This window comes from Balaenoptera musculus, chromosome 19 (genome assembly GCF_009873245.2).
Source record: "Balaenoptera musculus isolate JJ_BM4_2016_0621 chromosome 19, mBalMus1.pri.v3, whole genome shotgun sequence".
Classification (NCBI taxonomy): domain Eukaryota; kingdom Metazoa; phylum Chordata; class Mammalia; order Artiodactyla; family Balaenopteridae; genus Balaenoptera; species Balaenoptera musculus.
In genome coordinates this window covers 52,051,199-52,122,554 of record NC_045803.1, presented here as the reverse complement: position 1 = coordinate 52,122,554, position 71,356 = coordinate 52,051,199, and the positions used below count along the sequence as shown (strand labels likewise).

Sequence of the window (71,356 nt, the reverse complement as noted above, 5' to 3'; positions counted from 1 at the left end):
TTGTTGCGGTGCACGGGCTTCTCATTGCAGTGGCTTCTCTTGTTGCGGAGCACGGGCTCTAGGCACGCAGGCTTCAGTAGTTGTAGCATGCGGCTTCAGTAGTTGTGGCTCACAGACTCTAGAGCGCAGGCTCAGTAGTTGTGGCGCGCAGGCTTAGTTGCTCCGCGGCATGTGGGATCTTCCTGGACCAGGGCTCGAACCCGTGTCCCCTGCATTGGCAGGCGGATTCTTAACCTCTGCGCCACCAGGGAAGTCCGCCATTTGTTTTAAATATCTACTGACTGCCAATCACATGGTTCCTCCTTGCACTATTATTAGAGACGTGGACTGATTTAAAGAAAAATATATAAGTATCTCCCTCCGACACACCATAGATTCCACCCACATCCCTTCAGGAGATGTATATTCCTATAGTTTCGATCACATAATTTACTGATGAAAAGGATACAGTGACAAAACTGGCACTGCGTTTTCGTCACCAGAGTGTAACTCTCTGGGGGATTTTTAAGAGGAAACACCAGGGAGGCTATTTGTAATCTTCTGTCATGACATTTAGAGCATGGGCTGAGTAGTGAGGATGGGTGGGCAGTGAGGCACTGAGTATAAAGGTAGAGAACACCACGGCAAAGGGGCCGACGTGTGAACCCCATCTTCACGTGCTCCATGGAAGCCTCTGGAACATTCACTGGTGGGGATAATTGTAACCGCACAAAGGATGGGGGGAAGGGTGTTAACAGCCTCTTTGCCCTCATTCAACTTTGTGTCTCTGTTGGGCTCCACCTCCACCCAGCCCCACCCCCGCCAGGTCCATTCTCTACTTCTCCCTACTCAGCTCTGGGCTCTGGGAGACAGATCAGTGTAGACATGTGAGTGGGCTCGCCAAGCCCTCTGGCTTCCAGCTGGGTCAGGCCTCTGAGTAACACTGCAGGGGGGTGGGGTGAGCTCCTGCCTCCCAGCCTGCGGGATCACTGGTGCCCTTGACTGAAGGTTACAGCTGTAGAGTCGGAGTCAGACTGCCCTGTCCAGTCACCCATCTCTCTCTCTCTCTCTCTCCCTGTCTATCTATCTCTTTCTCCCTTTCTCTCCAGCTCTTTCTCTCTCTCCTCCCCTTCTTCTCTGAGTCTTGGAACGATGCACCCTTTCCTTACCCTTTCAGGTCGCAAGAGGTGGTCCTGGCTCCCTGAAGTTGGAAACCCCAGGAAACAATACCTTGCCTTAAGGCTTTTCTATATCGTGTGTTCCTGTGCTTTGTAAACATTCCCTTCATTAAAACTCCTCTTGGTTCCCCAGGCCCACTCCTTCTTGCTAGGACCCAAGAGACACAAAGTTGTGGATCAGATAGAATCACATGAGTGTGCTTCTCCCAGGGTGCGCCGAGGTCCCCCCGGAGTAGAGCCTCCTCCTTTCTCCTCCTCTCCCCCGGATGCAGTCAGGGGTCTCTACAGAAGAACGTGAATGACCTTCACCCTTTTCCCAGGAGAGACCAAGCTGGGGTCCTATGTACCTCAGCAGGGCCTTACTGCCTTCCCCAGCCCACCCCGCAGACTCTGGACCCCTGAATCAGAGCTGAGCTATGCGAAAGGGCAGAGCACGGACCAAAGTCAGAGGGCCTCTGCTCTTTTCCTGCCCTGTGACTTTGGGTTATACACATGCTTCCTGCTTGGGGATGATGTGACATGTCATCGAGTCAAGCCATGAATAATCTTGTAGCTAAGAAAGGCCATGTGACTCATTTCTCATACATAAAATATAAGCATTCCAATGGTACCATCAATTTCCCTTTTGTTTTTACCACCTTGCAATGCAAACATGATGGCTAGCACTTCAGCAGCTACCTTGGGAAGATGAGGTGATAGCAAGAGGGGAAAGATGAGAATTGCAGAGATGGTGAGATGGTGACCTTAATATTAGTAAGCCACTGAACTAATGCTAGCAATCAACTACGTCCACAACTGTGTGGTGTGTGTGTGTGTGTGTGTGAGAGAGAGAGAGAGAGAGAGAAAACATTAATCCTTCTTTGTTTAAGCCCCCTGTTAATTAATTATTCTGTTGCTTGCAGCCAAAGGCATTCCTGTCTGATATAGTAAATAATGTGTCAATAAAAAAAATAACTTCTCCAACACCCCATTGGCTTTTTACATTGAAATCGGTGTAGTGTAGATTTTTTAAGTGGGAGGAGGGTTAATCTGTTTAACCCCCTTTCACCCTCTTTTCAGCAGCTCCTGTAGCCCCTTGAGAGCAGATGCCACGTTGACATTTACATCCCTAACGATCAACACCACTGTTTCTGTATAACTGGCATTCGATTAAAGATGGGCTTCAGAAGGTCCACAGAGGATAGTACGGTAACTACCATTTATTGAAGGACTAATACATGCAAAGCATTTTCCAATTCTTATTTCAGACACATCATATCTCTGTTGAGCAAGTATTTTTACCCTCATTTTACAGATGAAAATCCTGACGCTCAGAGAGTTTTCATAATTTGGCCAAGATCCTGAAGCTTATAAATGACACAGAGAAAATGTGAAGCCCCAGTCTCCCAGCTCCCCTATAGACATCTTCCCTGTGAGACAAACAATTCAGAGTGTAGAAACCATCCCCGGGGACTTTTTCTCATTTTAGCATCTGAAGATACCAACAGACCCAGCCAGGTGCCGACCTGCATTGAAGCAAGCTCTGCATTAAACCTTCAAAGAGTCTAGAATTCAATCCCCGGAGGGTTCAGAGGATGACGGTTTTGGGCTATTGAGAAAGTGGCCCTTTCCACTCTCTCATTTGCATGCTGGATGTCTACTGAAAGTTGCTATGGTGATCCGTTTGACCAGAAGTTTCCGCTGAATCATCCCAACACATATGAAAGCAGAGATGTGGTTTGGGGACCCAGAGCCCCGTAGCCGGGGGAGACGTCTCCATCTTTCACTTGTGACTCACTCGTGGTCACGCGTAGGCCCAGCTGGGACGAAAGCGAGACCTCTGGGACAGGTGTCGCTCCCTGGAGACGTTTTGCACAGCAGGGCACACTGCAGTCGCCTCTGGGGACCCGAAGACTGGAGAAGGAAAGGTGGGAGCCGGCACCTGAGCCATGCCCTGCTCTGCAGGGTCATTCCAAGGCTCAGGTCGTCTAAGCAAATGTCTCGGTTTGGAGACCCCTAACAGCAGAGGCTGCAATAGGCACTTGGGTTCAGGTAGTCTATCTGAGAGCTGACCTGAGGAAGCAGAAGGGAAGGGGATTCTAAGCCAGCGTGAAGGGAGAGCCTTACCAGTGTGCTACCTGGGTGCTGCCGTGGGCGGTGACCCGCTTTAGGATCTGTTTCTAGAGTAATTGGTGGCAGAACACAGCAGCGATGGAGCGTGGGACGGGGAGCAGACAGACCTGCGTTCAGATCTCCTCTCTGCTCAGCGCAGCCCTGGTTGCAGGCCTTGACTTCCCTATGCACAGAAATGGAGAAAAGAATACCTCGTGTGGCTTAGAAAGAAATCACGTTCGCAGTGGAAGCTGGTGCAGGGTCTAGCATGTGGCACATCTTCAGTCAGCTTTGTTTTCTCTCCTTCTTCTCTTCACCAAAGACATTCAGCTAAGTGATACTGCTGTCCTTGGCTGAGAACCAGGCGTAGGAGCTTATGGACAAACAGTTAATTTAAAAAATGTATGGATACGGGACTTCCCTGGCGGCGCGGTGGTTAAGAGTCCGCCTGCCAATGCAGGGCACACGGTTCGAGCCCTGACCCTGGAAGATCCCACATGCCATAGAGCAACTAAGCCCGTGCACCACGACTACTGAGCCTGCGCTCTAGAGCCCACGAGCCACAACTCCCGGGCCCTCGTGCCACAACTACTGAGGCCGCGCGCCTAGAGCCCGTGATCCGCAGCAAGAGAAGCCACCACAGTGAGAAGCCCGCGCACCACAACGAAGAGTAGCCCCCACTTGCAGCAACTAGAGAAAGCCCGCGCACAGCAACAAAGACCCAACGCAGCCAAAAATAAAATTAATTAATTAATTTTAAAAATGTATAGATAGAAAGAGATTTAAACATAGCTCTTAAAAATTGCCCTTTATTTTGAAGTAAACGTTATTTGACATTTGATCTTCATTTGAATTATGTTCTGTGTAACTAGTTGAACATGGATATCTTTAGAGATAAACAATGTAGATGCATAGAGGAAGTGGTGCCTAATTATTCCCTTTTTTTTTTGGCCACTTGGAGACATTTAAAGGATGCTTCTGGTTGGGGTGCAGGGGGCTGTGTGGAACTGACTGTGGAAAAGCTGTCGAAGGAAAAACTCCAGGGCAGTCTGTTGGAGTGCATTAAAGGAGAGAGATTGCCGTTCAAATGGAGGTCGATCTTTAGAAATTATGTAACACATTACATTAGCAACATGTTACATTTCTGTGTGGAAAGACAGGTACAACTTTTCTAGAGAATACTTTGTCATATCAACACCCTAAAATACGTATACCTTTTAGCCTGCATATTAGTCAGGGTTCTTCAGAGAAACAGACCCAATAGGATGTGTATATATTTCCTGTTGGATAACTATCTATCTGTCTATCAATCAATCAATCAGTCAAATAATCTGCAAGCTGGAAACCCAGGAAAACTAGTGGTGTCATTGAGTCTGAGTCCAAAGGCCTGAGAACCCAGGGAGCCAACTGTATAGATCCCAGTCTGCAGGGATCTGGGATCCCTTTTTTTTAATTTTTTAAAAATTTTATTTATTTTATTTATTTATTTTTGGCTGCATTGGGTCTTCATTGCTGTGCACGGGCTTTCTCTAGTTGTGACAAGCGGGGGCTACTCTTCATTGCAGTGCGCGGGCTCGGGCAGTGAGACAGGAAGAAAAAAGGAGCTGGGGGAGCAGGGGTGAGGGAGATGAATTTCTCCTTCCTCTGCCTTTTGTCCCACTCAGGCCCTCAACGGATTCGCTGATACCCACCCACACTGGGGAGGGCATCCACTTTACTGAGTCCACAGATTCAAATGCTAAGCTCATCCGGAAACATCCTCACACCCAGAAATAATGTTTCATCTGGGCACCCCATGGTCAGTCAAGTGACACATGAAATTAACCATCACAGCCTGGTAACACCAGTTTTTTACTCTGTCTTACAGAGATTATCAGAGATTCAGAAATGTACAAGGAGAGAGATCAAAGCAGTATGTATATTACTGAAAAACTGGAAAGTATTTTAAAGCCCCCCAATAAGTGAAGTAAATTCTTTTATAATCATGCGATTAAGTGTTATGTGGGCAATAAAGACACTCTTGCCAAGAGTACTCAGTGATCAGGGAAAGCGTTGATGGTAGATTATGAAGTGAAAAGTTGGTTAATAAAGAGTCCATCTGATTCCAATTCTGTTAAACATACCCTTTCGTCATACAATTGCATATCTGTGTATATATTTCTGTATACTCATTACCCAAAGAATAACTTAGAGGAAAACACTATTAACAACCACTGTTTCTAAGTGCTTCTCTTCCCTTTATTCTTTCTCCTTTTTGTACTTTGCAGAGTTTCCATAAGGAGTAGAAAACACTGTCGTAATCAAAGAAGGAAACGATAACTGTGATTTCTGAAGATGCTGAAGAAGTCAAACGTTAGAATCCTGCGCATTTTGCTTCGGCTTCATCTTTCTTCAGAATACAGCTGGATCTGCCCCCGGAAGGTGAGGGTCAGGTGAGCTGCAGGTCCACAGGGGTCAGGACAATGCGCTTTGATGTGTGGCCTCCGACCCCCAGGACAGAACAGTGCAGAAGGCAGCCATCAGAGGACAGCGTGGAGGGTTGGTTAGTCTCCCCGGGACTCAGGGGTGTGACACATTACAGTGCCTGCTGTCGCTTTGGACCTTTGGGGGTGCGTCCTTGACCGTGCAAAGAGGATGAAAACTAGAAGCTCCCCACATCCTAATCTCCTTACCGGCTCCGTTTTCTCTCCTTTGATGGCACCTCCATTTCCACATCCCTCCCCCCTTCTCTATGGCCCCCACCTGTGTCATCCAGCCGGCTCCGGGCCCACCGGTCTGCTTCCACTCACACCAACATCTCGTGTCCCTCACTGACAATGCCAGAGGGTCACACAGAGAGAGTGACCACGATTCCACCCACCGCAGAGATTTGTGAGACCCACAAAAACATCAGAATTGTATTCAGGAGACCGTGTGGTTTGAATCTCTCTCTCTTGCCCTGCCAAGCTGTGTGGGCTTGAAAAGGTATCTTCACTTCTCTGAATTTTAGTTTCTTCACCTGTAAGCAGCCTGCCGCCTAATCGTGAGAATGACTTGAGTCTAGTAGCTGCAGTACTCATGAGAGCTACACAACAAACACCGCAAGCTTCGCGACTTGAAACAACGCCCACCTGTGATATCGCGGTTCTGTTGGTCCGAAGTCTGAGTGGGCTGAGGCGGGATCTCTGCGGAGGGGCTCATACAAGGCCACAATCAAGACGCCGGCTACGCTGAGCTCTTAATTGGAGGTCCTGGGGGAGAATCTCCTTTCAAGCTCATCCAGATTGTTGGCAGAATTAATTTCTCTGTAGCTGTGGGGCTGAGGTCCCCGTGGCTTTTGTCAGCTGGGAGCCACTCTCTGTTGCTGGGGAGCGCCCACCTTCCTTGTCACATGCTCCTCCCCCCCCACCCCGCCACCAAAAGCTTCAAGCCAGCGACAGCCGGCCCAGTCCTCCTCGGGCTTTGAACCTCTCCGACTTCCCCTTCTGCTTCCAGCTGGAGAAAACCCTCTGCTTTCAAAAGACTCGTGGAGATTGGAGACAATGGTGCGTGTAAATCGCTTAGAACGGTGCCTTGGCATTTAGTAAATCAAGGTTGACTTCAGGACAAAAACAGCCCAGGATACCTAGAAGGTTCTGAATCGGCTTTTATGGAATAAATGAGTGCATGAATGGTTGCAGGAATGAATGAGCAAATGGGGGGGAAGAAAAAATCAGCTGTGAAGTTTAGTTCCTATTTTGGAGGGCGGAGGCAGTCAGTGAGGGACATCTCCAACAGCGAGGGGACGTTCTGATATGAATTCCATCAATCCACACAAAGTGAGGATTCAGTTAATACAGCTACTACACAAGGTTTCGTCCTGCAGCGTGAGAGTACCTGGGGTGCGTCATCCGAGCCCGGCTTCTCTGCTCGGAATGCATCCTGCTCCGAGGCCCCAGGAAGTCTTACTGGCAATTACAGCCAAAGGAGCAAAATTCCGTCTCTAGGCACTTCCCCCCTTCAGCTTCAAATTGCTCTTGGGATCTTTATGTTTCTCCAACACGGGCTCTGCGCTAGGCGCCCAACTCCCTTCCTACTGCAGGAGGGGCAAGGAGGTGGATTCTGGATCTGGCCAGAGGGAGTTTGGTGATTCTGCCCTTAAAGTCTCAAATCCTTGCCATTTTAGCGGTCATCCGAGCACCACTGAATCATTACATCAAGCACCTCCAACACCTGTGAAACAACTCAGGTACCAAAGAGAAACAGAACAAAGATGAAACCTGGTGTCTGACGGGCAGCGGTGCACTTGGTAAACTTACAAGCACCCCTGGCTTCCAGACCTCCTCCAGAGGGCTTTTATAACTTCCTGAAAATGCTTTAGCATTGGGTTTTAATTAAACATTTAATATGCGTCATGCGAATGTATTGATTCTGCCAGGGGGAAAAAAGATGAGTCTTGTTACTTGGACATCCCCAGCTAGGAACACTCATATTTTCCCGGGGGTTACTAATGGAGCCCCCGGTTGCATCCAAGTTCGAAGAGCACTGCAGGAGCTGGGGAACATCCTGGTCTGCAGAGTCACTGGCTCAGAGCAATTGTGTTCATTTCAGCTTCTCAGACTCAGTCCTAAGACTAAGGATGTAGGGAGGGGCAAGCTGTTGAAATTAACATGAAGCACTTAAAATGGACCCCTTTGTCAGAGGGTGTCCTTCTGCGTTCATATCTTACCCCTTCCCGTTACTCTAAAGTTCTGATCTCTGAAAAGGATGATCCAAACTACCCGGAAAAATACTTGGAGGAAATGGCTCAGTGTACAAGATCACACTACCTGCCTGACCCAGGAGGGTTAGGGTCTCACTGAGTTGGTATTTATTGACCAAAATTTTGGAAGAATGAGGCATCTGGCATATCAAATATTCTCATTTACTGCAGATCAATCACAAACTCTTTTGATTTCCAGCCTTATTGTTCAGATTTCTTCTAAATTCATATAGACCTCATTTCCTGCCTTATTAAAGGGGAATTGGCTAAAACTCTTTGGTAAGTAGGGGTTGGAAATACCCTTGGCTGGTCTCAGCTCCAGTATTGATTGAACAAGACAATAGCTATAGAGTAGTGGTTCTCGACTGGATGATTTTGTCCCCCAAGGGACCTTGGCAATTGCTGGAGATATTTTTGGTTGTTACAGCTGGGGAGGTTTGGGGGGCAGGAGTTGCTACTGGCATCCAGTGCATGGAAGCTAAGGATGCAGCAATGTCCTACAACACACAGGATAACCTCCTCCACAAAGAATTATCCATCCCCAAATATCAATAGTGCTGAGGTCGAGAAGCCCTGATATAGAGGCTAAAAAAATGGTTTGTAATACAGGCTTATGTATTAGATGGTCATCTAGAAGGAAAGATTCAAAACAAACAAACAAACAAAAAGCCTTTGATACGAGAATCCATTGGGGAGCCTGCCATCAACCAGCTGTGGGGCCTTGAGCAAGTTAATACATTGAATATACTGAATTCGATTTATTTACTCATTCATTTGGGCAGCTTTGTGAAGAATGGCATGTTCTAATCTAAGCAGAGGAAACAAAATAAATGGTATGTGCAAAGGCTCAAGGCGGGAGAAAGCCAGTGTCCAAGGAAGGCCAGAGTGACTGGAGGATAATCAGCAAGAGGGAGGGAAAAGCAGGGGAGATGCTTCTGGACCTTCTGGACCAGAGCTGTGCTTTTATTCTGCGTGTAATGAACTCTTCAAGCAGTGAGAACCATGACCCAGCTGATGCTTTAATATCAGGTGACTGGACAGGACCTTGTCTCTCTGGTTCCCTATACAGGCTCTAAAAGTGTCTGTTGGGTGAGAGACTCTGCTCCCTGCTGCTGTGGTGAGGAGACCTGACCAGAGAGAGGGGACAACGCTGGGAGCAGAGAGACCACTCAACAGGCCACTGTGTGGTCCCAGGAAAAAGAAAACAGCGGGGCAGTTCCTCAAACAGTTAACGTTGTGTCACCATGTGACCTAGCAATTCCACTCCTAGGTATGGACCCAGGAGAAAGGACAACGTATGTCCACCCAACACCTTGTACACAACTGCCCATAGCGGTGTTATTCGCAATGGCCAAAGGGTGGAAACAACCCAGACGTCCATCAACTGATGGATGGAGCGACAAAATGTGGTGTATCCATACACTGGAATAGTACTCAGCCATAAAAAGGAATGAAGTACCCACATATGCTACAACGTAGATGAACTTTGAAAACATTAAGCTAAGTAAAAGAAGTCAGACACAGAGGACCACATTTTGTATGATTCTGTTTATATGAAATGTCCAGAAGTGGCAAATCTATAGAGACAGAAGGTAGATGGGTGGTCGCTGGGGAGAAGGGGGAATGGAAAGTGATAACAGGTACAGGTTTGGGGGAGGTGACGAAAATGCTGTGGAATTAGATAGGGGTGGGGTTGCACAACCTGTGGATACTGATGGCATTTGCGGGGAGGGAAAGCCAGCAACGGAGGCTGGCTGCCTGCTTTCTCTGTTGCCGCTGCTCTGAACTCTTCCTTACGGTGTCACACTCAATAACTACATGACGGTTTTCCCCACATCTACCTCTTTCTTATTGGAGTGTAAGCTGCGGGGGAGGAAATGCTTTGAGGAAGGGAATTTGCTTTTTCAGAGGAATCAGAAAACTTTCTTCTTGGTGACCTTTCCACCCTTCATTGCCAGAAGAGTTTGACCTCTGACCCCAGGGATGCTGGGGGAACAGGCTCCAGACAATAGGGCGTTACAAATGCAGTGGGTTTTTCATGGAAAAGATGTGGTACATTTTAATGCAGACGGCTTTCCCCAGGTAGTAGTCAACGTACAGAGAGAGAATGATGGTGCTTCCTTTACTTAGAAACTTATCTTAGCTTTTCCTACACAAATAAGTGTCATTTCTGGTAAAGTCGAAAAGAGAAAGAACATTCTTTTGTGCTGATGAGAAATGAAGATAGGAAAAAAACAAAAAACAACAAAAAAAACACTACTCAGGAACACAAAACTCATGAACATTAGGCATCACGTTCTCATGTCATTTTGGGAGGAAGGGTGAGTTTCAATCTGGTTTTAATTATGCTGACAGATAACAAACACGCTTCTGTCCTCACAGGAGTGTTCAAGGCTGGGGCAGGAGGCGACTTTCCTCATCGGACCCTGAGACAAGGAGATGCGCTCTGGCCCCAGAGGCCCCCCAAGAAAGACAGTCGCTTACATTCACAGCAGTAGCTAATTTCCAACGTTATTGACTTTTCATTCATGTAATAAACCATATGCCTTTGGAGTTAAGAAGGGGATGAAGGTAAGATTCCATCCCTGCCCTCAAAGAGCTCACAGGTATATGGAGATAAAGACAAACAGTCAATGATAAACTGTAGAAGAAGTATTCAAAGGGTGATATGAGAAGCACCCATTGATTAGAAGGTGGGTACAGGATGTGGATTACCAAGGTGAGCGCATCGTCAAGATGCAACTGGCCTTTTATAGGGGCCCCGATAAACCGTGCACTGGGGGTACTGGGAAGAGAAGTAAGGGCCTTGGGTCATTATTTTCTTGTCTTACGTTCCAACGTCATCTAAGGTCTGCACTAGAATCGAAGGACCTGGGTTGCTCTCCTGGGATTTCTCCAGGCTTAGGTTGGACCTCCAGTCCCATCTTTCAAAGGCCAAGTGGTTTGGTGGCTCCATGCCCTCAACCAGGCGGCCCCCGCCGGCCCTGGCTTCCCATCAGGGGAGACGGAGAGGAGGCGGGTCGTGATTCCCAGGCTCCCACCCCTCCCCACACGCCGTGCGCCCTCCCTCCCGCACCTGCCCGCCTGCACGGTCATCCTGGCTGCTTGTGTGGAAGGCTGTTCCCCACACGCTGCTCCGAGCCCTGGCTCCTCGCCCCGCAAGGCTCCCCTGCAGCCCCCTCGGGGACTCGGCGCCCGCGGAGGCTCCGCTGCCCGGGCCGCTGCCCTCACACACCACACGTCCTCCTTTCCCAGGCCCTGCTGCCCTCCCCTCCTTGGCTGGTGGCCCATCATGGCTGACCGACAGCGGGTCTGTGACTTTTCTTCTTCCTTCCCGGGCACAGACAGGGTGGAGCCGTCGGGGGAGAAGCCGGGCTGTGGTCTCCCTCTCCATCCCCAGGGCCCCTCCCAACTTCCTGGTTGCTGGGCTCAGAGGCCCAGAAGGAGCTGCCGAGCCATCCCATCTGAAAAACCAGCTCGTTACCAGCAAACTGAAGAAATGTAATGCGGAAGTCACCAGGAGAGGAACCAGGGAACCCTGCGGACTGTGTCATCTCCACGGAGTGGCTTTGCCCGGTCCTCTCAGACTTCAAGCCAATTAGAGCCTGGCTAATTAGTCCTGGGCACTGAACAGCATTTGTGGGGGAAAGGTCACTTTGGTGTACGATTTTCTTTCTCTCTAAGCCACAGAACTTCCTCCAAGGAACAGGCACTCACCTCCGGTTCTCAGAAGCAGAGCAAGCCAAGTCACACATTTCTATGAATTCTCTCAGAAAGCCTATGATTAGTAATAATAGCAGTAGCCGTGTCTATTGATTGAGCGCAGGTGCCAGACTCTTCACAGATCTCGCCTGTAAGGGAGCCTCCCAGAGATGTGGGGAGCTCATTTCATAGCTAAGTCAACAGCATCTCAGCAAGGACAATGAAGAGAGGCAAGGTCGTCTCTTGCAGAGCACGGGCCACAAGTCAGGAGGGTCAAGATCGTGTCCCGGCCCCAACCGACCCAGCGTGGCTTGGGCAAGACTCGTCTCCCAATGGACATTCCAAAGCACTGTACCGAAGAGTTATCAGCTGTAATGAGAAGGCACATGCTGGTGGATGATTTGATTGAAATGAAGTGTCTGTACAACGAGAGTGGTACCCCAGCAGATGTACTGACACCTCCCATTGCCTCCCAAGTTGGAAGTAAGAAGGAAACCAATTTTTGGTTGCTGCGTGCCAGGCACCGTGTGGGGTTACTGCCACACGCTTTGAAATAGAAACAGCTTTGAAAAATGTGGATGCATGTATAGAAGCGTAGACTTCTAAGACATAGTTCTGTGCTCCTTTGATGTAACCCTGACATTTTACGGAGAAGAGACTCCCCTGAACATCTTATCCAGAAGGGTTAGTTAAGGCAAGGTGTGAGTACTGACTCCCTAGAGCAATGAGAAAAGCCCTGCCTCTGAGTGTGTCGTCAGTAATTATTCCCTAACCCTGTAAGTTGTACAAGGGTATGTGGCCTTGACGACTTCAAACCACAGCATGGTGCCCTGACTCGACTGTGCCTGAAGACAACATAAGCACAGTTTTAAGCCCAGGCTTTATTTTTTCTTGTATCTTTTCTCTTTTCATTCGTTTAGTATGTGTTTTCCCTTCCCAACTTGTGTTGCATAACATCAGAATTTGTGCCAAACCTCTGTAGACAAGGATTTGGCAATAGGGGCACTTGCAGTGAGACCCTGTCACTGTATTTGGAAAAATTAGGTGACCAGCCAGCTGGATTTTATTTCTAATAGCTGGGAGAGATCAGCACAGGGCAGAATGATGGACGTGGTCATTCAGCGGCACCAGTGAGCCCTGAACTGGGGTCAACGAGACACGCCTTTAAGCCTTCAAGGGAATATTCCATTCCTTCCAAATCCATTGGTTCTCACAGAACCACAGGAAACCAGTGAGAGTGAGCCAGTCAAGGTGCACTTCTGTCTGTGAGATGTGTCCCGTCACGATGAAGCTTCAGGAAGGCTCAGCAAAGTTGTTCAGGAGAAATTTTCTTCTTCCCCAGGTGAAATGGAATAATCACAGGGAATTCCATATGAAGTAGATTCCCCTAGAGAGATGAACAGATAGATACCAGTGAGGGAAAAAATAATATTTTTTTTTCATTTCCCTGAGATTTTCATTTCTGGAAAACCAAAACACGAAATATACTAAGTGCTGGGGGTACCAGGGGCATATCCACAACAAGGGTTTACCTTTCTGTCTGATTTTCCAGTTTTCTTACTTAAAGCAGGAGGGTGATAACACTGGTTCTTTTTGTCACCAATAAGCTGTTGTTCTTCATGTACTCTAAGGGGCTAATGTTATGTCTAAGAGGCAAAGATGCGTTTGTGCCTGGAAGATACCGCAAAGAAGTTCAAAAAGCTACTGCTTCGATGGCCTTTCCCACGTCCCCTGGAGCTACTAAAAGAAATTTGCACTCTGTACATAAAAATGGGTGGATGGACGCATGGATGGACAGACGGATGGGTGGATGGATAAATGGACAGGCAGATGAAATGATCTACGGATATGGATGAGTAACAGGATTTGTTATCCCTCTATCTACCCAACTAACACAAAATCTGACACAGGACAAGCTTTCAGTGAGTAAAGACCTGACACTTAAGGATTTCAATGAGGGTCAGCTGGTCACTCCCTTTCAAGACTTGGGCTGGGGGAAAACTCAGAGTCATCTTACATACGTTGATATTTGTTCATTCATCAAAACCTAGGGATTCAGACTTGTCATTGGTGTCTTCATGCATCAGTGAAGCACGTGAGTAGGTCCTTGGGGGTAATTTGAGGATCCCTGCTCCTCCAAGACGGTTTCCAAAAATCTTAACATTAGTAGGATGAAAAGCAAGAGTGGGCTAGAGACCAATTAAAGAAAACTTGATAAATAAACAAAATGCAAAAAAAAAAAAAAAAAAAAAAAAAACTTGCCTTCTTCCAAGTCTGTCATGAGAAAGTCTAAAGAAAAGTCCCAACACCCTTGCTGACGACCTCCAGTTCCTTGCTCAAGGCACTGTCCCCATCAGGGGCAATGTCCCCATGGCCTGAATCACCATGAGTCCATTTTCAAGTGCATTAACCTCAGAGCCCCCATATTCATGGAAAGATGATGCAAGAGGAATAAAATCAGGACCAAAAAATAGAAGTCAGGTGTACCTGTTTCATTTTGCAGCAAAATCTACCCTTCCCTTAATGCAGGTTTCTGTTTGAATCACCCGAGGGGATGATATTTTAAGGCAGTATGATGCCAGAGTTACCACTGAGATCTTCACAGTCGTCTCTAGAGGAAAAGTTCCCTTAAGATCGTACGTTGTTAGTGCTTCGTGCCTGGAGATGTTTTCTCTCCCTCTTGGCCAAACCCTTTCTAGACAGTATTCTGAGTCTCCTCCTCTCTTACTGTGGTAGAATTTGAGTCTATTGCGCAAGCTTTCACGTAGGAGCACCGAGAAGTTAGGTGCTGGTATGAGTTAGCTTGAACCAGGACGCAGAGGTGAAACATAAGACCCTTGGATCAAGGTGCTCTCAGCATCGTGAGGGGAATAGAGAGTAAACAGGCAATTACAAAAGTCTAGCAGGAGAGACCCTTGTGATGGAAATGGTACACATCCTGACCATGTTGGTGGCGATCATACAAATCTACGCACGTAATAAAATTGCATTTTATTCCTTTCAGCTGCATGTGGGTGTACAATTGCCTCAAATTTTCAAGAAGTCAAATATATATGGATAATTACAATGCACAGTCCCAAAGGCTGTGCTGGCGTTGGAGCGCAGAGTGGAAACATACCGTCTCACTGTGATTAGGAGAAGCAACCAGAGAAGGTCTCCCAAGGCAGGGGACCTCATCACAGGTAAATGCGAGGACGTGGGAAAGGACATGCAGTGTAGACATTGGCCCGTGCCTCCCCCACAAGCCGGCGCTCCCACCGGTCTACTGCTGCCTCTCTGGGTTTGTGCCATTTCTTTTAGACCTAAAAGAATGTCTGCTTTAATCTGTAGCAGTCTCCCTTTCTCTCCCTCTCTTTTACAGGTCATTTAGTTGTCAGAGAAACTGGAGCCTTTGTCATATAGAATTGCCCATATTCTGGATTTGAATGGTTGCTTCTTCATGGGGTCTGGATCATTTCTCTATCCGCTGTATCTCCTGATAGTGGTAATTTATCACCATCACCATCATCATCATCATCATCATCATCATCATCATCATCATCATCATCATCATCATCATCATCATCACATTATACCAGATCATCCCAGTGTTGTTGGAAAGGTGAGAATGTAGGCAATCGAGTGCTAGCTTCTAGAAGTCTAATTCCCCTATCGTGTAACTTTAAACCAAACCTTTCTTCCCTGCGACGTAGAACACGGACCACAGTCTCATGTTGGTGCTCAAGTCTGGGGAGTGATTCCAGTACAAAGACGATGCACGGACTTGTGCAATGGCCAAGAAGGGCCGGCCCTGCAGCTGCATTCAGAGCAGGGAGTTTCTGGAAACAGACCTTTCTGACGGTAAGTTCCAATAAAGCTGGTGGGTGTTATATTAATGACTAGACTCTTAGTCACCTCAAGGGAACCGAGATCAGATGACACCAGGACGGCAGAGGGAGGTGAGATATTCGCAATTTGGATTGCAGATGTGAACATAATTTCAGGGGCATTTTCATAATCGTTCTTACGCTTCGATTAAATGCCTCACATACTACTGGCCTACAAGCTGGGAGGCAGGGGTGAAGTGAGGAAATCCAAGGTTATTTATTTGCCTTAAAACCTATGCTCTGAGAAGGCCAGGAGAGGGGATATACCTCATCTTTAAAACACAAAATCTTCACTTCTCAGCTCCACCTGTGCACTTTAGCACTCAAAAACAACCCACAAAGAGACCAGTGTGTAATCGTGTGTAGCAAACACCAATTCGGGGATAGTAACGGAGATTTCAAAAATGTCAAAGGCACTTTTATAAAAGGAGAGAAAAAGATTAAGTACAAAAGCCCTGTATCATTTGCCTTTGACCCTTAACTCCTTTTCCACCTGCCTGTAAAACAGACTTCCTGGGGTCTTTTGCACCTGAAGGGTCCAATAAGACAGTCTTAGGGACACACAGGGTCAGCCTGACATCTCTAAACACCCACTACCAGTGGAAGCCAGAGGGCTATAGGTCTAGACATTTCAGCTCACCTGATCTTTCCTCAAACTTTCTTCTTTTGATTATTTGTTCTTCTTGGGTGACCGAAACAAACATAGGAATGTAATAATAATGATGTTGCCGTGGCAGAAACAGCGTTCTCAGATCAAAGGATTCTCACTGTACACACAGAAGGACTCATTTGGTCAGCTGGTCAGCACTTACCCAGTACCCCTGATGCTCCACGCTGCTGATAGGTGTTCTCGGGACGGATACAAAAATGGACCACTTCCTTGGGCATTCCCTGGCGGTGCAGTGGTTAGGATTCCGAGCTTTCATTGCCAAGGGCCCAGGTTCAATCCCCAATTGGGGAACTAAGATCCCACAAGCCGAGAGGCACAGCCAAAAAAAAAAATGGACCACTTCCCAATGCCTTTCCTGATATGATATATGATATGATTTTACATACAACGCTATATTATATTATATAATACTATACTAAATTATATGATACTATGCTCTACCACATTACATTATATAGTATATTACAGTATATGTCATTTGTCCATGTGTTTCTGGTTTGTCTCCCTCTCGCAATAGATAGTAAGATGGTTGGAGCATGAACTTGGCCGCCATGCTGGATTCATACCTTGTACCACTCCCCAGCTGAGAGGCCTTGGACAATCTCCCTCACGTTTCTGTACTTTAGCTTCCTTCTCAGCTAAATGGAAATAGCAGCACGTATCTCTGGGGGCTGTTGTGAACAGCCAGTGAGCTAAAGCCAAGGGCAAGGCCTGGGTGAGTAGCATGTATGTTCTGGCTGTTGGTCATGTTGTCGTTTGGTGAGGGGCCCCGTGCTGTGGAGGAAGGCTCCTCCGTCACACTCAGTGGTTTCCCGTGTCGCCGCCCACCCCATTTCTGAGTCTAAGTCTGAGTCAGTCAGCGTATTTCATCCCTTTGCCACAGGGGTTGGATCGGGGTGGGTAGATAACCAGTCAGATGAGCCAGACCACTTCGACCCCAGCCATGACTTTGATTTGCCCAACTGGGGACTCAGACCGACTCCCATTGGACCTGCTGGAGCTGGAGCTGCTCCCCCAGGGAGCCCTGGCCTGGGGTCCAGGCACGAGAGGGGTGAGGGAGCCGATGCCAAGGACATCACGTGGCTCCTGCCTGCAACCAGCTCTGTCCCTGCACCCTGTGGGCATGTGGGCCCATAAGGTCCCTTTCTCCTTAATTCAGTTTAGGTCAGAGTGTTTTCACCTGCAACACAAAGAGGGCCAGTAGTTGGCACCCCATCATATGCTGAAGACCAAGACTGGAGGAGCACGTAAAGAACTCAGAGATCACACAGCGAGGAAGTAGCAAAAGCCCACCTTGAACCCGGTTCTGCCCCACCACTACACCATGAGCTCCCAAAGCTCCAGGAGGCTCCACAAGGGAGGTCAAGATACACCTGTGGGGATCCACGAATAAAAGGCGGGAGTCGGAGAGGGCTTCTGGAAGCAGCGGCAATTGCATTAACGACCAGCCTTTATTAAATGCTTATCAGATGCCAGTCTCCGCGGTCAGAGCTCCACACAGCCTTGCGCCGGAGCTGCGCCTGGGGGATGAGCACGATTTGGGCATGTGGAAATGGGGACAGGCGGGCTTTCGTATTTGAAGATGACGAAAGAGTGTCCGTGTCCCTCGAAGCCCTGGGGAGGCAGCTGTGACTCCAGGCTGGAATGGGGCCCGCTTCGGTGGCGGCAGCCAGCGCTGGAATACGGCTGGCACAGCTTGGTACACCGGAGTATTTAATCACTTCCCTCCGTTCGTCCCGAATTCCATCCCAGCAAGATTTGCTGATTTCCACCTCAGTTCCAGGGCCCGCACATCTGCACCGTGTTTCCACCCACTTCCAGCTCGGGAAGACGTAGGCCAATTAGGGAACAAGATAAGCATCCTGGTAGCTGAGGGATGGGCCAGTGGACGAGTGAGAGGTGAGTGTGGGGACTGCCTTGTCCCCACATACCAGCCACCTTGCCCCTCTCAGAGGCACGCTTTCTGGGACACTTGGCGGGACAGTTTGTGTGCCTTAGCACTTCCGAAAGCAAGGCGAGGAACCGGCGTGTTCATGTAGTCACTTTCATTTAATAAACATGTATTGAGCACCTACTGTGTGCAGAGCACTGCAGTAGGCGAAGAAGCTGGAGAGATGAGAGCTGTCGTCCTGGCCTCAGGACACTCACAGGGCAGGTGGGGCATTAACGTGGCACCGTGAGGACTCAGAGGCGGTGGGCACAGGGACCGGACACCGGCCCGAGGAGACCGGTGACACAAGGTGGCACAGGGAGAGGCCACCTTGGGGGCTCGTGGCCTGGCGCAAGGACTCAGGTAAGGCTTTTAAGAGGAAGCCCAAGACCTGAAGAAGGAGCAGAATTAGCCAGGAGGCAGGACAGAGGGAAGATGGGGAGGGTGTGGAGTTCCAGGTGGGCGGAATTGTACAAAGCCTCAAGAGAAAGGGAAAGAAAGAGGAACTCTGCCAGGTTTGGGGGTGACTACAGCTTGAAGGCAGGAGCAGAAAAGACAGAAGGGAAAACATTTCCTGAGACCCTCGAATGCACGAGGCGCCACAGATGGAAACGGTATGCGTAGGACGTCAGCACGGCCTTTGGCACATACTAAAAGATCAGTTCTTTTGAGCACTCACCAGGGGGCTGGCTGATGTATGCCAGGCACTGGGTACCCATGCTCATCGTGGTGACAAAAACTCTCTCCACCTTTGACCCAGGGGGAGACTGAGGCCCAGAGCCTGGGTCAACCAACTTGCCCAGGTCTCACACCTGGGATGGAGCAGGATTCAGACCCCACGTCAGCCTGGTGCCAAAGGGCAGCATCTCCTGGCTCAGCAACCCTCAGAAATCCATGCTTCACCTTCTCACTGCTTGGCCACTAAAGGCTCTGAGCGTCGTTGACCTAACAGCCCAGCATCGTCTGGCCTGGAGATGCAGGAGGCTTTGGCCCTCCCATTCTGCCCCCACCTCACCGGCTCTGTCATTTTGACCTCAACGATATTGTGACCTTGTCATTGAGACCCACCAGTGCTTTACAGAATCACAGCATGGCAGCTCTGTCTGTGCATATGGGTATCTGGTCCATGCTTACCTACCCCGTATTCAGCCTCACAGGGCCGAGAACATTCCCTCCGTGCAATCCAGATTTTTTTTTTAACCTCTTCGTGCAGTCCAGCCCATTTTCAGCTTGAAAAATGAGCTGGAGAAGACAGGGAAGCTTTGCTGAGGTCAGAGGTGAATCAGCAGCTTGCCTCCATGCCGACCCACCTTGCCCAACCGGCCAGCGCCCACGTCACTCGGCCCCGATTAGCAGCCCGTCACGGAGGCTGGAGCCCACAGTCGGTGGCACTCGCCTGAAGAGTCCCCGTCATTCCTCGGGAGCCCCGATGATGATCCCCGGCCGAGTCTACTGCGGCAGCCAGCACCAAGTTCTCAGGCAGGACAGAGACCCTGGAGAGCAGGTCATAAATACCCACCGGCTCCTTCCTGCTTTCATGCCCAGCTTCCTCTGCAAGCTGGTGAGATGGGAACCAAGAAGGGCAGATTCTGCGAAAGCCTGCACATTGAGATCCTTTCAGGAGAGACCAGGGGGAACCAGTTGCAGCTCAGAGGTGGACACTGGCAACTCTGAACTCTTCTGTTCAAGAAAACGCCTTGCCATTGTAAAGCAATTATACTCCGACAAAGATGTTTAAAAAAAAAAGAAGAAAATGCCTTGGAGCCTCCCGGCTTCACAACTGGCATGGGGAAATGGCATGAAAGGTGGTGATCGAAACGAGAGAAACCAGGGGGGAAGGAATGGATCGCAAAGAGGCTTTTATACACACACACAGTTCTTCTGCTTAGTTTTTCTAGGTTACATCTATTTTTTATTAGTCTCTGAGGTCCCAGCTTTGGATAACTACTATATTTTGACAGGGCGAAGGTTTACAAAGATCAGGGCAGGTGAAACTTCAAACAGTTATCTAAGTCATCTGCCATCTGCGACAGAGAGCTCTGTCTATACCAAAAAAATGTAATTTTAGAATTGATTAGAAGGGTGGGTATAGGACATCCAGATGGGGTAAGTTAGTTTAAAATTATCCCAATTACCAAATAGGCCAATTCATTTTTTTTTTCAGCTTTATTGGGATATAATTGACAAATAAAAATTGTATATATTTCAGGTATACAATGTAATGTTTTGGTATAGGTATACATTGTGAAATAATTACCACAATCAAGCTAGTTAAAATATGCATTACGTCACATAGTTACTATCTTCTTTGTGTGTGTGTGTGTGTGTTTGTGTGTTAAGAGCACTTAAGATCTACCCTCTTAGCAAATTACAGTGCTCAATATACAATACAGTATTGGTCACTACAGCCAACATGCTGTAGAATAGATCTCCAGAATTTATTCATCCTGCATAACTGACACTTTGTACCCTTTGATTAACTTCTCCCCATTTTCCTCCATCCTTTAATCCCCCATAACCACCATCCTAATCTCTGATTTTGTGAGTGTGACCTTTTAAGATTCTACATATAAGTGAGATCATACAGTATTTGTCTTTCTGTGTCTGGCTTATTTCACTTAGTATAATGTCCTCCAGATTCATCCATGTTGTCACAAATGGCAGGATCTCTTTCTTTTATAAGGCCAAATAATATTCCATTGTATATGTATACCAGATTATCTTTATCCAGTCACCTGTGGATAGACACATAGGCTGTTTCCATATCCTGACTATTATAAATAATGCTGTGATAAATATGGGAGTCCAGCTATCTCTTTGAGATACTGATTTCATTTCCCTTGGACATATACCCATAAGTGGCATTGCTGGACCATATGGTAGTCCTATTTTTAATTTTTTTGAGAAACCTCCATACTGTTTTCCACAGTGGCTGCACCAGTTGACATTCTCGCTAACAGTGCGCAAGGGTTCCCTTTTTTTTGCCACATCTCCACCAACCCTTGTTATCTTTTGTCTTTTCGATAATAGCCATCCTAACAGGTGTGAGGTGATATCTCATTGTGGCTTTGACTTGCATTTCCCTGTTGATTTGGTGATGTTTTAGGCCCACTTAATTTTAAATGCCCACTAGGGGACTCGAATAATCCAGCGGGTCATTTTGTATAACGGGGGGACTAGGAGGGGCCGTCTCTACTGGGTTGCTGAGGGGCTTGGTCCCTTGCGATGCTGTCATCAGCAGGGCAGGGGGAGGGTCAGAAGTGCAGAGGGCACCAGCCATTTATGGAGCTGCCCTGTGGCCTCATGTGGTGAAAGACACCTCACAGGCACGATCTCTGATCCTGCCCACCTCCCATTTTGCAGGTGAGGGGCCTGCTTCTGAGAGGTGAAGCACATCAATTTCATTTGCAGCTGGTGCAAAGGTGGGAAGCGAATTAAAACTAGTCGACGGCACATCCTAGATTCAAAGAGATTTAGGCAGCAGGGAACAGTCTCGATCGAATGAGACGGACCCTAGTGGGGATCGTTGTATGTCTCTGTGCTTGGGTTCAAAAACGTCAGCCCACAAACAGAGGATAGGGGCAATACGAGGAGACAAGGCCTGGGGCCATGCTCAATGAGCCGCTGGTGTTATGTGTCTGCCGGAGAGGTCGGGGAATTATGGTCTAGCGTGGGGAGCAGGCAGGCTGCGGTTCAAGGAGGCAGAGGGCGGGGCTAGAGCCTGGGGATCCGGGTTCAGCTCCGGAACCTGAACCCTCAGGTCGGGGCAGCGACCTCGGGGCAGCGACCTCGAGGCAGGGGCGCTTGAAATGCAGGCATATGTGGAAATGCTAAAGGCACTGACTATGTCTAGAAATGAAAAGGAAAGGCACGGAGAGGGTGTCATAGTGGTTGTCTTCTACTCCTCAGAGCCCCCAAAGGATGTAAGGATGTCGCCTTTTGAGTGTATAAAATCAAGACTCATGTAGAGAAGAAGGGATATGACTTGATACTAGACAAACAGACAAACAAACAAACAGCTTTCCTGACAGTCTCAGGACTGTGGGAAGATAGAAGGTAAAATAGGGAGGTAGTGAGCACCCAATCACTGGAGGTAATCAAGTACATGCTGTCAGGACCACACATGGACTTGTGTGGGTGCTACGTGCTTTGGTTTCCATGGACTCCTTCCACAAGAAAACTTAATTAAATTTTACGGCTTTGTTTGTATACTGACAGATAGAATCCATGCTAGATGATTTTCATTTCTTTAACTCTGATTTTAGAAGAAATGAAAATGTTTTCCTGGGTCCCTCTCCAAAGTGAATTCTGCCAAAGAACAGAGGAGTGCCCCAAGCTGCTTTTTGAGATGGTTAGGGGTGGGTGTGTTGCCGGGAGCACGCCGTGAAGCATGGTGTGCCTGCTACGATTCCATTCTGTAAAGAGTATCCACCCGGATCCTGACTGTCATAGATGGTCACACCTGAGACCACGATTAGGGGACCAGAGTGGAGATGAGGAATTGTGGTTCTTTTGTTTGATGTCCTCCCATTTCTGTCTTGTTCAAATGTTTATATTTAACCAAGAGCATGGCTCGCTGTTTATAAAATGACAAAATAAGAATACTGGCAAAAGGTCTATAAATTGGACTTTCATTTTTATTGGGGGTAGGGGCGGGGTTGTTTCGCTCAGTTCTCTGTTTGTCCAACCAGCAACACTGCCATGATGGATAACGCCGTGAGGGTGTCACTGGGCGAGTTTGGTGTTTTCAGTGCACAGAACAACACGTGAGAAAGCTCAGCAAAACCCATGATGCAACCAAGAACAAAGATATAACACAGGCCACAGGGGATCTCTTCTCTCAGGTCCAGCCAAACAAACTGAGAAACACACAGATTCAGAAATCATCTGCATCAGCAGACTCTTCCAGTCAGCTCACACATATTTAAGTTTGGTTTGTGTTTTCCAGAACTCCAGGTTCCAGCTCCCAGGTCGAGTGGCTGCTAAATGCCTCTGGAACAGGACCTAAGAATCACCCCAGACCCAGGGGGAGGAAGGAGAGTGACCAAAACTCTACAGAGGCAGTACTACCACCAGCCTGTCCCCCGGGTTCCCCTGCACGGAAGACACATCCTGAACCAACACTGTCCCAATATCAGGTCCGCTTCTTTATTCCTGCCTTTTAAAAAAAATCAGTTCCGATTTCAGCACAGTAAATCTTTGAAGGGTTGAATGCTTTCGAGACAAGTTCCCTCCATGGTATAGCTGTGAGTTAGGATCAAAAGGGGTAACAGTGGAATGGTGAATTGCAAGTGGTTCCTGATTGAAGGAAAAGAAAAAAGCTAGGGAGATGTCCATGGCCTGAAAAAAGGAAAGAAGGGAAAAAAAAACCCAACAAGCATGGAAATCTGTTGATTTGGAATGGCGAGAGTAGGAAAGAGGCCTCATCATTTTGGATCTCCATCTGGTGCCTAAACCCCGAAGAAGTCCTTTCGTTCAAATGTCGGTGTATGCACAGAGCTATTATCAATCACCTCCTGTCTGCCAGGCCACACTGGGTGTCTTTGTCGGGTGAGGAAGGGAGGGAAGCTGGAGCAAATCTGGGAGGTTGTCCCGGGAATTCTCACTTGAGAAAACATCTGGCTTTTCCACATCTCTGGTGCAAAACAAACAAGAATTTTATTAAATGATGTGTATTGTGTTCTAAGGTAGAACTCTTTGGGAGCCTGACACAAACAAGCAAACAAAACAAACAAGACCCCAGACTCAGGCACTTGCTACCAGGGTCCTTCACAAAGGCACATGTGACGAGTTGTGGGTTTCTTTTTCAGAATCCACTTTCCAGTAAACAATCTAAACAGTGTATGAAGACCCCAGACCCTTCTTCTGCCCTCTTTCCGCTGCCCACCCGCACCAGGCCTATACCCCCATCAAAATGATAAACCCCCCCCCGAAAGAAACCTCCAAATGTCATTTGTGTACTTTTCACTCTCTCCTCACAATTACTCCCCTCCCCTGATGGCCTGGCTTCCCCGAAACCAAACGTGAGCCGTTCTCTAACTGCACCGGAAAATCAGAATTTATTGTACATATGTTTGTGTTCCACTTAATAAAAAAACCTATATTTTAAGATAAACTTTGTTAGTAATTCATGAGGTAAGTGACTATTTATGCTAATCAGGCAGAAATATATTCTCAAGCATAATGCATTACATAAATTTGAATGCAAAATGTTCAATTATGAAGTAAATACAGGTAATGCAAATAATAAATTACCTCTAATAAAAATTATAGAAGATGTGTCTTCAAAGAGAGAGCGGCTTTAACTTACAACTGTGAATTGCTTAAAGAGAAAAGAATTAATAAATGCTGATTTACTCTGATGATTATTTAGCACATAATTCACCTATTCATAACGACTCCTAGTAATCAGACTGTTGTCTCACATTCTCCAATATGAGGCAAGACTGTTTCCTCAGCAATTTTACCCTTATCAGATTATCTCGTCTGATTCGATTAATTTTCGTCCATGAATCTGCTAACAGTGATTTCTGACTTACTTGCCCTGCTCACTAAAGACTGCTAAAAGGATTTTTCTCTAACACTACAGCTAGGAACACTCCATGCCTTATCATTCAGTTCCTCTGAACAACTCTTTTCTCAAATCGATTTAGTTGGTTTCAGAGTGAAACTCAGTGGACACTGGTTAGTTCTGCACCATAAAATCAGCTCCTGGATAAACAGAGTTCAGACACTACCCTTGATGCATCTTGTTCTTTTTAGATTATATATGTCTGATTCCAACGTGATATACCTGAGTTGCTGTAACTCACAATCAGGAAAACTATATTATCTTTCACTTTTAATCATTATAATTTGGATGTAAACAGGGTTTAAAAAATTTTTTTTGCATAAAGTTATTCTGTATGTACTGACACGAAACCAAAATTGTGTTTTTGATGTTACGGTTTCACAATCTCCTACGTGATTCGACCCATGCCCTCCTCCCTCCCGCCAAATTCTTCTATAAAGATTCACTGCTTTCAGAAACCTCAATGCTACTGGTTTGAACTGGTCAATAATGACAAACGCATGGTTTCTAAATTACTCTGTATTGTTCTACAGAGATTACTGGAGTATATATAGCAAGGGAGTATTAAGCAGTAAGAAGACACAGTTCATATTGTATTTGGATTAGATTGGCTTGGAGAGAAGTGAAACAAACAATGTTAGCAAAGAAATCTAAAGAAATGTGGCCTGCTGTAATTGTAGAGACTCAAAACCTGAATAGTACTAATTAAAATGAGAGAGCTCAATTGTTACAAGAGAAACGCCACTAACAGAAGACTGTAAATGTTTAGACACCCCTGTGAATCACCAAATAATAAAGGAAAAAGGACAAAAATGAGAATTAAGTTATAAGCTTGAGGGCACCACTGCTCCACGTCTAAAAAATAATTCGGATCCTCCTTTTTTTTTTTTTTTTTACCAAGAGAAAATGGGAGACTATAAAAGATTCTGCAATGAGAGAAAAAAAAAAATACCCTGCCTGGTTTGACAGCAGTGTACAAAAATAAACCATAAAAATGTGCAGATAATAATACATTTATCTGCCCAAACATGGGCATTTAATATCTAGAAATGACACATAATTGCAACAATTAGGTGCATGGCCATGAATCTATATCTCATGTCTTCATCATTGGTGAACTTTGTTTATAAATGTTGTTTATTTATAAATGTAGCAGTTTCAGTGTTCCTGACCAAAAATACTTTCATGAGAGACAGGGATCATATCTCACAGCTTTTACCAAAACTGTGATGCAAAAGGATTAAAGAAAAAAATGAATTAATTCTTCCTAAGCATGCTGAAATTCATATTTTACATGCAAAATATAAACTTCAGACATTTGTGGCTAGTGATTTTAAAAAGGCTTAGAAAAGTATTGCTATAGACAATGCTAATGACACAATATGTTTATGTAATTTAAGCAGTAAATTTTCCTCTGAATACATAAGCTGTAATCCCTTAACTTCATTACTAGGTGAAATACTGTTTGAGAGGAGGAAAGCAAAGGAATTCTGTTAGGTTGCATAAATATTGACATAATCTTCACTCTTTCTTCCCCAAACTAGTAATAGACATACCTCATTCCATCCCAACAAAGTACTCCCATAAAACCAAAACTACCCATATAAACAGCTTCTCTGCAGTGATGATGAAAAGAAAAAGTGCTTTTCTAGAAAACAGCAACAGTGCTGTCCTTTTAGGGTAACGATGTGCCTACAAACGTTTTGGGGAATCTCTCGTTAGGGATTCCAGGGTTTGCTGAAACCCAAGGCTGCCAGCATGAGAGAAATTAACACAAGTCTAATCTGGTGTATGAAGCCAATGAGTGACACCTAAGGTCTCGTTATAAATAGTAAAGTATGCTGTCCGGTGGGTGAGAGCATTCTGAAGTGCAATGTTCAAGAAGCTGGCTTAATATATGACTAAGTGTCAGAAGTCAGGTTTTCTGAGAATTACTTTTCAGATAAACAACTTTATAGCACTGCACTTAATCTTACTTACTAGAGACATCTCATTTATCACTGAATTACAAGTAACTTTAATTCTATTGATATTGCCATAAAGCCCGTTGAAAATCCATCCCGGCACTTTTAAAGGGTTTGGGGCCCTGTTTGTTACATGGGATCCTCTTGCATAAGCCTCTCAGCCATAGTTACACTTGGAAGGCTCCTGGGTCCCCTGGCCTCTGTATTCACAGTCAAGGGGGATGGTAGGGAAAAATGATTCTCGCACCTGCCAGCACTGCCTTCAGCCCCTTTCCTAACAAAGTCAGGTTCTCCCACTGCAGTCAAACTAACTTTCTGTGCCTCTTTTCTCCTCCCACCTAGGGAAACCAGCTTCTTTTCATTTCATCAACAAAACTGGACACGGATCAATTTCAACTGACCTTTGCCGAAAGGTGGCGCTGTTGAGGTAAAAACCAAGTCGGTCCAACAATAGTTTTCACTCTTCGATCGTTTTGCAGGCTTTTCAGAATTTTTTTTTTTTAATGCACCCTCCTAGCGTCCCCCCCTCCCATAAAATAAGATAAATATGATTAACACCAAATGCATTTCATTAACTGAAGGAATCAACAGTCCAACATCCAAGCGGGCGGGCTGGTCTTCCAAACGCTGGGTCGGCTTCACGCACTCTTGCTTTCCCCCAAGTCAATCTCGGCTTCTCCATCTGGTCTATCGCTTTAAAATCTTAGAAACAGAGTTGTTGGTTCTTTTTTCTTTTCTTTCTCTTTCCTTCCTTTTTCTTTTTTGCATAAGCTTTAGAAGGATCAGTCTAGAAAACTGAATAGTCATTAGCATCCGCGACCCCGAGGGGGACATGCAGCCCCCACTCCACCCCACCCCACCCCCACTCTAGGTTTCCGGGCCCGTCCGAGAAACCGCCGTTTAAAATTTAACCCTTCGAGGGGAGCTGGTGAAGGCTGGGTGGTTTTTTTTTTTTTTTCCCCTTGTTCCTCGCCACGATCAAGTCTGAAATAATTAAGTGAAACGTAAAAGTGCAAAGGGCGCGAGGGACCCTGATAAACAGGAGTCAAATTTCATAAGGGGGTGGATGAGTGTGTGTGTGAGAGAGAGAGAAATGAATCTCAAAGGCCAAACACGGGCCAGAGTCGGAAGCCGGAGGGTGAGCCGGGCTGACCTGACTCCGAGCTTTCCCGGAGTTAATTCGCGGAGGAGTTCGCTCCCCCCGCAAGGGCACGCGACGCCAGCGGGCAGCCAGCCCCCGCGCGGAATGGCTCCTGAACAACTTATTTCACCTCCTTTAAAAGAGGGTGATAAAGCGCGCTTTCTCTTTCCGCCGACTCCAAACCGCCCCGGCAGGCGCGCGGCGGGGCGACGTCCTCCGCGCCGTCTGGACCCCTGCACACCCGCGCGCGGGCACCGGGGAGAGGGACAAAGAGTTTGGGCCAAGTTTGAGCTCCGGGCACTGCCAGGCTCGGGGGAAGGAAGGTCCCCCGGGCGGACACCTGGGTGCCGAAGGTGGAGCAAGGAGAAAAAGCTACCCGGCGAATTCACGACCCTGGGGATGGTGGTCGGCGGTGGGGGGGGTGGCGGCGGCCAATCCCGGCCCAGCGAGTGACGGGCGAGCTGGGGCTCCGGAAGGCAGGCCTTTCTCGCTCCGAAGTAAAGCCAACCGTCCTGCCGGTCCACCCGGGTTCCCGCAGTCCCCCTGGAAAACTCCTTCCCCTCTTGCACCAAACTTTGCGCCCGGCTTTGCAACCTCCCGAGGAGGCTGCGGCGCAGGAAGGGTTAAGACTGCCAGTCCCAGCTGACAGTCAGCTGATTGGGCCCTGATTGACAGCTCGGAAAAGTTTCCTTGTTTCTATATTATGCTAATCGCGACCGCTCTCGCCGCCTCCCATTGGTCTGGAGTACCAGTCAATTTCCCTTTTGGGCCTGACGTCACAAGTGCTATAAAACTCAGCAATTGCTTTAAACTCTTCTTGCTGGATCAGAGGCTTTAAAATCTTTTTTTCATCTTCGAGCTGTAGCTCGGGCTGCTCGTCGGCTCGGCCTCTCCCCTTTTGCTCTCCGCCTCGCCTTTCCCCAGGACTTCGCTATTTCGCTTTAAAAAAAACAAAAGAGGCAAGAAAGAACTCCGCTCCCCCCTCCCTTTCCTCCAGCCCGGCTGCACCTCTGTCTTGCACTTTGCACGGAGGGAGGAAGACCGCGAGGTTGAGAGAGAGGAAAGAAAAAAAAAAAAAAAGCCAGGCAGAAGAGGAGGCGAGAAGCATGAAGTGTTAACTCCCCCGTGCCAAGGCCCGCGCCGCCCGGACAGCGGCCCGCCGCGCCTCCAGCCCGGAGCGGCCGCCGCGCGCGCCCCGCCTGCAGCCCGGGCCGGCGAGGCGAGCACTCCTTATGCAAAACGCGCAGCGGAGCGGCGAGCGGGGGACGCCGCGCACCCAGCCGGGCTCTTCTGGCTTCGCCGCCGCCGCCGCAGCCCGCAGAGGACCTTCCCGAGCCTGAAGCCGCCGGCTCGGCGCGCTAGGAGGCGAGCAGGCGAGGAGGGGCCGGGGCGAGCGAGCAAGCACATTGGCGTGAGCAGGGGGGAGGGAGGGCGGGCGCGGGGGGCGCGGGCAGGGCGGGGGGGTGTGTGCGCGCTCGGAGGTTTCGGGCCAGCCACCGCCGCGCGAGCTAGAAGCGCCCCAGCCCGGCAAGCTGGCTCACCCGCTGGCCACCCAGCACAGCCCGCTGGCCCCTCTCCTGCAGCCCATCTGGCGGAGCGGCGGCGGCGGCGGCGGCGGCGGCAGGAGAATGGCATCAGAACTGGCAATGAGCAACTCCGACCTGCCCACCAGTCCCCTGGCCATGGAATATGTTAATGACTTCGATCTGATGAAGTTTGAAGTGAAAAAGGAACCGGTGGAGACCGACCGCATCATCAGCCAGTGTGGCCGTCTCATCGCCGGGGGCTCGCTGTCCTCCACCCCCATGAGCACGCCGTGCAGCTCGGTGCCCCCTTCCCCCAGCTTCTCGGCGCCCAGCCCGGGCTCGGGCAGCGAGCAGAAGGCGCACCTGGAAGACTACTACTGGATGACCGGCTACCCGCAGCAGCTGAACCCCGAGGCGCTGGGCTTCAGCCCCGAGGACGCGGTCGAGGCGCTCATCAGCAACAGCCACCAGCTCCAGGGCGGCTTCGATGGCTACGCGCGCGGGGCGCAGCAGCTGGCCTCGGCGGCCGGGGCCGGCGCCGGCGCCTCCCTGGGCGGCAGCGGCGAGGAGATGGGCCCCGCCGCCGCCGTGGTGTCCGCCGTGATCGCCGCGGCCGCCGCGCAGAGCGGCGCGGGCCCGCACTACCACCACCACCACCACCACCACGCCGCCGGCCACCACCATCACCCGACGGCCGGCGCGCCCGGCGCCGCGGGCAGCGCGTCCGCCTCGGCCGGTGGCGCGGGCGGCTCGGGCGGCGGCGGCCCGGCCAGCGCCGGGGGCGGCGGCGGCGGCGGCGGAGGCGGCGGCGGCGGCGGCGGCGGGGGCGCGGCGGGGGCGGGGGGCGCCCTGCACCCGCACCACGCCGCCGGCGGCCTGCACTTCGACGACCGCTTCTCCGACGAGCAGCTGGTGACCATGTCGGTGCGCGAGCTGAACCGGCAGCTGCGCGGGGTCAGCAAGGAGGAGGTGATCCGGCTGAAGCAGAAGAGGCGGACCCTGAAAAACCGCGGCTATGCCCAGTCCTGCCGCTTCAAGAGGGTGCAGCAGAGGCACGTCCTGGAGTCCGAGAAGAACCAGCTGCTGCAGCAGGTCGACCACCTCAAGCAGGAGATCTCCAGGCTGGTGCGCGAGAGGGACGCGTACAAGGAGAAATACGAGAAGCTGGTGAGCAGCGGCTTCCGAGAAAACGGCTCGAGCAGCGACAACCCGTCCTCTCCCGAGTTTTTCATGTGAGTCTGACACGCGATCCCAGCTAGCCACCTTGATAAGTGCTCCGTGGGGGTCCGACTCGGGTGTGGGCTTGCCACTTCCAGAGCCTTGCTCGCCACCATCTCGCCCCCTCCCCTCCCGAGCTTGCCCCCCCCCGCAGTTGCCCCCTGCGCGCACGCACACGCACACACACACACACACACACACAACACACACCGTGCTCCGAGTTGGTGGTGGTGGCGACGGCTGTTTTGAAGTCGGGGAGGGGCAGGTTGTCTGGCTCATGCATTGCCAATCTGAAATTCTCCATAACTCGCTGGCTTGTTTTTCTGTTTTGTTTTTTTTTTAAACACTCCCCCCCGCCCCAACGTGCTCAATGTTCAGCGATCTCGGCAGAGTTCCTCATACTCACCTTTGAAGCCTGCATCATTCACATATTTTTTTTTTCTTCTTCAGTTCATGAGCTGGTGTTCATTTTCTGTGTGTGTGTTTATGTTTTGTTTGGATTTTTTTTTTTTAATTTGAGTTTTTGGAGCTTGCTGTGTTACCCCCTTTTTTTCCCTCCCCACACTGCACCCTCACTCCCTCTCCACCCATCTCCTCTGAGATAAAAGAAAAAAAAGAAAAAAAAAAAGCTAAGTTTTTTTTTCTCCTCCTGAGTTCTTCATATGAGATTGAGCTTGCAAAGGAAAAAAAAAAAATGTGAAATGTTATACACTTGCAGCGTGCTGAGTTCCATCGGGTTTTTTTGAGCATTGTTATGCTAAAATAGAGGGGAAAAATCCTCATGAACCTGCCACAATCAAGCCTGCATCAACCTTCTGGGTGTGACTCGTGAGTTTTGGTCCTTATGATGCCAAATCTGAGAGTTTAGTCTGCCATTTAAAAAACTCATTCTCATCTCATGCATTATTATGCTTGCTACTTTGTCTTAGCAACAATGAACTATAACTGTTTCAAAGACTTTATGGAAAAGAGACATTATATTAATAAAAAAAAAAAGCCTGCATGCTGGACATGTATGGTATAATTATTTTTTTCTTTTTTTTTTCCTTTGGCTTGGAAATGGACGTTCGAAGACTTATGGCATTGGCATTCATACTTTTGTTTTATTGCCTCATGAGTTTTTTGAGTTCAGAACAAAAAAAGTGCAACCGTAGAACCTTCTTCCCATGAAAGTTTGCATCTGCTCCAAAACTGCTTTGAGTTACTCAGAACTTCAGCCTCCCATTGTAAATGCACTGAAGGGATTCCTTGTCAAAGATGCCAGAATGGGTTAAAAAATTTAACACGGCCAACAGTAAAGAACTCTTAATGCTTTCTTTTTAATAAGAATGACTGCCCCATTGGGGGGACTAAAATTGTGCTGTTGCCGAAAGCAGTCTAAAATTTATTTTTTAAAAAAAGAAATCTGCCCCGTTATTTTTTTGGTTTGTTTTCTTTTTCTTTTTCTTTTTTCTTTTTTTTTTTTTTTTTGGCTTTTGGTCATTGTCAAATGTGGAATGCTATGGGTTTCTAGTATATAATTTAATTCTAGTTTTTATAATCTGTTAGCCCAGTTAAAATGTATGCTACAGATAAAGGAATGTTATAGATAAATTTGAAAGAGTTAGGTCTGTTTAGCTGTAGATTTTTTAAAAGATTGATGCACTAAATTGTTTACTGTTGTGATGTTAAGGGGGGTAGAGTTTGCAAGGGGACTGTTTAAAAAAAGTAGCTTATACAGCATGTGCTTGCAACTTAAATATAAGTTGGGTATGTGTGTGTAGTCTTTGCTATACCACTGACTGTATTGAAAACCAAAGTATTAAAAGGGGAAGCACCCCTGTTTATATCTGTAGGGGTATTTTACATTCAAAATGTATGTTTTTTTTTTCAAAATTAAAGTATTTGGGACTGAATTGCACTAAGATATAACCTGCAAGCATATAATACAAAAAAATTTGCAAAACTGTTTAGAACGCTAATAAATTTATGCAGTTATAAAAAATGGCATTACTGCACAGTTTTAAGATGATGCAGATTTTTTTACAGTTGTATTGTGGTGCAGAACTGGATTTTCTGTAACTTAAAAAAAAAAATCCACAGTTTTAAAGGCAATAATCAGTAAAATGTTATTTTCAGGGACTGACATCCTGTCTTTAAAAACAAAATGAAAAGTAAATCTTACCACAATAAATATAAAAAAATCTTGTCAGTTACTTTTCTTTTACATATTTTGCTGTGCAAAATTGTTTTATATCTTGAGTTACTAACTAACCACGCGTGATGTTCCTATGTGCTTTTCTTTCATTTTCAATTCTGGTTATATCAAGAGAAAGAATAATCTACAATAATAAACTGCATTTTTTTTTTTGATTCTGTACTCAGTTTCTTAGTGTACAGTTTAACTGGGCCCAACACTGCGTTAGAAGTGTAAAAGGCATCCTTTTCTCCAGAGGAAGGATTAATGGAGAAGTAATGAGGCAATAATTCAGAGTGAAACATAGGCTGTTTTGTGAGGTGGAAGGCCAGTCCCTTCCAATAGTTAGTAATATTTAATATAAATGTAAATTACAATCTCTCAAAATCCCCCCCCCGCAAAGTTTTCAGTTTTCAAATAAGTAGAGACATCATTGCCCTGGTGGAAACAAACAAACAAAAATCCCAACCAGAGAGCAGGGCCTTCTCAGCCTCGCCCTGAGCTTCTCATCCCACCACACACCCATCTAGAGGGAAACGAGCCCGGCAGAGAAGGCATTGGCAGAGGTGGCTTGGGCACATATGCATTCAATGGTAAAGATAAACAATTCTTGCCTTTTGGCTCAAATTGATTATTTTTCCTTCTTCCCTTACATGCCATGATTTTCTTGTTAGCAAGGCCTGACAGGATTTCACATCAACACTTTGGACAAATTACAGTTGTTTGTTTGTTTCTTAACTTTGAAGGTCATTTGTCTTAAATAGGAAAAAGAAAAATCCACCTCTCACAGAAGTCCAAGTACGTATCTGGGTTTAAACTGTGTTATTAAATCATATTTCCCTGTGAATATTTAGCTGAGGGCTTCTCCACGTAGATGAGCTGGTAATGATTTCAGAGCACCTTAGCTCCTGGAATACAAGCAAAAAATAATGTCTGGTTGGAATAAAGGCTGTGCTTTGATTTATCGGTATTTACCCCAACACAGGCTACGTGTGCGGGCTCACTTAAAAGATCCGTTGGAAAGTCTGGAGCTACCTTCACTAACAGCACTGACCTATTTTAAAATGACACAAATTCATGCAACTAATGTTACAAATTCATGCAGTTTGCATTCTTCAGCAACTTCCCCTAGATGGCTAATAGAATGTTAGACAAAGCCAACACTGTTTTGAAAATAGAGCCAAACACGGTGACTTTTGTTTTATTTTGTTTTCTGTTCTTCAAAAAAAAAAATAATAATAATAATAATAATAATAATATTGCAACTCTGAACGAAGGCCTGATTTTGAGGAAAACAGGTTGTGCTTGGCGCTGATGAGTTCTGGCCGGTGTATCAGCCTTCCTACCCTTTTTCACAGAACATGGAGACAATGGATAGGGCCCCTGAATCCACACTTTATTTTGCTTTAACAGAAGTCTTAATAGTAAACCTACCTCCATGTGCTTGAAGTTAGCTGTTCTTCTCTGTTTCAGAGTTTAGTTTTGTTTTGTTTTGTTTTTTTGGTCTGATCCCAACGAGGAGATTTGCAGTCTCCCCCTGTAGAAGCAGAAATGGAGATATCGCTTATACAGGAAGCCCAGCATCCGACACAAAATTTTAGGCAAACATTTTCAAAATAACAGTGACCTGGATGGAGTTATTGCAGTTACCTCATGAGGAATGCCACTTGGGAAAAAAATACAGTGGTCCAACAATTAAGCATTTTGATAGGCCCCTACAAGGCAGTTTAATATAATAGGCAGGTTTTTGCCCCAAACATGAAAAAGCCAAATAAAGAGGTGCTGGCAAAAAAGTGGGGTTTTTTGGTGGCTGCCTTTAAGAGAAGGCTAACTCCTAATGAAAGGCACTTTCAGAAATAACCATTACTAAAAACTTGGAAATGTAATGAGAGTGGTGAACACAAATACATACTTTTTTTTTTTTTAAACAAAGAAATCCTGCCTGAGTGCCCTTACTACAAATAAGTCTCTACATTTTTTTTTTTAATCATGTAAGGAAATCTAGCTTTCCCTTTACACTGCATTTGAGTCTTTGTCTAAATAGTGTTAAAATTCCTTTCATTCCAAATACAGAACTGAGCCCACTCACAAGTTGGAGCCATCGGTGGGATACACCACATTTTGGAAGCCCCAGCGTCATGTGCTTACCCGTGTATTCACAAAATGAAATTTACGTGAGAACTGTATTTTTATTATTTTTATTACTATCTGCAGTCATGGAAAACAGCCTACCCCTGACTTCTGTTTAGTTTCCTTTTTAAAAAAATAAATGTGTTAGAGATGAAAGCTATTAAATGTATAAGCTCCATGCTAATTAACTGTGCCTCCTGTCTGAGGATCATACAGACCCACAGAAAAGCACGCTGGTGTTTCTGACTTTACGATGCGCCAGACTGAATAGATGCGATTGTTTTCAACCTGTAATATTGGTTTTAAAAGAAATCCACTGAAATTTACAAGATATATACATTGATATGAAGGGAAGTGTCACAGAAGGTTAACAGCTAGCATTTTTAAAGCCTATGTAGACATGCACACTCTAAACAGTACTTTTTCACGCTTCATTGTTTCTCTGGCAGATAATTTTACTAAGAAGAAAAATAAATAAATAATTGAGCCCCCCCCTCCCCAAGCAGATGCCACGGGCAGAAGCTTTAACAGAACCGAGCACCCTGGTTTTCTCTCGGGCCCTGGATAGTATTGTATTTATCAGTGATGTCAAACGTGGTCATTCATCAGACAGAGCCGTAAGTGAAACCAATGTTAGTTAAGTACACCCCCTCCGTGTGCTTTTTTTTTCCTCCCCCTTCTCTGCTCTCAGGCATCCACAAAGTCACCTCCCATGTTTTCTTTTTTTCCAAAACCGTGTAATAATTTTTTACAATGTATCTGACGCATTAATGGATTGACATCAAATAGGCAGAGATTCTACTTCCTGATCTCAGTGAGGAAATGATGTGTAGGTAATCATATTTATCTGCCTTCATGCCATAACCACCTGGGCTTTCAACAGAGGCCATTCCAATGGGAGATGCTCTATTTATTACTGAATGCGGGATTTTAAGGCTCTGATCTTTTCCCCCTTATACCTTTACCCCGGTAGTTTTTATTTAGTAACGTTGATTCGAGATACTTCTGCTCTTAAATAGGACCTCCCCTTGCCAAACCACCAGCTTTAAGGTTAAACACAGTGTACAGGGGGCAAATGGTAACCACACTTGCAAACATGGGGCGCAGCTGTCTCAGTAGCCACATTCCCAGCGTGTCCTTGTTTGAAATGACTGAAGTGGCTTCTGACACATTCAGAGGTTCCCGAGTACAGTAGTTGGAAGGTTTTTGCTGTTGTCTTTGTTTTTGGTTCAGACCAACTTACTTCCGTATTCACCCTTGGCTTGATCAAATGTACTCCCCTGTTGTTCGAGGCCCATCAGTGTATTTAAAAGTCTGCTGGCCACACAGGTATCTCAATTTTTTGCCTGTCGGTAGTTAAAGACTAACGGAGATAGGTTGGAAGACTGAGGTCCATGAGTGACAACCTTTAGCCGTCTGATTTCCGTGCCAGTAAAACACAGCCAAGCTGTGGGGCTTACTTCTCATATAAACATGCGATCAGAGAGGCTAGGAAGCCAGATTCACCCGCTTTACACTGCTCGTCTGCGAGGCTCGCCACTGCGATTCACTTTCGTTTGATTTATTTTTAAATTTTGTCCCTTTTCTTGAAGAAACGTCTTCATTTTTAGGGAAGAGATATCTACCGTGAGAGGCTATCCTTTTCACCACTTCTGATTATTACTCAGGAGGCTGAATGAATAATTTGGGGTCGGTGCCTTCCTTGTTGTCCAGAGTAAAATAAGAGAAACATAGTTTGTTCTCACTCTGGGCCCATCCTAAATTTAAAAGATGTCCCAGGTCCAAGGCTGGGCAGACAGTAGCCATAAGGGAGGTGGTCCAGCCCTCCAGCCCACTGAATCAGGATGAGTTTGTTTGTTTATGTATTTGTTTAAAAACAGAGCAGGAGCCTTCACCCACCTTCTGATAACCCTGCTTTTCTCACTTTTGATATAAATCTTCAAAATCTAGACATCACACAGCCCCAGAAAAGGGAAATTCTCTCCAAGCCTGGCTCCACCCCGGCTCTTGAACAAACCCAGCTCTGTCTGGCATTTTTTTTCTCCAGCGGGGGTAGGGGACAGGGTGAGAGAATTTCAGTCTCCCAGGCTGTCTCATGATTGCCGGGGCATAAAGAAGTACAGTCCTGCAACAATGTGGGAACATCTTTACCCTTTAGAGAGGGACAAAACAAAAAACAAAGCAAATCAAATTGCTTGGCACGAAGGCGTAGCCAAACCCCAGGCTCTCCATTCCTTGTAGCATCTGTGGGAGGTGAGAAATGAGGCAAGCCAGAGAGTTCGAAGGCAAGAGTCACCCAGTGTACACATTTGCACACAGGTGCAAACCAGGTTCAGCTGTCCGTTTCTTTCCTATATGTTCACGTGTGTTTCTGTTTTGAAAATTTTAGAGATCGAACCCCAATTAAGAGCTCCGAGGAAATTGCAAATGTCTTAATTTTGGGGCGTTTATAAATATTTCAATCTGTGATTTTACAGTGGGGACATTTGAGACATTGGATGTGTTAGGCCCATATTTCTATGGTCACCGCAGTAGGTTTGATGGCGTCGTGACCGTTTTTATTGTTTAAATTTGAAAGCCCTTTGTGTGTTTTCCTTAAGTTTGCCCAACATAACAAGGCCGATATAGAAAGAACACATCAACGGCACACAGAAATCAGACCTTTCTGTGAATGTGCATCAGAGTTGGACAGTTGTAAGAAATTCACAAAATGCATTTTCCACAGAGAGGCTATGATTGGAATGCACAGTTCTCTACCCAGATCATAGTCATCTGCTAAGCACCTCTTCCCTGTTCAACACAATTCATTTTCTTTTCCTTTCTTTTTGTCAAGTAACAATTCTTTCCTATAATTAGGACTTCGGATTGCAAAATCACATTCCTCCCTTCTCCACAGATTCTTGGATCTTTAGTTACGATTAGAAAGGGGGAGGATGAGGGAGGGGTGTCTGTGGAGGTTTGGGAGAGGAGGAGGAGGAGAGGAAATAGTTCTGTGCTCACCTCCCCACACCCCCTTGGCCTCCACCCAGCCCAGGCCTGGGTGTGAGTTACACGCTGGGGATTTGGATTCTGAATTTATTCTAAATATTCTGATCACCAACCTTGAGTGTTTCCAAGCTAAGATGCCAAAGAATGGCTTTTCCTTGTGGTTGGTTCTTTCAGTTAGGAAATAAGAGAGGCCATGAAACCTTATAGAGCTGGGAGAGGAGGCGTGGTAACCGCTATCCTGAGAGAATCCCCAAAAAGGATGGTTGTGAAGGGAATCCTGGGCTGAAAACTCCGGTCAGCAGTGCCGAGTTCCCTTTTGCAACCAAAATTTGTCCTGGTTCTGCATGACTTCATCCACTTCTGGAAGCCTGTAGAAGTGGGTTTCTGGTCTCCTTTGGGGGATTTTCCAGAAGGAAAGCAGGCCTGAGGATCCCAGAAAAATAGGCAATCCCAAACTAGGCCCAGAGGAACAGAGGGCAGGTAGCGGCTGGTGTGCAAGGGCTGGGGGGAGTATTACTAACAAGAGATGGACCTTGGCTTATGACCCCCAGTCGCCAGGGGTCAACTCTAGGTCATTCCTAGGGCCCTAGCTTCCCACCAGGGCAGATCTGTTTGCAGGATGACTGACAGGCCTCTGGCAGACCCTGAAATCCCCATGATCCTAAAAGCAATAGCGATGTCCTTAGCTCCAGGGCTTTGGCCCCTTACCACCTGGTCCCTGTCCCATCCCAGTGTCCTCTCTATAATTTCTGGCACCTCTACCCCCCATGCCTAGTCACCAGGGCCATGAGAGAGACTCAGAAATCACTGCCTTGTACCAGAAGGCAGTCACCTAAGCTGAGCCTTTGGACGCATTAAGTCACTTCTGGGGCAGGTCCAGTGCAGACAAAGGCGGGGATGCGGAGAAGAGCTGGGAAGTGGCTCTGGCATGTCTGGGGCCGGCTGGAGCTTCCCACGCCAAGGGCTTTGAAGCCTGGAATGAAGAAGATGAAGGCAGGGAGGATGCTGAGGTCCCGTCTCCCAGTTTCCGTGCATCCCGTCTCCCCACGCATCCCCTGCACCCTCCACCCCGCCCGACCCCCTCCCTGTCTACGTTTGTTCTGCGGGGCCCATTCACTCTGGGCATCACGGCCCTGGCCAGGTGCGCTCCCCAGCCTCAGGGTCTCCCGGCCACTGCATCAAGTGCAGAAGGACAGGAGGCAGGGCCCGCGGGGTTGGGTCCGGCAGCTGCCTGAGGCCATGAGAAGTCCCCGCGTGCCCCAGGCCCTGGGCTGCGCCAGGCTCAGGACGCTGGCAAAGCAGCTCCCCTCCGAGATGCCCGCGCCCGTGCTGGGGCACCACCGGCGGCCACTCCCAGCGCACCCCAGGGCCCCGCGCCCACCCGGCGCCCGTGACCCGGCTGGGTACTTGGATTTGTATTGGGATTTGGTTTAAGTTTTCCAGGAGGACTGCCCTGGCCACAGTGGAGCCTTTGGGGACATTGAAAATACCTGCTCTGCTGCGCTCTGGGGTGGGCGCATGGAAGGAGGGAGTGGGGTTCAGCCCTAAAAGGCTCCGCCTTTCACCTTGGGACACTCCCCCATCCCACCTTCCAGCTGCCCCGGGAACCTTCTGCAAATAAGAGCATCAGCTCCAGATCATTTGATTTTTACTCTATTAATTTTCCGGCCCATTTCCAGATCTAGATTTTTTTTTTTTTTTTTCCTGCTCTGGTTAGAGACAGTGAAGAGGCAAAAGAAAAAGAAGGAAATCTAGATAGACTGTTTTAAAATCTTTCTAGAAATCTCCATACGGTTGGGGTTTTCCTTGATAGAGTTTGATGTTTATTGTAGAGGAAAGCCACTCAAGAAAACTTTATTAGGATTTCACCCACAGCTCCAGCAAGAGGGGCTTGCTTGCATTCCCGGATTTAACACAGTTGCTGTCAACTCTCAGGCACTCAGAAACTGTCTAAAGAGGAGAAACTTTAAAACAACTAATTTCAGAAAGGAGACCTTCCATGTGGGTATTTTTTTCTTATAGGGACCTTCGGTTTTTTGGATCCTTGAGTGTGAAGTAATTAAGCATCGTTGCACCTTCTTAAATAAATCCCCCCCACCATTTTTTCCTTTTTCTTCGCTTAAGGAAGGATTCATAAATGTACAGATAAATATGTTGAAACGAAAGCAATGATCTCAGCATCTGACGCACTTTTACACTGTCAGATTCTACTGAAATCTTTTTTCTTAGAATGGGGGAAACCGGCAGTCATCATTCTCAGATGAAATCTGTTAAAAGATGATAGTTGAGTCTGTTTTCAGGCAATGAATCCAACATATTCTTTCATCTGCCATTTATCTATCTAATCTATTTATGGAACTCTAACACATTGTAGGGGGAAAGCTATTAAAAGATAAATCTGCAGTTTCCACGTTAGGACACAGACATGATCACACGACAGAGTTCTTTGGTCTACTCTATGTGTTGGTAGGCGAGAGCCAAACCTAGCCTGAATGGTCTGTCTTAGAATGATGATCTTCCCATAAAACCTTCACTGGACTTGGCGTGAATCAGAGCATCGCAGAGTTGCGTGCTGACCATCTGTATGTTCTCAGGGTGCACTGTCCGTGTTAATTCCCTGCACTGTACCGGTAGTGAGACCTTTAAAATCTTCCTTGGAATATCACTGCACATTCCTATGCTATTTAAAAAGTACTATTTAATGGTTAGGTAAATAGATCCCACTGTTCAAGGCTCTGTGCTGGCAGACGTCTGGCTTCGACTACACCACTGTGGTCAGGATGGAAAATCTTCTCTCCTACTCCCCTGTGACCCCCCTCTGCCCTCCACCACTCTTCCCCAGTGACTAGCCTGGGTGAAGGTGATGAGAACAGAAAATGGCAATGGCTTTTGGACCCTATTCAGGTGTGCAAACAGAATCTCTCTCTCCCCAGCTTTTGAAAGTAAATGCCTTGATAACAGGATGGGTTCCCCAGGTGGCCAGAGAATAGAGGTCATCTTGAGGAAAAGGACACCAATGATCTAAAAAGGACATCTACTTTATGAGATTTCAGGCAAGATTCCAAATACACATTTAATGAGGTCCGATTCTTTTTCTCCAAAAATAACAGAGGCTCTCAATGAGCTGGTCAGGAAGGCAAAGGGGCATTTTGCAAAGTCTCCGTTCAATTATTGCTTTGTAATATTGTTCTAAAATTGAAAAATGCCTCACAAGTCTATGATCTCATGTAAATATTCCTTGCAGAAGCTTAACATACGTTTGCACTGCCCCAAAGGAATTACAAAAATATTCCCTCCACAATCTCTTAAGCTTTTAAACTCTATTCACTAGCATTTCTAAAAGAATCTGTTGTTCCTAAAGATTTTTTTTTTAAGTAACCTTATATGGGAAGTTTTCTTGTTTTGCTTTGTTTGTTTGTTTGTTTGAGATTAGCCATTTGAACTTGAAATGGAGAACAATTGATATCACAGATAACACTTCCAGGTTTTATAACTTCAGTATGTTTCTTGTTTCTTTTTTTTTTTTTTGGCATAGAAATAATTTATTTGGCAAAAGATTAGTGTATACTCTGACATGAAAAAGAGTATTTTGTGCCGTAACGTTTTAAAAGCATTTCTAACGTGAAATGTGGATGAAAGTCCATGATGTATTTGGGGCAGCTCTGACAGACATGAATACAAATTTGTTTATATGAGTATTTTAATGCATAGTCAGACTATTTAGATAAAGAGCATTGGGAAAATTATAGAGTTACGTTAAATGAAAATTTAAGTAAAAGATTCTGTCAGTTACAGCAGCCTACAGATTTCAGCAGGTGTATGCGTTGTGGGTATTTTTTCACACCAATTGTAATTCAGATAAAAGTGGGGCAGATTAAAGAAGAATAACTGAATCTCCACGTTGGAAAAAAAATTAGATTGACTTACTGGTTTATCGCAGTCATTGTACACAGATTTACTGTAACCATGTTGAATTTTTTAAATTAGATTTTAAATATATTTTGACAGTCTGAACTTGTAGAGTATGGCTAACTATAGGGAGAAATGACAGGTCTGCTTTGTTATTAAACTGCTGTCTGGAAAATATTGGACTCCGTACAGTAAATGGTAATTATTTTGCCACTTACATTAGTATAGCTAATAGCAATAAGGGGTTTTTGAACCATAGAAAGCTAACTACTTTGAATTACTGTGCTTTGTTATTCACTGTGAAGCAAAAAGACTTTTTTTTTTTTTTAAAGCAATCTCATTTTCATATTACTGTTCTAAGCATTCTCTGCTACTAATTTAAACAGAGAGGAAGTTAATAAATAAAAGGGTGGTCTCTAAATGGTTCTATTTGTTAAGAGAACATCTGCAATTAAGGTCAGCAGTACCAGCAGAATAGACCAGGGCAATGGAGGAGGAGGGGGGAAGATGGAAGAGAAACAGGCCCTAGTAAAGAGCCAGGGTTTGGTTTTGGTTCCCTGGGGATGGGCAGTCTTTGAACACTTGAGAGACACCCATCAGAGACCATTCATATCCTCCTCCACTGTGAACCCAGGATCACTTGGTTCTCTGAACCGAGGGCAGCTTCAAAGCTGATCCAGGCTGCCAGGCCAGTGGGCATCACTGTCTCAGCCCCCCAGGACCAGAGCAAGAGTGGAGGGAGGTTGTTGATGAAGTATTCCACGCCGTTCTCTTCCATGTGAACCCTTCCTCTGGCAGGGCTGAGACCAGGATGCCAAAGCAAATGGACCTAAATCCCTTTTCTTTTGGTCTCATTCTGCCCTTTTCATAGGTAGTTAGGCTGCCTTGAACATACTGTCCTTCTAAAGCCCTCTCCGTGGTTATTAATGACCCTTTGTTTATTTTAATATATTTACTAAATCAGGTACCCAAGGGAATCCTCTACATCAGTGATGTGAAAAATCCTGTTGCCTGAAGTCAAAGAGGTACATCTTGATTTCTGATTTGCATGTGCTTGTTTTAGTGCATTTTCCATGAGGGAGACAGCAAGCAAGCAAAGCAAGTGAGGAATGCTGATCATTTTCGAGGTGCGAAAGTCTCCTGCTTTAGTAGTTTGAGTATTTGGGTTTCACATGTACATAAATGGTGATACCAGATGCTGAAGTGAAGGACGCATTGTGTGTGAGACCAGCATGCATGCATTTTTATATTGATTTCATGACGTAGGTGTGGTGTCCAGAGTACTAATCCAGTCCGAGTAGATCTCAGATCTTTCGCCTTAACTAGCATGAGCCTGTTGACTCATCTTTCTACTTGAATGTCAGACAATTTGGGTGAATCTGTGCAATTAGCATCCGTGGCCATCGGCTGGCTCCACCTGGGCCTCATAAACATTCCAAATTTCCAGTCTCTTATAACTCACTCCATACTCACATTTGGAGGATTTAGTGTGATCTCAGAGCACATTATGTCCCCCTCCTGTGTCCAAAAGTGAGCTTGGAGCCACTCCTCACTTCAAATGTAGGCAGAGGGAGGCAGAAATGTGATTTTCACCTATGAAAAAAAATGAAATTAAGCTACTTAAATGGGTTTTCAATTACAAGGATCCCAGGGTGAATTTAATTATGAATCCTCTTCGTTTAGAGAGCTAGACCAACACTCTTACACCAGTAATTACTTAGTGTTATCGTTTTATGTATTCCTGTTATGTCTTATTGGCTAATAGAATGAAGCTTGACTTTTTTTTTTTTATTATTAAATTTGCTTGCTGAGAAATTTGCATGAAATACAGCTTTGGGTTTAAGTCCCACTGTCAAATTGCTACTGTTTGAGAAGGAGACACTTTAAGAGCCCAGTGAATTGAGGGTGTCAGGAAACAGACCCGTATTTTTTCCCGCTCTTCAGATATGGTATCTGATTACTTACTTTTACCCGCTATTATAAGGACAGGCTTTGAATAACTAGACTGTGAATATTTAACATGATTTCTTTCCTAGCCTTAAACAAAATTAACATTTTCTTTAATAGCTCTCATACATAGATTTTAACTAAGTGTATACCTTTGGGATTAATTTGTGTGTCCTTGTGTATGCATGCCATACCAAAACTTTATTCCTTTCTTTCTTTTATCCCTGTCCTTATAATTGCAGTTTGAAAGCCATCTATTAAATATAATGATCTAGACCCACCGGGCAGGTTTTGTTACACCGAAACCATCCATTTTGAGCAAAGAGTTAATGAACTTTTAAGGCAAGGTTCACACGGGTCCTGACCCCCCCATAATATTTCATATAAGGTTACTGGCGGGAGAGAAATCAAATTTCAGCTGTGAACATGATTGACAGGTGAGGGTGAGGAAGAGAAAGGCATTTGGCTAGATGGGGAATTTGGAGAAGAGGACAATTCCTCCAAGTTACTCTGTGGTATTAGATATTATAAGCTGGTATATGAAAAGTTCAATACTTGATACTCTTGGGAGAGTTACTTGTTTATCTTCAGAAAGTCACTTTGGTTAAGAGATTTCAGTCCTGGAAGCCAAAAATGGGGAATCACTAGCTTTCTGCTCTCTTGCTGATTTCCACTATGTACAACTTTGTGGCTTATTTCTGGCAATTTTCTAGGCTAGAGTGTGAGAGTTAAATCACAAGCCATTTGGGGAGGCATTTGATTATTTTATTTATTCTCAGAAACACAGTCTAGATTACTTTCTGGTTCTTGGGCATCTTACAAAACAGTCATCCTAAGTGGTATCACAAAAAGATCAAATTCTCCATATTCGTAGCACCCCTCGATCCTAACGTTTTCCATTAGTGCATGTTCCAGCTTAACATACGCAAATCTACCCAAGTGCATGATTTATCAAGGTTGTGCCTTCTAAGCAAAGTCTTCTAACATGACGATCAAGAGAGACAACAAGCCCACACTGCTATTTGATGTCAGTTTCTCCATGGTAGCATCCCTGGGTCAGGTGTGATGTCAGCATCGTCACCATGGAAACAAGAGATGGTGTTGCTTGACCCTAAGGCAAAGAGTGGCTTTGGAATTCACCTTAGAGGCTGTCTCTTAGCGTGAATTGTCAAAAGGAGGTAACACAACTACTCATGGTTGGCACCAAAACTGAAAGGCAGGCCTTTAATACATGCTCTTTCATCTTGTGTGTTGAAACACTAATTTCAGGAGATAGTGGTGGACCTTAGCCTGCTGATGTGTATGCTCTACCCATTACAGATGTTCCTGACATTGGCTAAGACCCATCCGGATGCAACCGAGCCTTAACAGAGCTGCCTTGGGGCAGGGCAGGTCGGACACATATACATAGGGGAGAGGCCTGTTGGTAGCTTTCCTGTCACCCGTGGGAGTTCCCTGATGGAACTTGTAAAAACAGCACTTCCCGGGTTCTAAGTACCCATCACTTTTTTTTTTTCCTAGTCTTACAATTAGCTGAGTGGATATGTTTTATCCTGACTGTACCTATGCTGACATGAATTCAAACCAATGTAAGGAAGGCTTTACTCTGTTATGAACTGGGATATAAACAAAAAACACAGTAAAAGGACTCCGAAATCTTGTTTCTACTTTGTATAACGTGTCCTCCCTTGTTGCCAGTAATCATCCAGAAATAAAACGCAAGCATGGTTTCCCGACGTCCAGTGTCAAATGTGGGTACCTGAGCACAGCTATTTAATTCAAACATAAAATTAAAGATGTCATAACCGTATTTCCCTTGCAGAGTCCATCAAAATATTTTAACAGAAATGGTGAATGAGGTGTTCTCATGCAAAGGCCATGTGAAAACACAGACCGTAAGTTTTCGTCTCCTGGTGCCTCGGTTTGAAAAGCCCAAGTGAGAACCGTGTCTGGTCTTGACTCTGGCTTCACTGCAGACCCCTCAGGGCTTCTCGGTAATCAGCTTTTAGAGTAAATGCCCCGTCCTGGAAGACAGCAAGGAGTAGGACGCTGTCTGGCATGCACGTTTGGAGAGCAGACCAATCCATCACAGATTCCATGAGTGTGTCTTAAGCAGATTACGTCACTGTATTTGTTGGCACTGAGAAAATAAGGGGAAATAATTCTGTTTAAAGTGTTTTATTACTGGGACTAACTTACCTAATTGTTTGTTGTTGTTATTGTTTGTTTAATTAGATTATGCTTTTGCCTAACCCCCCCATCCCCCTTTCCATACAAGGCTGCCTAATGTCTTCCTTTCTGTGGACACTGGCCCACTAGTGAGCAGATTTAATCAATTAATTATGGCAGAGCAGGTACAGGGCAAGCAGCTCAATGAACTCACATTATTTCCAGTCAACGTTAGAATGCTATCAAAGGGGCTGCCTTAAAGAAAGGAACATTATGCATTTGGGGGGGGGGGGGAGGAAGGAGGAATTCTTGCACGAGTATAGCACTCGTTATTTAAAACAAAATGATGCTTCTGTAAAGAGCTTTCGTTCTAAAAGCACACATTCAGTCACCTGCCAAAATCTCAGATTTATTGCTGCCGTTCACAGATGCCAATGTTGAAACTCTCCTCGCCTGCCGCTTGCTGAGTCTTTCATTTCCTCGATCCAAAAATTACTGTAAAGTTGTTGTTTAGTGTCTGCCTTTTTTTTTTGCTTTTCCTGGCACCTAATGAAATTATCAGCAATAAACGAGCTATGCAGAAGGGTTGGGTTTGCTTTTACTTTTTTTTTTTTTTGGTCTTTTTTTTTTTTTTTTTGGCAGTATTTGGAAAATGCTGGGACAAGGGTAAGCCGGTGGGAATATTCGGAGTGCCTCTCTTTCCAGCGTCTACAGGAAATATAATAAAGCTATTAGCATTTATATAATTTCAGATGGGAACTAATACTGAGGGTGGGAGGGGGGAGGAAGTTTCAGGTGTTGAGCGGGAAAGTCAAACCAGCTGTGGGAATTACCCTTATTGTCACTGGAGACAACCCAGCCCTGACCTCCAGTATAAACTGCTGGAAGATATTAACACCTAATTAACTAATCCAGGGGGCACATCCTACACCTTCATCACTGGTGAGGTGAAAATGACAAAAAAGAGAGGAAGGGAGTTTGTTTTTGCCATTCCCTCAGCAAGCATCCATCCTCTAATAACGGGTCATCCACGTGCAGCAAGTGACGATTTCTTTTTAGTCCTTTCAGTCTATAGAAAAGCACAGTAACTTCATTTGCTGGCAGGTAGGCAGTGAAGGTGAGAATTGAATTGATCTGAAATTGACCCTGCGGTCACGCCTCCTTTAAATTGGGTTCTTCAGACAAAGTTTCTTTTCTTCTTCCTGGGCTCCTGCCAGCAGCCAAGCTGAGTCTTGAGTGGGGTGGGGTTAGGGTGCAATTATTTAAAGGGATTCTGACACCAGGGTTGAACCCCCAACCCACAGTTACTCAGGATGGAGACCTTTTGTTACAGATGGTGCTTAATTAAAGGGCTTGAGCCTATACCGCGATGGCGTGCCTCTGGTTTGTTTATATTTTAGAATGAGGTTCATTCCTGATGTACAAGAAATGGCGGAGGAAGCATCTCTTACTGGGCTGAAAGTCTTGAATGGAGAATAGAATTTTCTGTTTCCTTTTAAATTTCTCTTCCTTATTTAACCGCCCCCCCCCCCACCCCGCCTCTTTCTAATGGAGCCATTAAAGTCCTTTCAATAAATCTTAGGGTGCGCACGATACCTTTGACAGTGTTGGAAATCCTGCCTTGCTTTTCAGAAGGCCAGGCGAGCCTGCTGGACAGGAGGCCTGGCCTCTCTCACCTCCCAGCGGCGAGGGTCGCCAAGAGAGATCAGAAATTCCTTCACTCATTTTGACCTTTTGGACCTTAGTTGAGAACCGCCGTCTCATTCATTGCTCCAGTGGTTAGTGCCTCCTGGCAGTTCTGTCCTGATGCTCGAAGGCTATTTTGTTTATGTGATATTCAGTTTTCCCAGCCTTTTTCTTTTTCTTCTTCTCTTTTTCTCCTTTTAAAGCCCGGAATCAGTTCCTCACCACTGCATAATAGAAGGAAGGTGCACGTGCTTTAACAGGCGTGTTTGGAGATGTGAGCCCGAGTTCCCCCGTGCAGGGAAGAAGCCACAGTTTGGGACGAGGCCAGGAATTCTGTAGACCTCGGGGCTGCCCCGCGGCCCAAGGCGGAGGGCTCCCAGCTGCGGTCGTGTCCGCTCCAGCAGCCTCTGGAGACTCACCACGCATGCGCATGCGAGGCACCTTGGCATCGCTTTCTTTCCCAGGAAGGCTGGCTTTCCCCCGTGCTCGGTGCTCTCCTGATCTAGTGGAGCCTCTGCAACCGGAACTCGCTGCTTTCAGAGTCTTACCCAGATTAGTTGTTGGTAAAAATGGGATGCGTTTAAAACACTCTAGTCTCCACGGGGAACCTGGTTAATTAGAATGTTACCTCTGTTGGCGCTGATCTTTGCTCACTTTGTAGCGTCCTGACAAGCCCTCGTGTAAAACGCCGGAAGGTCAGTGGAACAAAATAGCACGTGACTCGTGCGGTAAGCCCTCCCTACACGTTTGTGGGCGGATAATAGGCCCAGCTCCCAAACCCAGCTGGGAGGACTTGAGTTGGAGCGTGTTTGGGCCTTACAGTCCGGTTCCTGCCCCGGAGCAGAGGGTCCCCTTGTCCGTCAGAGCTTGGAGCTTTCATAGCAGCGCGGTGACAGTTCGCTCGGCTCCGGAGAGGAAAAAAAGAAAAGTAAGGAAGGATTTCGTTTTACTTTTTTTCCTCCTGTTTTATTCGAGCCCGCTGATATTAGTAATGAAAACTTTTCCATCGCTGTTGCTGAGAAATTTGTGTTTTTTAAGGCATTGGTGGGGATGTGATGGCGAGGGATGGAGGGGTGAGGTGTCAGATCCAGCAAGATGTTTCTGTCTGTCTTTGCTCAGCGTTTTACAGTGTCCTTCCGATTCTGCATCCTCTCCAGCACCCTTTCCTAATACAGTAAAAAGAAGGCCCTTTCCCATGTTTGCCACGGTTAACTTATCAGATGTTTCACTTTAGGAAAGATGGGATCCAAGTGTGTGATTTCATTATAAATTCATCAGGTGTCACTCGCCAGGCTATTGAGGACGCAGTTCTTCTGAGAAGGCATCTTTTTACTATTTCTTTAAAATTTAATTGAGATCAGGCCAGTGCCTGGTTTCAACTCGACGGTTCCACCCCCCCCCCTTTTTTTTCTTTTTCTCTTTGGCTATTGCAAGCTGCAGTAAAGTGACCTGTAATTTATAATCAGAGTTTGGTATCGTTAAACTGTAAAATCTGACTTTGGGGTTTTGCTCGTAAAATAAATATTTGAAAAAATATAGCAATGAGGCTTGTACAGTACAGGCAATGTCAGTACGTGTATATCTGTGTATATGAATATATGTGTATGTAATTTTTTGCTGGAGGCTCTTAAGCCAGCCCTGAAAAAGCATCTTACGAAACTGTGACTGTCAACATCCAAGTAGGAGGATTCCCTGATAAGAATATAAGCACACTTTCTTTAATGAACTTTGAATTTGTTTTGTAAACTCCGTTCGTCACTCACATTAACTTATTTTTTAAGGTATATTATTTTGGCACTAAGGAGTCAGCATACACATGCTCGAATTCTCTGTCTATAGGCTATAGCGCGCCTTAGCTAGAAAGACTCTTTTTTTCCTTTTCTTCTAACAAGGAAGCTCATTTAGAAAGAAATGTTTATGTGAAGTGCTTGTCAGTTGGCATTTTTACTGGGTTGCTAACCCAAAGGTAAAATATAAAGCCATGTCTTTTCCTCACTGGCTTGTTGGCTTGTTGTTGCTAGAAGGGTCCCTCCCTTGTTAGCTTGATAAATAATTTTACTAGGGGGACTCTGCTGTATTTTTATGCTTGCTGTCTGTTTTCTGCTTGCTGCAAATAAATTTCTGTACTCAGAGGGCACTAAAACTCCAAACACATGGTATTTTCCCATTTTGCTGCTGGTCGCCTGAAATATTTATTCCATCTCATGTTTTTAATTAATTTTTTAAAGGAAAAAATAATTTGTGATTAATAGTAAACAAAAATTAGCCCTTTATTTCTCAGGACCATTGGGTGTGAACCTGGATGTGTAGTGTTTTTTTGAAAGGCTTTGCGCGTCAAACCCTGTTTCATATTTGTCACGTTGAAGACAAGAGTTATTCATTTGGGGGAGTCCTGAAGTTTTCTCATTATAGATTTCCTTGTCTGCCTTTCCAGCTGTACGTATTAAGCTGTTAATATGAGAAATGAAGAGGGGTATAGAGTTCTACCTAGAAACAAGACACTACACAATAAATTCTTTGCATTTGAAAAATGATACATTGTGTGAAAATGGAGATGAAATTGATCATAGGTATCAATATAGCTATCAGTATCCCCCTGAGTCCCAGGCCTTGAGACTTGGGGTTCATTACTGAGGAGAGATTGGTGTGGGTCAGTCATTGGGGCAAAATGGGAGGTTCCCTGGCACAAACCTAAACAAACACACCCGAAAACATTCCAGTAAAATAAAATACAATAATAAAATAAAATAAATGAACGTATTCTATAAATTACAAACACAGTGAACACAACACATAATAGGGGTACAATAATGTTTAATGAAAGAAGGATATTTATGCCTGTCGGTAAAACAAGACAAGTGATCATTTTAAATCATTGCCAGATTATCGCATTAATTGAAATATGATTTTTTCAAAGCAGATCTTCTACTTGCGATTTGCTCATTAGCGGGGTCTTATTTTCTGAAACTGGAACATATTTTTACAAAGGTACCAGAGACATACATTTGAAACTAGAATGCCAGCTCACATAACCAGGATGTTGAGGAGACTGAGTCAGAGGTTATCTGGAGTTCAGTTTCTGCGAAGATCACCAAAAGGAAGAGGAAAATGTAGAAGAAGGGGCAGTAGACATACATATGGATTATTAAAACGTGTATGTATCTCATCAAACGCGTACAGAGTTTATTTTCCTCTCCCACTTGTCAGGGATTTCAGAAATGAGCTAGGCTTCAAGGTGATGACTCGTCCTTCCCCTCTAACTCTGCAGATACAGAGACTATGAGAATCAGATTTTTAAAATATTTAACACAGAGTTGATAGGCACCATTTCTTCTGGTCACTTTGGGGTGGTACCCGTTGGTCAGGAGTCAGAGAAAACTTCCATGGGGTTGAAGACCATGATGTTCCACCCAGCCCTGCCCTTTGGAGGTCATCCAACGCCTCACAGGCGATGATGACGGACAGCTATCATTGATCGAGCATCTCCTGGTAGCCAGGACCTATGCCACCTTTGCTCCTCACAACGACTAGAGGGGGCAGATACTTTAATCCCCTTTATAGAGATGCAGAAACTCAGGCACAAAGCACAGATAGGATCTGACCTTACACCACAGTCATGCAGATTTTCTAGCTAGACACTATGCCACCCCTGCCTCAGCTCATTCCCTCCTTCCCAGTTAAAGAACTCAGTGTTTAACCTCAGCACATGTTGTGTGGGCTCAGTTGCCCTCCCCTCCTCGGTCTTCTTTTTCTGAGTGGGGTTGAGTGACGCCTAGAAGAAAATGCATTATAATCTCAGAAGGATCTAGAAGATCGTGGCTAGTACTTCTCATGAGCATGACCCTAAGGACCCCTCTGGCTCTAAAAACAAACGATTCTGTGGTTTTGGTTGTGGTAGGTAATGGAGCAGCCTTTATTCAGAGATAAAGATTGTCATTTCAAGAGCATTTAAAAAATAATAGATGGTACATTTCCTTAATACCCTGTAATGTGTAAAGTGTCAGGTGCACAACTGACACTCAGGAAATTGCTGGATAGTGAAGATAAATCAGCGTTAAAGCACTCCATTGAAAGGCCCATTTAATAAAAAGTTGTCAGCAAAACCTGTAGTCACATGAAAAAGAACACCCAGTTTCTGCATCTGTAAAATAGGGGTAGTCCCTCAAAGGCTACTGCAAAGGATTAAATACGATAATGTATGTAAAGCGCCTCGCACAGAGTAAACATCCTGCCATACTTGGCCCTGATCAGTATTATGTGGCATAAAACTTTGACCTTGACACTGTGCAAGCTTTGATTTGTTTTAGAATAACTTCGTGGTTATGATATTGGACATCTTCCCTCTGCTTTAAAGTAAGCGTTGTCACAATTGGAAAATGGGGAAGAACCTAGAACAGTAGTTTATTATCTGCTTTCCCCTCAAAAACTACCATCACTCCTAAAAGATTTTTTTAAAGGTGTACTTGGGAAGTTCTGTGGTCAAATAATTTAGGGAAATGATGGATTAGACCAAGTTAAACATTTAATTTTGCTATCCTCCATCTCGGAGCCTTTATATGCTAATATGTACTGTGACCCTCCATAGGGAAGGACCAACGTGGGTGGCACACAACATCTTCCCAATTTATTTGAACATGGAACCTGTTTTCTCATCAGCCATCTTGTGGAAATAACAGTAGGGCAGTTATGAAAAATCGTTGGCTAGGTAAAGAAGTCCTGACTTAATTATTTTATTTAGTACCAAAGGACCCCTTTACTAATTTCCTCCTGTGAAGCCCATGTTCTCAAGGATTCATTTGTAATTCTGTGTGTTTGTTTTATTAACCAGAGCCCTCCATAAAAGCTCTAGGGCTTCTGATCAGCAAGAGAAGTGGTGTAATTCCATTGATGTATATTCAATCAAAAGCAAAGAAAACCTGATCATGGGGTTATCCTGTAGGTCTTTACGACGATAACAGTGGCTCATGGGTGCCATTACTGCCTTCATGGGCTCCCTGTGGGCTTTTAGGATGCTGGTTTGGGATCCTCTGCTCTGATTAAAAAACCCAGGATCACTGTCAAATTCGACCTGGCTGTTTGTGATTGGATGAGCCTTCCAAGGGACCCTGAGGCCTTGGAAGGAGCCTGTTAATTTCTTAGAATCTTGGACATAAGAACTGCCTTCAGGTTTCTGTTCCTTTATTGTAAGGATACAGGTGTATATTAAGGGCATGAAATGCAAGATGGAAGGTGGGCAGTGCTGGCGTTGGGGGCTCGTTCTCTCTGTCCCTCTTCCCTCCCCTTTTCTTTGCACATCTGCTTCGTTCTCCCTACAGGAAGCAGGCAGGCCTTCTTGCTTTGAAGTACCCCTGATTCCCACCCTCACCCCTACACATCGCCAGCAGAGGTTGGCTAGCAACTCTGTTGTCCTGTTCAGAGGAGATAGCTGATTGGTTCACCTTGGTGAGGTATATCTTTTGTCCAGTCAGCACTGGCTAGGGGTGGGTCTTTATGGCCAGCTGCTGCCTAATCACATTTTCTGAGAATGGGGTTCTGCAGGGATTGGGAGATGGGGGAAATGAGCGTTTCCCAACATGGGGGAGGGAAACTGGTACCCAAGAGTCACATACACCACTTAAGAAGATAGGAATGAATAGAATTAGGCCATGAACAGGTCTCTGAACCCAGAGACTGTATCATCAACCTTGGATGCACCCATGGGGCTTTTAAAAATGTTGATGCCTTGCACCAAACCAATTAAACCAGAACCTCCATGGGCTGGTGGGGCTCAGGCATCAGTATTTTTAAAAAAAATTTAATTGCCGGTGATTCTAATGCACAACCATGATTGAGAACTAGTAGAAGTGTCCAGAGACACAGCTGTGGAAACCCAGAAAGTGAAGAAGCTGCTGGTGAATTTCCCATATTTTATTGTATTGTCTTAACAAGTCAGCATTTTTCAGGTCCAGTTTAAAATTAAAAGGGATGAACAATTGCTTTGTGTTTTTCCTGCTTCCTCGGGCCTTCCTAGTGCTCTATTAACATCAACTCTGTTTTTTATAAGGAGGGCTCAGGCAGTCAGATAAGGCACACAGGGAAAGAGAATCTGAGTTGACGTCCAGAAGCCCCATTTTTTACACCTGCCTTGGCCACTAAACAGCCTTGTGACCGGGGCAGGCCACATTCCCTGGATTACCCTGCTGGGCTTAATTCTTGTGTTTTGGGAAATAGATCAGTTGAGCTCGAATCAGAGGCCTTCTATGAGTCTACAGAATCAGCTAAGGGACCAGTTTGTCAGGGATTCAGCACGTGAACCGAGAGAGATACTGAGGATTTCGAGCTGGCAGAATGGCTAATTTTAAACACGGGATGGTGTTTTAAAAAATTCTGCATGGAAAAGAAAAGAACGTATTTAGTTGTCAAGTTACAAAGGTAGACATCGTCCAAATTATTTGCACATACTTTTGCAGTTACCAGTGAGATATTTGTATTATTGGTCATCATTTACCAGCAGGCACTTAGTCAGTGGGTGATCGGGGTGGTGGTAGAAACAGGACCGAGGAAAATGCCTCTGGTTAGAATTAACCAAGATGTGTGATCACGCGCTGTCAGGCACATTGATTCTCCACTAAAGCATAGCATTAAACCACACAAAAATGGGCCCGCTCTGGAGGCACTCTTTACCTTGTAAGACAATCACCTTTTAAATTTCTCATCTTCTCTTAGGCTCTAAACTCTGTGAGCCTAGAGTTCGTGCCTCATTTATTTTTGTATCCAGCACAGCGCTCTCCCAGTGAGCGGCACGGGACATCTTTGTCTCAGATCCTCCTGGGAAAGTGGCAGAGTGTACCTGAATCAGGTGCTCAAACAAACAAACAGGGAACAAGAGCCTAGTAAGAATTCCTTAAATGATGAAGAGGACATCTTTGCAATCTGTCAAAATGAGAGGGTGTTCTCTTAAACCTCTCCCAGCTTTTCCACAAACCCATATCCCGACATTTCCTTGACACTTTTGTGGGCTGAGTTTCCTTTCCTGGACAACTTGTTAAATATGGTCTACACCAGGCCTATTTCTTAATGTCCTCTTTTGGAGAGCTATTGGAAAATAGACGCTTTTGCGCTGGCTGGTTGGGCGTCAAAGTTGTTATGCTTTATTTTAAGATTTAATTCAACGAACACTTATTTTGCACCTGCTAGACACTAGAATATAGATTTGGTGCTGAAGGATTCAGGAACAGATAGGGCACAGTTCTTGCTCTCAAGATTTATTATCGATGCAGACAGACAATTGAAAACAGTACATGCTGGTCCTATTTGATAAACGCTTCCCCAAAGCTGTGGGGTTTGTGAAAAGGAGGAGGGTGGTCGTTTTGTGAACATCGTATGTGAAGGCAAAAGCTACGAAAGTGGCAAAAAGAAACTAGTTTTTTTTTTTAAACTTAGGATAGGGAAGATCTTCCTTAGCCTGACGCAAAACCCAGATGCTGTACAGCAACGGATTGATAAATTTGACTACATAAGCATTTAAAACCTATGCGTAGGAAAAACGCCATGAACAAAATCAAAACACAAACAACCAAGTCGGGAAAATCGCAACCCACAAGATAGTCAAAGACCCAGTTTTCCTTAATATGAAGAGTTCCTTTAAACTCATGAGAAAGAAGGTAAACAACCTGATAGGAAAATGGGCCGCTTTTAGAAAAAATAAATGCAAATGACCAATAATCTTCTGAAACTATGTTCATCTCACTCCTAACCAAATAATAATAATAATCCCTTTGGGCTGGAATCCGGGGCCATGGGCAGTCTCATACACTATTGTGAGCCTGTACATTGGACAACATCTTAGGGGGCTAATTTTTGTAGTATCTAATAGCACAGAATATTCACAGACCAAACACCCTCTTCTACACATTTTGTGCTTGGGGATCTTAATTCAACACAGCAGTGCGGGCATAGCTGGAATAAACTGTGTGTTTCTGTATGTGAGCTGGGGAGGAAGGATTGTCCTGGGCATGGACCAAGACGGGTAAACAGGGGTCCGATGGAGAAGAAATTGCAAGGCCAGGCCAAAGAGGGCGTGGAAACAGAAGACAAAACGAGAGAGAGGAATGAACTAGTGTGTTGGGTGCCCTGAGAGCTGGCGTGTTTCCTTTCTCTGGAGCCACTTGTGCCCAGCACGCATTTTGACAAATGTGAAACCATTCAGGTGTAACCCTTTCTCTTGATTAATCCATCTTACTCCACGCTCCCCACCAGATAAAAGACTCGTGTGTAGTAATGAGTCAACGGAGCCCTGTTCACGGAGCCCTGGCAGCGGTCCCTCTATTCCAGCCCTTTTCTGTGTCATCTGCATTGTCCCGGCCAAAAGTGTTAGCAAGAAGAGAGGGAGGAGCATTTTTCAAAGAACTATGTGGGGATTTGGTCACGTGTCTGTCATTAACATCAATCGCAGATGCAGGGCAGAAATGCCTGGTAAGTTCCTACACACGCCTCTTTGAAAAAGGTCCCCTCTGGTGTGGCTACCAGGCTCCCCTCCACTGATACAGGATTTGGGGGCTTTGAAGTCGGTTGTGGACATTTCACTGCTTTCTTTGACTCCAGCAAGTTGCTCCAAAATGCTACAAATGTGAAAAAGACGAAGGGAGTTTTAGCAGCAGCTTAGAGGTGCAATCCCCTTAAGCCATTGACAGAAAAATGTGTTTCTTCTTTCAGTTTTTAATTGGGGAGTTATATGTTAGAATACAGCAATGCCGTTGCAGTCTTCTCTTAGGAAGAGAAAAATGAAGAGTGAGTTGGGTACCAGGTGGTGAGTAAAGGGGTAGATTTTGCAGCCCTCGTTCTTTGAACTTGTTGCAGGGGCCAAGCTGCCTGCAGAGAAATTGTGTAAAACAGATTTTGTCTAATGGGGTTGAAAAGCGTTTCCAACAAGGGGGCAAGCGTTTCCAAGGTGAACCTGGATTTGACTGGGTGTCAAGGCAAGTTTCCTATGCTGAGCCAGGAAATCCTGCAGACGCGTCCTGCAGGAACCCAGGAAGGGACAGAATAGGGAGATTTCAACCCACCGGTCTAGGGGCAGGGGTTACTGGTGTGCTTAAAATTTTGCCTTTAGATTGCTCCTTTTGCGGGGAAGGTACTTGGTCTTGGGTGCATTTTCTGAAAATTTCTCCAAAGTTATTTTATTCCCATAGTATGCTAACACTGTAACAAATTAGAAAAAAATATGGGGTGGGGGGGTGCCCGCTAGAAGCACCCCAGGCTTCAGCCACCCACCTACGTACATGTCAGGATTTGGCACAAACCAGACGTTTTTCAAACTCGTTTTGTTTCAGCAGAGGAAGCATTTATTTGTAAAATGACAGGTTATGTGAGATCACTGGGTAAAAGAGAAATGAGACGCTTATGGGGGTGGGGATGATCCTCCAAGTTCTGGGCCCTTCTCTCTCTACCCACTAGGGCTCCAGGATGTCTGCAGCCCACTTTGAATACCTTTGGGGAGTCCTTCTCTAAGGGAATGCCAGCTCAGCAGGCTTTGATGTAACAAAGGACCGCTTTCCGTCACTGGAAGCACTGAGAGATTGCTCAGGGTGTTACAGACATCAGTGCCAGACCTTTCCAGCTTTGTGACTTGGGGAAAGTCTCTTCCCTTCTAGGTGGGCATGATAGAACCAGCCTCCTGGAATTTTTCCACGGGTTAAATGAACAAGTCACGGCAGCATCTACTAAGTGTGATGCCAGCAGGCTGTGGTCCCCACTCAGGCGGCAGCAGAAGTGACCAGTTATAACTGTGTCTCCTTTGCCTCAAAAATGTTCAGGATCCTTTTCCCCAGGATTCAAGGCAATCTCACAGTCTAGTTGGTCAAAGTTGACTACTTCCTCCTTTTTATTTTCCTTTTACCACTTTCTCTGCCTGTGATGGGTCCCTCTGAAAGACCCTTTTTCCCCTTATACAGCGCTAGACTCTGATCCAGGACCCATGTCTTTCATTCCTTTCGCTCAGCATTTAGCACAGGGGATCGAACAGAATATACTCCCAGTAGATGTTTGCTGGATTGACTGTCGTTGGTGAGCTAGCAGCGCCCACTCCTGTGGGCTCCCGAGAGCCAGTTGTATGCATCTCTTTCAATTCCACGTTCAGTGATTTCACATCGTGGTAGCATGAAATCGGCTGTGGTGGGAATATTTGCAGCACGGAATGCAAGTGCTAATAAAATCGAGCCCCTTTCTCTGGCCTCCATCCTCTGCCAAAGAACCAGTTGTTAAACATTTAGCAGCACACCGCTGCTTGAGATGCCCAGATTGAAAAAAAAAAAAAAAAAAGGAAATGGAACAGAGCAGGATGGAATCTGTCAAATGCATCACGGACATTGCTGCTCTGATGGTAGCACAAAAGCAGCAGAGAAGGGGTGATTACCGTGGACTGGAGGCATCAAAGAAAGATCTTAAAGGATGGAGAGTTATGGGCATCTAGGAAGAAGTGGTCAGATGTTCCAGGCTATGGGGAACAGGATGGGAGAGGACACGGCCAGGTTAATAAGGGAGTGACTTTGGACTTTGCAAAGGATGGTGAGGAGATGGGCTTGCCCAGGGCGGAGGAGGGGTAGGTGAATAGTAGAACTAAAGGCAATGGCTGGAGGGAAGGATTAGGACCTTGGAGGATGCTTAGGTACTGTTAAAGGAGAAGTTGAATTCCATTTCCTCCTGCAGCAATGATTCTGTTACCTTGTAGATATGTCTGACTTAATGCAAAGCATTCACCTGCCAATTTTCGTGGCCTCCTTCACCTCTTGAGCTGGTGCGGAGTCCAACTAAATACCTTCCAAAACGTTTTGAGATTTAGGTAAATCGATGAAAGAGGGATCCAAAGAAAGGGTCAGTGAGAGGAGCTGGGCCCTGTGGGGCTGTGGCTTGAGGCTGAGAGTGGGGAATCACTACGCGGTTCTTGCCACTTCTGTCCAAGATTCGGGCGGATGGGTCAGGGGACCAACCTCAACTGTTTTTAATTTTAATGCTTGGACTTCGACCCATGCCTCCCTGAGAACCAGGGGCAGCTCCCTCAAGGTTGGTGGTTCTCAACCTCAGCTCCCCATGAGAATCGTCTGGAATACCTCCCAACCCAGATCAATTAAATCAGAATCCTGAGGTGGTACCTGGGTATCAGCATTGTTTGCAAACACCCCCAGGTGATTCTAGTGCACGGCCAAGGCTAAGACACACTGCTGTAAGGCACTGGGTCTCAAACTTCAGTGAGCACCAGATTACCTGCAGAACTTGTTAAAACTCTGATTGCTGGTAGACCCCATCCCTCGAATTTCTGATTCAGGCAGTCTGGGGACGGGGCCTCAGAGTGTACATTTCTAGCTAGTTCCCAGGTGATGCTGTAATGGGGCCACATTTGAGAACCTCTGCCGTAAGGTAACTGAAACAGCGTTTGGAAAACGATTAATGGGGGATTCAGGTAGACTGGGGTGCCGTTTCCAGCTCTGCAGTCCCACCTGTATGACCTCATTGTTTGTTTAAAGCAGGGATGATTTTGCTCCGCAGGGGACATTTGGCAACATTTTTGGTTGTCATGACTTAGGGGACTGGATGCTACTGGCATCTGGTGGGTGGGCGGCAAGGGGGCTGCGAAACACCTTGCAGAGCACAGGACGGCTCCCACAATGAAGCCTTATTCAGGTCCAAATGTCATTCGTTCTAAGGCTGGGAAACCCTGCTTTAAAATCTCTGAGCTTCTTTGGACTTCATAAATGAAACAGGAATAGTCATGCTTGTTTTTCTAGGTTGTTGGTGAGAATAAATGACGTCCTACCGATAAAGCACAGTAGGCAGGAAGTGCCTGCTACGTGGTGGTGGTTCTTATTCTCCCAGCTGAGTCACTTGGTGATGTACACTTGGTGGAAAGACTTGACCTCCATGGACCTGTTTTCTCATCTGTAAAATGGGCACAATAATAGGTCCAAACCCCTGAAGGGTAGTTGTGAAGATTAGAGGTAATCTATGCAAAGTCCCTAGAAGCAGTCAATAAACATGATCTGTTATTATGGCTTCCCGTTATATCTTTACCCGGACCATGATTCTCTCCCTTGAAGAGTCTAAGATGCTGACTCCTTCTCACTTTGTAGGTCTGTTATGTAGGTGAGAGGTCAGCTAGTTTCTAGTTGCCAGGTTGTCAGGACTCAGGAACAACAGCGGGAATAGGGCAACCTCCTAACATTCCAGGCCAGATCGAAGACTCTCAAGCCAGATGGCGCTTCCAAAGTGCCCAGCTGTGTGCGGCTGATCAGAAAAACTGATGTTTCATTTTTGCTTCCAGAAATTTTTTCCCGGCCTTAGTACAGATCTCCTTTAATGAGAATTTGGTGACGTGAAATGTTTGGAAAACAAAACACCTCCGGGACCCACCTCCCATAGGTAGACCAGTCTCAAGGCAATAAGTGGTTTAGGGTGCCCCTCCCCCAGCCCTCCCCATTTTCCAGATGGAGTATGAATTTGAATCCAGGTCTGTTTGACTCCCACGCCTGGTTTCTTGACCAGCCTTTGGCTCACGATGTTAAGTTACACCAGGAACCCAGAAGACACCAGGGTCCACCAGGGGCCATCCACAGACACCTGGTCCTGCCAAACCTCCTTTGCAGAGATCCTCCTGCTCCCAGCCTCAGAGGTAAACTGTCCTTTCTCTAATCTTCACGCAAAATGGATTTTAGTAGCTGGATTTTATTGAGAAACTGACTCCCTCATCGCTCCACCCCCAGCGTTGAAAAACATATTGTCTTCTTTACTGTAGTTCATTTTGCTTTCCGAGGTGATTAATGAATTAAAGATGCAGTGTATTTATTCTTTTGCCTGATTACCATTCTGTAATAAATCTAAGCTCCAGAGTCTGTCGATACAGGAAGGCCAACCTGCCTCTTTGGAAAATAAAGGTTTGTACATTAAGCTGAACTTCCAGCTCTCCGACGCAGGAGCAAATTCAGCTTTAGAGCCTTAGAAAAATAAGTGGGAGGCTCAAAGAGATACTGGCCGGCAGCTAGACGATCCCATTTCTGTGGATGAGAAGGCACTTTGCTGACACCTACCTGGACATGGGAAGGCCTGTTAACCTGTAGAGGGGATTTCTTTACTGGGAGTGCTGAGTATCAGTCTCTTCTTGGAGGTAGTGGTAAGGAGGGACGTGACATCCACGAAGACCCCGTCCCAGACCCGCGAGATTTTATCATCAATGTAAAACGGTGCTCTCTCTGAACTTCTCTAATCTCCGGCTGGGTGGCCACGTTCTGAGCTTCGTCTGACTGAGCGCGTGCGAGTGAGGTTGCTGGTTCCCGGGGAGATCTCCGGGAGGGCAGGAGGGCTCGGGGGCTGAGAGCACTGCTGGTGGAGTTGGACAGGCCCTGCTCCGGCTCTGCCTTGTCCCCAACCAGCTGTGTGACCCCCGGCAAATCTGGGTCCTCATCCATCCAGTGGGGGCTCTTCGCCACCACCCCACCGCCGAGGGCTATTGGGAGGTTGGTTGGCCCATAGCACCTGCAGGGGGTGAGGCCACGCTCTGCCTTCTGAGGATCTGACCTCATGTAACCCCCAGCCGATTTGACCTGTGCCAGGACAGGAGGGAAACAAACGAAACCAGGTTGGTGATGTCATTGGCCGTTGCCTTTTATTTATTTATTCATTTATTTTAAAAAGAAAAAACAAAACACAAACAAAATGAAAAGCCAGTGATTTATATAGGTTCATTTCTCAGCTGCCACTGATCAAACAATATATATGCTATATATTTTTTATATAAGATTACTACTGTATTATGAAATGTATATATGTAAAATACATATATGATGAAAAATATATTCATATATATTTATTTCATTGTATATTTATATTCATACATAGTTATTATATATTTTTTCATTTTTTACATATATATGCAATATATATTTCAATATATATTACATATATTGCTTTACATAATAAAGTAGTAATCAAAAATCAGATCAAGTGAGTCCCCCCTTTCTAGCTAATATTTGCATTTTGATAGTACGTAGCCTTTCTTTATATGCAGTTTATCCATCCCCAGACAGCCCAAGACTTACCTTCAAGGACCTTATAAAATCCCCTAGACCGGGATTCAAAGTTCCATCCAAGTCCATTTTTCTGGAAAGAGAGTCCCTGCATTCATCGGAGCCTCAAAGGGACTGATAGCCAAAGAGAGTCTGAAAATCAAACCACAGGTACCGAAGGCCTTCTCTCTCCTTGGGAGATTCCCAGGCCCCGGACTTGTGGGGATAAGTCAGGAATGGGTGGTTTCCCAGTGCCCTTAACTCTACAGGGGGACACCGTGTACGTCACGCTTTGCCCTTGGTCCCCTCCCATGGAAGATAGGGATGAGGGGATGCACGCTGTGACCGGGACGCAGCAAGGTGCCAGGCCAGCATCAGCCCTCCACACGTGTCTGGTTGGCGAGAAGTTTCCACGACGCCTTCCCCCTGAAGCCATCAGCCCCCTCATCAAACGAGATTCCACCTGCTGGGCTGGGCAGCAGCGTGGCGCCTGACTTCTCATCTGTACATCTTTCCTGACCAGCCGAGGCCCCTCCAGGCCCCTCCCAGTCCCCCCAGTTCCTTAGAACGCTGACCAGTTGAAATCTCACTCCAGCAGAGAAGTTATCAGACTCACAGATGTATTATTTTCAAATGCGCCAGCATGATGGGTTCATAGGGCTCCACTGTGACACCGTGGCCCTTACTCAGCTGTGGACTGATTCCTCACTTTCCTCCCCCAAATTCCTCCTGCCTCCCCCACTGCGACCAGAACACAAAATTTCCAGGTAACAGATGCAAGAAGGTGTTCCAGCAAGGTCGTCATGCTTCCGAGGACCGAGGAAGACTCCTTCCACTTTCTCTCCAACAAAATAAAAAAATTGCAAAGGTGGAGAGGAGAGAGGCTGCCCAGCAGGACTGTACGTGTAATTATGCAGTGACAGCCTCTTAGTGGGTAAGTACCAGGAGGCCAGAGGAGGTGGCCGTGGCCATGGGGATGGGGACCTGCTGAAAGCAGGGCTTGCTACACTTGAGATGCATCCCGCTGGAAGGTTCACCGTTTCTGCCTTCGAAATACACGAAACTGTGAACTAGATTAAGAAGAAGTTTCAAACCCAAGCTAACAGTTTGGGGCTGCCCTTCCCAGCATCCCAGAACAATCACAAGCGATTGTGCTCTGAGGAGTGTGCATGACAAGTTTTGAAAGTGAAAAACTTTACAGGGAGCAAAAAGTTTCCTCCTTCCCAACCAGAAGTGCCAGAGGTGACCCCCTGGATCAGGATGAGATACAAAATCAGATATGACAGCCCCTGAGATCATCCAAGCTGTCAAACCCATTTTATGTGTTGCGTTTGTTTTGCTAGCTTTTTTTTTTTTAATTAAGACACCCAGACCACTGCTGTCCCATAGAAATAAAACGAGCCACATTTAAAATTTTCACTTTTCTAGCAACCACATTTCAAAAAATAAAAAGAAACAGTGAAGCGAATTCTAATATTAGTTAAAACCCCAATCCCTCAAAATAGTATGATGGCAACACGTGATCAATATAAAAATGTATTGATGAGGTATTTTACAGTCATTTTGTGAGTGTGTGCAAAGTCTCTGAAAGTTGATGTGTATCTCAGTGTGGTTGCCAAATGTTCAATGTTTACTGTGAAACAGAGTCTGACCCAAGCAATCAAGGTGTGCTTCACGGGGGGAAAAAAATGTACATTGCTTTAGTTTATAAATTTAAAAGTAAAGTAGTTAAAGGCAGAGACAACTAAAACTTCAGTTCCTCAGCCACACCAGCCACTTTTCAAGTGCTCAGTAGCGACACAGAGCCAGTGGCTACATCATTGGATGGTATACTGAGCTCTAGAGTTTGGGAGTTATCTCAGTTATTGGGTTGAAAAACCACTAACTGCCAGTGTGAGATTTAGCTTTGTCTAGTATCTGGAAAGTCCAGTGCCCTTACAGACATGGCCTTCACCCTGTGTGTTAGATCCACCAGAGTGTAAGCTCCAGGTGCTTGTGTAGTATAGACACCTAGCATCGCACCTGCGTGTAATACGTCCTTAATAAATATTTGCTGAATGGATGAATGGACAGGAGAAGGGACAAATGAAGAACTTCCTGACAGGTAGATACATGTGAATTTAAAAGAGGACCCTGAAGAGTTTTTTGGTTTGGATTTTTTGTTTGTTTTGTTTTGGGGCGGGGGGTTCTGAAGAAGGAGGGAGACAGCTACTCTGTTTCCTGGACCAGGGGAGGGACTGGATCCAGAAGGACAAGCAAGGATGGGGAGGTCTCCGAGCCAGAGCCAGTCCTCGGTGGGATGACGTTTTCTTTCCCTCTTCAACTTGTTCTTTTAAGGAACAAGTCCTGGGTTAGAACTCCAGATAGCAGCTAGGTAGTGTGGGACCTTCTCCAAAGCAGAGAGGCTTACGAAGGGGGGTTGGAGAGACCTTGAAACTCTGCACATGTTGGGAGATGTGCATTTTTAGGTCTGTTCTTAGGGACGAGGCTGAGAAGTGTCCTGTACTGTTAGTTGGCGCCCAGGGTGTAGATAATATAGATGAATGATGTGTGCTTTGGTTAGACAATGGACCTTTACGCTTTGAAAATGGATTTTTCTAAGGGCTAAGAACTGTGTCTCTGACTACTAGAACCTGGAACGTGATGAGGAATCCATTCACTTAGTCATTCCTTCATTCTTTCCATTCATTTATTCATTCACCTGACATATCACCTATTAAGAAACTATTGTGTGAGGTAGTGGGGTGCTGGAACATCATAGGTGGGAACAAAGCAAACCTTGTCCCTGCCCATCTTCAGCTTCACAATCCTTTGGCATACCTTGGCTTTATTTTTTTCCTGTGAAGCCAAAAATCAGTATCTATCTATTTATTTATTTAATATTTATCAGTATTTTTAAATTGACATATAGTTGATTTACAGTGTTGTGTGAATTACTGCTGTACAGCAAAGTGACTCAGTTATACATATATATACATTTTTTTCGTTTTCTTTTCCATTATGGTTTATCATAGGATATTGAATGTAGTTCTCTGTGCTATGCAGTAGGACCTTGTTGTTTATCCATTCTGTATATAAAAGCTCACATCTGCTCACCCCAACCTCTCACTCCATCCCTCCCCCAACCCCCTCCCCCACCTTGGCAACCACCAGTCTGTTCTCTATGTCTGTGATTCGGTTTATGTTTCATAGATAGGATCATTTGTGGCATATTTTAGATTCCACATACAAGTGATATAATATGGTATTTGTCTTTCTCTTTTTCACTTAGTATGTTTATCTCTAGGTCCATCCATGTTGCTGCAAATGGCATTATTTGGTTCTTTTTTATGGCTGAGTAGTATTCCACTGTATATATGTACCGCATCTTCTTTATCCATTCATCTGTCAGTGGATGTTTAGGTTGCTTCCCTGTGTTGGCTATTGTGAATAGTGCTGGGCATAGCTTGGCTTTACGGAAGCAATTCACTGTCAATTGTGCTCAGTGTCTTAAAGTCTGAGAAAAGAGTGCTGTGACAAGACCTAGTCTGGATATTAGGAGACGTGAGGTTGACCTTGAGGATTTGAGGATGAGAAGGATTATGTATGCCTCGAGAAGTTAGGGGGGTAAAAACGGAAAGGGGACATGTTTTGCAGGGAGAACTGGGAACATGGAAGGCTGAGGACGAGAAGGAGCTGAAAGCTGACCAGCGAGTGGTTGTGAGCTTGGGACCAATGGTACATGTTGTGTTGTGTCCATTCTTGGCTCCTACGTACCTTGCTTGCTGCCCAGCACACCGCAGTCTCTCAACAAATACATTGGATTAATGAAGGCAAATAGTTATCCCCGGGATTCCTAGCTTTGGGGGCCACTCTTGTCAAGCACCAGACACATCTCTTCCTCTTTTCTCAGTCCGTCCGGTTCCATTCTGAATGGTGTGGATAATTGTTGTAACTCGCTTTGACTTTGGAGAACATTTTCTGTCCCTCTTCCCAAGACATCTCCCACAATCCCATATGTTTGGAGAAAAATAAACACCATAGTTCAGGATATTTTTTATGCTTAGCTACACAGCCTATGTTTTTGTTTTGGGTTTTCTTTTATTTTCAACAATAGGTTGGTTCCACTTAATTTGCAACGCCCAGATGGAGGATTGCATAGGTTTCCCTGCTTTAGCCCTCATCTCCAATTCTTTTGATTTCTCTGATTTAACCAACTGGATCTCCAAAGCAATATGTGACTTACAGAATTTCTTTAAAGAATAGTGTTAGTGACAGAGACAGAAGGGAGAAACAGAAAATAAAACGAAACAAAATAAGCCAAACCAAAACAATCATATGTTAGAACTTTGAAAGACTCATGTTCTGCTTTCCTTACCACATGTGCCCATCAGATACCCAAACCATAAACTGATGTGATCGAGAGGAAGGAAAAAAATAGAGTGAAATACAGCTCCATCAGCATTTTTCATTTCCGTTGGCTCCTCCAATTTAAAAATGGAATCATGTTTAACATCTTAATTAGGGACGGTAATGTACAACAGTTTTTTTTGTATGAACATCTAGTAATTTACTCTTGAAGTAAATTATAGTCAATTTATCTGCAGTGACAAGTCAATAAAACAGTAGAAGGCTCAAGCTTTTCAATCACCTGATAGTTGTTTCTCATTTTTACTGTTGAATGGAAGGCAGGGCAACAGGTAAGGGGTATGTCCAGCTCAGGGTGAAGGCTGTGGCTTTTGAATTGGCCACTGGCAGGCTTCCCCCATGAAAGACCCTGTCTGATTTTTGCCAGCTGTCTGATTTTTGCCCTGTCTGAATTTGCATAGAGATGCCCATTGTTGAAGAGAAAGAATGACTGGGACCTTTGGGTCTTGCTCTGTAGATGGTCGGGGCGATTCAAGTGGTAAACCAAACTCCCATCTGCTTTTAACAGTGGTTCATTCTAATGAGAGTGCTACGTTCGTGCACAAACCATCAGTAGCCGGAAGCAAGGGGCCTCCTCGGGCTCTCTTCTTGGTGGTGCAAGCTCGGTTAATAGCTAAGCCCGCTCAAACCACGGCCAGTGTCCTCAGGCACGATGCTTGTGTTTGACGAGTTGTACTGTGGTTTCAGAAACGGCAATCAGATCAAAGTCAACAACCCCCAAACAAGCACACAGCGACCAGGAGAGATCACTAAGACACACCCTGGGTAGGGGTTTTTGTGGTGTTTCTGTTGGTTCAGCAGAGAAGTGCATGTGTCCAGCCAAGAATCAACAAATTCTCTGAATAATTTCCTGACTTCAGAGAAAGGAAGCATGAAGGTAACCCTGTCATCATCTCTTAGAGTTTAAAAGCTTCCTAAGGATCGGGAGCCCCCATTACAAACATGAGAGCCAGGTTAAAAGGGAAGATGGGTGGTTTGTTTTGCTCTCCCCAGGAAAGCCACTGGACTCGTGAATGGAGCCGCAGTTAGATGGTAAGAGGAAGACAAGGGATATCGGTTTGGCTCGATGGTGCATCCTCAGGACCAGGAACTGCTTTCCAACTTTCAGTGAAAAATCCCCCATTCTGTGCTTCTTCAGGGGACTCTGCTACCCCTGTGCTCTGCTTTTTTTGTACAATATAATGGAGCTGATCCCCAAAAGTTTGACCCCAGCCTTTCCTTTGCTCTTAAGTGAGAAAATAAATGATGATATAAAGTCAGCTCCAATAATGCCTTTTAACGTTAACCTGAAGATAGAAAGCACTGAACCATTTGAAATGACAAAGCTGATCAAAGTGGTTCACCAGAGAGAAGGGTACAAACCATGGCATTTCCTTGGGATGGGCTGCTTGAACCAACCAACCTCTGCCCCACCCTTCCTTCCTCCCTCCCTCGCTCCCTCCCTTCCTTCCTTCTTTCCTTCCTTCCTTCACTGTCTAACTCAAGCATAAATGGACACCTTCCCTTTAACACTTTTTTTTGCTTTCCGGCTTTTTACGACACTGTTGTGCTACCATAATGGCTCCCGCAAACCCAAACAACGCGAGACTAAAGGGTTCCGACTGTAAGGTATGTTGCCTTGGATGGTCTGTGGCTGGTCTGCTCCATGCAGTGGTCAGGTTCTAGGACAGAGTTTCACACTCCGATCTGTGCAAGTGGCCGAGAGAAGCCACTGAGCTTCCCCTGAGCTGCTCCCATCACAGCCTGGAATGTTCACTGCCCTGAAGCACCTTGGCTTAAAGGTCACTCCTCCCAGGAAGCCTTCTCTGATTGCGTAAGGTTTCAAGTCTTAGATTTATGGCCGCAGCCCGTCTGCATGTCTCCTTCGGATGTGCAGCTCAGCTGGCTGGGGTGAATCCGTGTTTCTCCTGTATCCTCGCCCGTCACGGAGTACTCAGCGTATGCCAGGCACTTCATATGCATTAGCTGAAGAAATAAGAAATTACAAATGACCCCTGTTTTTGTGATAATAACTAGCATTGCTGAAGGATGACCGTGTTCAGGCATAACAATGATCATCACACTTAATCTTTACAACACTCTGAAAGTTGACCACTGTTATTTTTTCTTTTCCGTTATAGTTTATTACAAGATATTGAATATAGTTCCCTGAGCTGTGCAGTAGGACCTTGTTGTTTATTTTATATATAGTAGTGTGTATCTGTCAATCCCAAATTCCCAATTTATCCCTCCTACCCCCTTTTCCCTTTGGTAACCGTAAGTTTGTTTTAGATGACTGCAAGTCTGTTTCTGTTTTGTAAGTCTGTTTCTGTTTTGTAAGTAAGTTCATTTGTATCGTATTTTAGATTCCATATGTAAGCGATAACATAGGATATTTGTCTTTCTTTGTCTGACTTACTTCACTTATTATGATAATCCCTAAGTCCATCATATTGCTGCAAATGGCATTATTTCACTCTTTTTTATGGTTGAGTAATATTCCATTGTATATTTGTATCACGTCTTCTCTATCCATTTGTCTGTCGATGGACATTTAGGTTGCTTCCATGTCTTGCCTATTGCAAATAGTGCTGCTCTGAACATAGGGGTGCATGTATCCTTTAGAACCATGGTTTTCTCCAGATATATGCCCAGGAGTGGGATTGCTGGATCATACAGTAACTCTATTTTTAGTTTTTTAAGGAACCTCCATACTGTTCTCCATAGTGGCTGCACCAATTTACGTTCCCACCAACAGTGTAGGAGGGTTCCCTTTTCTCCGCACTCTCTCCAGCATTTGTCATTTGTAGGCTTTTTAATGATGGCCGTTCTGACCAGTGTGAGGTGATACCTCATTGTAGTTTTGATTTGCATTTCTCTGGTAATTAACAATGTTGAGCATCTTTTTGTGTGCCTATTGGCCATTAGTATGTCATCTTTGGAGAAATGTCTGTCTAGGTCTTTCACCCATTTCTTGATTGGGTGGTTTGGTTTTTTTGTTATTGAATTGTTTCTGTATTTTGGGTTTGTATATTAAGGGTAAATTAAACCCTTGCTAGTTGCATCATTTGCAAATATTTTCTCCCAGTCCATAGGTTGTATTTTCATTTTGTTTATCGTTTCCTTTGCTGAGTAAAAGCTTGCAAGTTTGATCAGGTTCCATTTGTTTATATTTGCTTTTATCTGTTGCCTTGGGAGACTGACCTAAGAAAACATTGGTGTGATTTATATCAGAGAATGTTTTGCCTATGTTCTTTTCTAGGTGTCCTGTCTTATATTTAAGTCTTTAAACCATTTTGAGTTTGTTTCTGTGTATAGTGTGAGGGAGTGTTCTAACTTCATTGATTTACATGCGCTGTCCAGCTTTCCAACTCCACTTGCTGAAGAGACTGTCTTTTCTCTGTTGTATTCAACATATTCTTGCCTCGATTGTTGAAGATTAATTGACCATAGGTGTGTGGGTTTATTTCTGGGCTCTCTATTCTGTTCCACTGGCCACTGTTATGATCCCTGTTTTGCAGATGAGAAAACTGAGTCACAGAGACTCTGACATGCCCAAGGCCACATAACTAGTATACAGTTGCCAGGGTACAAATTGTAGGCTACAGCCAGCTCCAGGAACCAAAACACTCTTAGTCCGTTTGTGCTCTGCATTTGGGCTGACTCTAGTGGTGGGTCTATTTCTTCTTGCTCACAGCCAGGGATGTTTTCACTCCCCTCTGCACTTGGGGGCCTGGAAAATGCTGTGACAAGATCGTTGGCAAAGAGAAGCTCCAGCTTTCGCCTCCTCCACCCTCAAACTGCTGATCTTGGCCATTGTCTAATTTTCTCCTCCAAAAACGGAAACTTTGGGAAATTACCTTGGCAGAAAAGTCTTTCCTAGCTCTTCCCCAGCAGCCCAAGCATCGATAAAGCTGGCACTAGCAATGGAATTGAATTAAAAAAAAAAAAAATCTCACTAGCTGAAGTCAGATAGAGTGTTGGCTGAAAAGAGCTTGTATGTGTACAAAGACGGCAGAGAACCCAGAATGGAAAATCACCAATGTAGCTGATGCTTGTCGAGCACCGTTCTTAGCTCTTCACATATATTAAGTCCTTAGAGCAACCCTATAGTGTGGGTATGATTAATTATCCCCATTTTTTGGATGAGTAAACTGAGGCACAGAGAGATAATCTAATGGCCTTGATCACATAGCTCATATGTGAAGGTGACAGTTGTGCTTGGGATGAAGAATACCGAAACAAATTTTCCAAAGCTGCTTAAGTGTCTATTCTCCCAGCTCAACCCTCACCCATCATTTCTGTTATTTTATTGTCAAGTTGGTCACAAAACATCACCAGTATATTCCAAGGCTTCAACTTCTTTAAGGCTGTGATTCCTTCATATGAGATCCCTCAGCTTAAAAATCTCCTTCTGAAGGTCTATTCTTATAGGTTCAGGCAGTAATGGCCAGGGACCAGAGAAAGCAGAACCCAACATACCTGTTTATCTAAAATAGATATGCTGGGACTTCCCTGGTGGTCCAGTGGTAAAGAATCTGCCTTGCAAGGCAGGGGACACCGGTTCGATCCCTGGTCGGGGAACTAAGATCCCACACGCTGCGGGGCAACTAAGCCCATGTGCCTCAACTAGAGAGCCCGTGTGAGCAAACTACAAAACCCATGCACTCTGGAGCCTGTGCATGACAACTAGAGAGAGAAAACCCGCACACCACAACTAGAGAGAAGCCCGCGCACCACAGCAAAGAGCCTGTGCGCTGCAAGGAAAGATCCTGCATGCCGCAGCTAAGACCCGACGCAACCAAAAAAAAAAAGGAATAGAATAAAATCAATGTGCTGGACCAAATCATGGCAAAGCTGGTGGGCACTCAGGATATGCTATGATCAGTGGCTTGAGCTAAGTGGTAAAGACTGTACTGGAATTTACTGGCTACCCAAAGGGAGATGAGTATATCCCCCAGAGATGGAGTAGCACGACTGAAGGTGTGAGGTAGTAAACTGCATTGGATGTTACTGACCACCTGATATGATAAGCTTGCACTACCTTACACAAGCTGATTGTCAAATTTTCAAAAATTTTGGGACCCAATTTATTGGGAGCCATTATTTAAAATTAAATTATATGTAATATTACAACTAAATAATATTATATTAGGTAATTATATTACAATAAGGTAGTAAGTAAACAAAAACATCACTTCCTGATTACTGTGTTTTACTATTTACGCCCTTGAGGTTATTTCTATCTATTGTATCTGTTGGGTAGAAATACTATATATTGGTGTGATAATGTACATCTCCTCCCAGCTCTGCAGTTAGTGGTGTCCCATTGGTGGTTTAAAATCAGCCACAGTGAGAGCATTTACACCACAGAAA

The 71,356-nt window shown here is 45.5% G+C and overlaps 1 protein-coding gene and 2 long non-coding RNA genes across 5 annotated transcripts; 2 read left to right on the top strand and 1 right to left on the bottom strand.

Moving 5' to 3' along the window:
• Window positions 1–2,222: 2,222 nt before the first annotated feature.
• LOC118885490 lies at window positions 2,223–7,072 on the top strand. The gene is made up of 2 exons (XR_005017491.1): window positions 2,223–2,345; window positions 5,516–7,072. It is a non-coding gene; the product is annotated as an uncharacterized LOC118885490 (long non-coding RNA).
• A 15,683-nt stretch (window positions 7,073–22,755) lies between these two features.
• Window positions 22,756–27,507, bottom strand: LOC118885046. The gene is made up of 2 exons (XR_005017435.1): window positions 27,073–27,507; window positions 22,756–23,771 (listed from the first exon to the last, which is right to left on the bottom strand). It is a non-coding gene; the product is annotated as an uncharacterized LOC118885046 (long non-coding RNA).
• Window positions 27,508–29,247: 1,740 nt separating this feature from the next.
• On the top strand, window positions 29,248–45,442 carry MAF (MAF bZIP transcription factor). Of its 3 annotated transcripts, none has more exons than XR_005017433.1 (5): window positions 29,248–30,570; window positions 34,806–34,906; window positions 35,369–35,479; window positions 42,724–42,784; window positions 45,027–45,442. XR_005017433.1 is itself a non-coding variant. In XM_036833352.1 (2 exons), exons 1-2 carry the CDS (start codon window positions 29,441–29,443, stop codon window positions 34,897–34,899), a joined length of 1,224 nt encoding a protein of 407 aa, XP_036689247.1. In that variant the 5' UTR covers window positions 29,249–29,440; the 3' UTR covers window positions 34,900–35,038. The 3 variants fall into 3 exon arrangements, 1 of the variants encoding a protein (XP_036689247.1); XR_005017434.1 differs by having other exon boundaries at window positions 35,312–35,479; XM_036833352.1 differs by lacking the exons at window positions 35,369–35,479; window positions 42,724–42,784; window positions 45,027–45,442 and having other exon boundaries at window positions 29,249–30,570; window positions 34,806–35,038.
• The last annotated feature ends 25,914 nt before the right edge of the window (window positions 45,443–71,356 follow it).

Coding starts and splice junctions, on each gene's coding strand:
- MAF (XM_036833352.1), top strand. CDS start 29,441: ATGGCATCAGAACTGGCAATGAGCAACTCCGACCTGCCCACCAGTCCC. Junction 30,571..34,805: donor TCCTCTCCCGAGTTTTTCAT/GTGAGTCTGACA, acceptor TTCCAAATACAG/AACTGAGCCCACTCACAAGT.